Raw genomic sequence first — 72,089 nt, forward strand, 5'->3', positions numbered from 1 at the left:
CTTTTTCTTCTATCATAACACAGATTTTCTTAGGCACAATGTATTCATTCACTTATTTATTTATTTTAACAAATAATTATTGCTATGTACCGGCACTTCCTGGGTGCTGGGGATGTGGTAGTGATTATAGCTGCCTTTGTAAAGTTTACAATCCCATGGGGGAAGTGCACAATTAAACAAGTCATGACAATAAAGTGTATTAAGTGTTACGATAAGCAAAGTAAAGGAATGAAAAGCTGAAACACCAATCTTGTCTACTTATTCACTTTGTAAATTGGGAATGATTAACAAAAACCTACTTTGTGGGGCTGGCATGAGAACCAGCTGAAATCATGTGGTTAAAATGCTTTGTAAAGTGTAGTGACTCTTAGTTGTACCTCCTAGTCAAATGCCTTATCTAAATAATTTAAATGTTGCAGAGAAAGACTCAGAAGAACACCCCTCTTATTTTGAGAGCCCACACTCTGATTCCACAGATACCAGAGGCCACCCAGGGACCAACCACCAAGTGCTGAACAAAGACACTGTAGTGTGAATGGGTTACTCCCCATGAAAGCCCTGCCCCACTAGGTATCTGTGTTTCAGAGCAGACCATAAGGCCACAGGCAGGAGACAGCCAAGTGCAAGAGACAAAAAGGGCAATGCCCTACAGGTCTCAGCTCACCATGAACCTGCCAGGCTCACCTGCACTCTCCCGGCTTCCTACCTTGCTTTACTCAGCACTTCTTACAGTTGTAATCACTCATTTGTGTAGTCATTTTCACCAGTCTCTCTCTCCCCTAGTAGATAGCATGCTCCACTAGGACAGGGCCCAGGGCTATTTGCTCACCACTGTACACCCCAGCCCCAGCCCAGGACTGTCAAATAATGCTGCTCAACTGATGCTGCCTGAATGAATGACAAAATGCATGCTACTTACTTTGACTTACACCATTTGGGAAGTACAATTTTCTCTCTGAGCAATAGTTTCCACTTGACCTCTCTCAGTAATGAAATTCCTACAAACCTATTCCTAGGAGACAGGACAAGCAGGCTGAGGCAGTCACCTGGAAATGAAAGCTCAGGTCGAAAGGTGTCAGGGTAGTTACCTGGGGTCCCTTTCAAGTGCCTAGAGCAGAAGCTTCTAGAATCTTGCAGCCCACCTCAGGCTAGGAAACATTCTCAGAAATGAGGGAGACACAGCCTTTTAAAAATTAGGCAGCCTGAGGAGGCAGCTGGGCTCAACTCCCTGAGATGGTGAGGTCCTTTCTCTCAGGGCATCTTGCCAAAATCTCTGGTATGTCTTACAAGGAAATAGTAAATACTGTCTCTTGACTTCCAGTGTCTGTTTTTATGCCCTGGTTGTGGGTAGTAGTTTGTTTTGTTTTGTTTTATTTTCTTGGGACAGAGTCTCGCTCTGTGGCCCAGGCTGGAGTGCTATAGAACAATCTCAGCTCACTGCAGCCTCCACCTCCTGAGCTCAAGCAATCCTCCCACCTCAGCCTCCTGAGTAGTTGGGACTACAGGCGCATGCTACCACACCTGGATAATTTTTAAATTTTTTGTAGAGACAAGATCTTACTATATTGCCCAGGCTGGTCTTGAACTCCTGGGCTCAAGCAATCTTCCTGCCTCGGCATCCCAAAGTGTTGGGATGACAGGCATGATAAGCCACCACACCTGGCCTGCAGACAGTAGTTTTAATTGGAAGGGAGAAAATGGCAATATGTTTCAAGTATGTGTGTTTTTACCCTGCTGTCTACTGACTTCCACAGAGGCTGTAAATTTTGAAATCTAAGCACAAGAAGCCTCTGTCAAGAGGCAATGACCTAACATTTTGGGCATCACTCCATGTCCACATGAAGAACATCCTTGGCAAAGAGCAGTTGTAGCATATTAGTGGTAAAAATAACAACCATTCTCCTAATTTTCAACTAAATATAACTCCTAATGGCTAAAGCACTGTAAGCTAATCAGATTTTTTTGACCTTCAAAAATATCAGTTTGAAAAGCAGTATTACCCATAACATACAAAGTCAGTATTAACTATGACATAAGATATTCTGGACTGCTGTACAATTACTTGTTTTATCATTATCTTAGAATTCTGAGTGTTCCAATCTTTCCCATCGTGGAGTGAAGGGAGAATAAAAGAAATGGGATTTACTTTATACATTTTTCTATATAACAAATTATACATTGCATATGTGGTGAAAAAAGTAATGCCAAAATAGTCTTCAGTCTAGAGACAGAGCCAGGACTGGTGGCTCACACCTGTTATCCTAGCACTTTGGGAAGCCGAGGTGGGTGGATCACTTAAGCCTAGGACTTCGAAACCAGCCAAGGCAACATGGCAAAACTTCTTCTCCTAAAAAAAAAAAAAAAAAAAAAAAAAGTTGGGCATGGTGGCATTCACCTGCAGCCCCAGCTACTCAGGAATCTGAGGTGGGAGAATCACCTGAGCCCGGGAAGGTCGAGCCCGGGAAGGTGATGGCACTCCAGCCTGGGCAGCAGAGTGAGACCCTGTCTCAAAAAATAAAATAAAATAAAATGAGACTCAGAGAATGAGTCTAATAAGCAATGGAGAATATTGCAGCCTTTTGGTTCAGGTAAACCTTCTAGGGGTACACAGAAGGATGGAGGGAAATTTAGGTTAGGCAACTGGTTCCTAAATGTTTTTGCCAAGCTGAGGCATGAGAGTGGACTTGTTGACAAACGAACCCTTCAGTAGACAATTGCCCAATGAAAAACTGTTACTGATGAGGAAATGACAGTGGCTTAGGAGGTACAGTGTAGAGAAAGGGACACTGGGCCGGAAGAAATAGGTTAAAATTTGAACAAGTAAGGAGAGGAGAGTTTAAAGGCAAAAATCATGCCCATTATGGTTCCTTGTCAAACTTTTTCTAATGAAACACTAAGATGACCATCTTGTCTGCAAATTTTATTCACTCAAGAATATCAGAATCAACTTCACTTTCCCCTAAGAGAGGCAATTCATCAAATCTCTCTCCTACACATCTTAACCAGGAGGCAGACTAGGTCAGGCCCCTATTATGCTATTTTAAGCCCCGTGAATTTTTCCTTCATAGCACTAAATAGGGGTTATAATTTGAAATTTATGTATGAGGCTATTTGATGAAGGTTACTCACCCCTCCCCCTCCCCTGTAAACTACAGTTTAAGTATCTCCTATCTGTAATGCTTAGGACCAGAAGGGTTTCAGATTTCAGGGATTTTTGGATTTTGGAACATTTCCATATATATAATGAGATATCTTAGAGATGGGACCCAAGTCTAAAGAAAATTCATTTAAGTTTCACATGCACCTTATACACATAACCTGAAGGTAATTTTATACAATATTTTAAGTAATTTTGTACATGATGCAAAGTTTTGACTGTGTTTTGAGTATGACCCATCACATGAGGTCAGGTGTGACATTTTCTACTTGTGGCTCACGTTGGTGCTTTAAAAATTTCAGATTTGGAAGCAGTTTGGATTTTGGATTTTCAGATTAGGGATGTTCAACCTGTAAAAGTTCCCCAGAGGCAAAAGTGTGTCTTCTTTTTTTGTCAGCCGTTAGTTTCCAGTGTCTAGCACAAGGCTCAACACGTTGCCTGGCATGTAAGAGACACTCATTTAGTAACTAAATGAATAAATGTAGTTTCACTATCCTTCCCTTTTATCTCTTCTTTTCATCTTCCTTCCCTAGTCAATATTTTCTGGTTTTCCTCTACTTTATTTTATTTCATTTCATTTTCAGATCAAAATTATAATTCATCTCAACTCTTCTACGCAATGGGTTCTTTTCGTCAACAGCCCTGCATAACACTAGGAGTAGCCTCCTATGCCTCCAAATTTCTTGTGTCTCTAACCCATAAAACAAAGATTGGGAACCTTAGAGGTCGTTAAACTAACAATCCCCTGGAAAGGTCAGAGTATAGGGCTGTGATTAAAAGTGCAGACACCAGAGCAGGATTTGAACTGTACTCAGGTAACTTACTAATTGTATGCTCTTACACGAGTTGCTTAACCTCTCCAAGTTTTAGTTTCCTCAACTGTAAAATGAGGATAATAATAAAATCAACCACCTCAGCCAGATAGAGTGGCTCCCACCTGTAATCCCAATACTTTAGGAGGCCAAGGCCAGACGATGGCTTAAGGCGAGAAGTTTGAGACCATCCTGGGCAACATAGCCAGACCCTGTCTCTACAAAACATAAAATAAAATAAAAATTAGCCAGGCATGGTGGTGTACACCTGTAGTCCTAACTACTGGGGAGGCTGAGATAGGAGGATTGCTTGAGGCCAGGAGTTTAAGACCAGCCTGGGTAACATAGCAAGATCCTGTCTCCACAAAAAAAAATAGAATAAAATAAAATTATCTTGGCATGGTAGTGCACACTTGTAGTCTCAGCTACTTAGGAGGCTGAGGCAGGCAGGCCACTTGAGCCCATGAGTTCAAGGCTGCAGTGAGCTATGACCCTCCCACTACACTTGCCTGGGCAACAGAGTGAGACCCTGTCTCCAAAGAAAAGAATAGAAAAGAAAGGAAAGTAAGAGGAAGCACTTCAAAGATTTATTATAATGATAAAATAATTTCTGTAAGTGAAGCACTTCATACAGTGTCTGTTACATGGAAACATTATAAAGTATCAGCTATTATTATCTCAGTGACCACAAATCCCAAATGTGTATTCTGTTACACATTCTTGCAACTGGTCCACAATTTATACCCCCAAAATGGGCAAATGGACTCAACTTTAGACCCTCTGTCACTGCTCATTGGCAGTCTCTTTCCCCGGCTATCCATGCTACCGGAATGTCTGGTCTGGATTAGGGGATGGGGAAGCAGTAGAGGGCAGTAGAGTAGAAGGGGGAACAACCCAGTCAATATCAGAGCTCAATAACCAATTGTTATTCCAGGGCAGAAATTTCTTCTTGGCCTCCAGGCTATTATGGCCTAAGGCATTCCCTTGAATCTCCAGGGAGGCAATCTGTGTCTACAAAACACAGCATTCTCCTTAGAGCTCTGCTCTGTAAGAGCTGCCTCTCCCAAAACTAGCAGGAGTTGAATGTGGTTGAATGCTGTGTCACTAGGAAACAGGAATGCTTTATAACCTTTCTTCAAGCATTTAAATCCTTCTCTCCAAATAGGAGAGATGGGATTTCTGCAACATGCAGCCCACAACAGAACTGACGGAGCCTATGTAGCAAGAAGAGGTCAGAAGCTGCCCAAAGCAGCTCTGAGGCTGGGGTCACTGCACCCACCAGCTGCTGCCTGGAAGAGAAACGGGAAAGGGTGGATGCACTGTTTTGCATTTTTTCTCCAGACAACCAAAGAAATCGGGATGACAGACAGAGTTCCCTGCCTGGGGAAAACAGCTCTTTCTAACCCAACTTATAGGATTGGGAGTGTTGGGGAGGGTGGAGGAGTCATCCTCGACACACTTATGTCTGTGCAAGATGTGGAGAAAAGTAGGAGAGAAGCAGAACTCCAGCACATCTTCAAATGGATGGCCCCTGAAACTGAACAGACAGTACACAAAGGCACACTACAACTTTCTGGGCAAGAGTCTGTGGCTGCAAAGATGGAAACTGATTTGTCGAGGACCCTAGGAGGTGAACTGAAACCAGAAAGCAGAAATGCTGGGAGAGGGTGAATGAGGCTGGAGATGGCCTATACACATAATTGTACAGGGATGAGAAAGCCCAATGGGATGTAGTACTTTTTTGCCTTTTAGGCCATATTCAGGGGCTGCTGCAGACAGGGCTGTGCCCAATAAGCAAGAATGAAAGGGGCAGGGGCAACCTGAAGCTGTGTGCTTAGGCTCACAAACCTGTCTCCAAAGAAAGTTTTCCAGATCATTCTTTTATATGCTGTATGGAATCAAACAAAATTACAGTACCTCCTTTTTCATGACTGAGCCTCTCAGTGAGAACTCGACATTTCCTTACAGTCAACTCAAAATTTCCCACTTTGTGGGAAATGAGTAATGGGGTTGAGGACATGCTGCCCCCAAATACAGCACCTTGGCATTTGAGAAAAAGCAGAAGCAGTAAAGTCTTTCTGAACTTCTCCCACCCTTTTCTCCTGCAGCTGTTCATAAAACCTAGGGGAGATTTTCTGACTTCACCCTGAAGCAGTTCCTAAGATCCTCACTTCAGAGATGCCCTCACTATATCCAGAAGAAAGAAGCATCCTTATCTCCGAACACAAAACGTCACAGAGAATAATCTGAGAAAACAGGCCTTGCTAAGTTTCCCTTGGTTTTTTACCATCAGATCACACAGTTTTGCCCAATCATATTTCTTCACAACTGTCCACTCTTCACTAAACCTAAGAGATATATATATATATATATATATATTTCACTGTTTCTTTGGGTTTTCATTTGCTTATGAAGACTCACGTCACGTAAAACCTACATTAACTAAATGTGCCTAATTTTCTCTGTTAATCTGTCTTAGGTAAAAGGGACCTCAGCCACGAACCTAGGAATGGGGAGATAAAGATGTTTTTCCTCCCCTACATGGTGAAGAAAAGAGGGTTTGCTATCACTCTCCTCCCTACCACGTTTCTCTTTTGGAGGCCTGAGTTCAAAACACTTATATAGTCATCACCTTTGAAATTAGTTTGAATTTAATTTCTTACTGATTTAAATTTTTTGGAAGTTTACATTTAGATAAATCTTTTTCACTGGTGGAATATCTAGTGAAGGTTGCAGGGGGATCTAATTGAGAACATTTTCTTAATGATTGTACCACTTCAGAAGAAAGAGAATATACTTAAAATACTAAAAAATTAAATACTGGATTTGTTTTTCCAATGCTGCAAAATAATTAGGACTGCAAAGAAAAAAAAATCTTGAGGAGGACCCTTTCGTCTTTATTTAAAAGGAAAAATAAGTCAATTTCCCAAAGAAACAGAAGCTTAGATTTTTATGGGACCCCAGGGTGCTACTGATACTACCCTAACACTATAGTTATACTCCAATACAACTTACGCCAATACTTGACACTACTGTCAATACAATAGTCAAAATTACTATTATTTTTATTCACATATTTTAAGCCACACATATTTATTTCAGCATCCATGTGTGTTTAGGGCTTCTGTATCTTCTAGGCCAACACTCTCTCAAGCACAGACTTGAATCCAGACAGTCTGGCTCCAGGACCCAGGCTCTTAATAAATGTACTGTACTGTCTCTCTGTGTCTTCTATGAACAATTAAATCTGAAAAGTCAGGTAACACTTTACAACTAGAGAAACTGAGAGCAGAGGCATTTGTCCCTGTGTCTGCACAGCAGGTAGTGGCTGAGTTGAACTGGAAACCAAGCCTCCCAATTCCTAGGCCTTACTCATTCCACTATCCCTTGGTGACATGCCAATGCTTTCAGAATGTTATCTCTGAATTCCTGGGAAGTTCTGAACACTTAGACATGAATGGAGAATCTACATTGAGCAGCAGTTTAGGAGACTCAGAGACATGGGGCAATGAATAAATTTATTTCTTAGAGTCTTTCTAACACTCAGATTCTGCATTAGTAGATACTGTAGTTAAAGCAGATGCTACCACAGAACATATTTAATGTAAAAATTTACTTTTCGAGTTGCAAGTTAAGAGATAAATTACACAAATTTTATTCAATGTTACCATTCATTTTTGGCTATTACTACAGAGAAAAATGTATCAAGTCATGAGTTGAAAGTTTAGAGTAAAGAAAGCATATCAGACTTAATCCTACCTAGCTACTCACTTACCATAGAGAAAGTGGCACAGAACCAATGTCTTCCCCAGCTTGGGAACTGCACAGCTGTGCTCTATATCTGAAACCATCGTCCAAAGTGCTGGGCAGCTCTTGAGAGCTGTGAGCAAAACTATTTTCAAGCACCCCCTTAGTTTAAATAGTTCAAGAATCTCCCTCAGATCTCAACACACTCATCCTCCCTGCCCCACTTGATAACAAATGCCTTAGATTAAAAGCCAGAAGGCTCCTTAGAACTATCTAGCCCAACCTTTCTTTTTTTTTTTTTTTTAAGACGGAGTTTCACTCTTGTTGCCCAAGGAGTGCAGTGGCTCAATCTTGGCTCACTGAAACCTCTGCCTCCTGGGTTCCAGCGAGTCTCCTGCCTCACCCTCCTGAGTGGCTGGGATTACAGGCATGAGCCACTGTGCCCAGCCTAGCCCAACCTTTCACCATCAAAAGGCCTCACATTGCCTAGGGCTTTACAGTCTTCCAATCACTTTGCCACTTGTAAGTTCCTTTGATTCCCATGACCACTCTATGAGAACAGGTACTGGGTCGTCACAATTTTTCTATCCCCTTCACCTAGACAGGGTCTGACCCACAGTGAAAGTCCCACAAACACTTGTCAAATCCTCCCCTGCTGATATGGTGTCCTAAAACTTCTCCCACTATAGTCCCAGTTATTGCCCAGAAAACCTGAGCTCTCTCAACAGCTAGGCAGGCTTGATGGAGAACAAGGCCCCCTGCCTGTGCTGCCAAAAGATGGACATGAGACAGGTTTCTGGGCTACATATTTAGGCTTATAGCTTTTTCTCTTTCATGCGTTAGTTGTGGACCTACTATTTGCCACATATAATGCCAGGCACTGGATGACGAACAAAAGAGAGAGTTACAGACTCATGCAGACGACAAACATAACATGTAACACAAAAATATATAATCATAAATCCTGGCAGATGCCCCGAAGGTACTGTGACGGAGACCACCAACAGAGATATAATTTAGATTGGCAGAACAGGGAAGGTATCTCTGAGGAAATGATATTTAAGCTGAGATCTAAAGGATGGAAGGACTCCAGCTACTCACAGAGTTGGGAGGAAGAGAAGTCCATGGAGGCCAAGGGAACAGCATGTAAGAAGCTACTAACACAAAGAAGAGCTTGGAGTAGCCTCTCAGAGTAGCCCCTCAGCCTGCCTGTTTTCAGCCACAGCTGTGATGAATAGTTCCCTGAAAGCCCAAACTCACCTCCAGCTGACAGCCACCCACCTCAAGCTTCTGAGCTTCTTTCTACTTTCTCTGATAGTGCCACAGGGAAGCTTGTGCTAATGACCCTCAGGCAATCCTCAATTGTCAGGGACAGGAGCTGGTAGACAATGTCCCAGTCTCCTGTCCTTTAGGTTCACATCTCTGGAAGGCATTCTGTATACCTTTTGGGAGATCTCAGCAGAATAGAGCCTTATTGCCCAAAACAGCAGTCTCAAAATGCACTTGTTTTGGTCTTTTCCTTTTCTTTCCACTCTCTTCATGCCCTCACTCCTTCCAGATCACCCCCTACCTTGCCCCTAAACCATTTCCAGGGAACTCAATCAAGGACGTGCACTTATTAGAGAAAATGAAAAAAAGATTTGAAAGGGGGTGAGCAAGGAGGAAAATAAAGCAAGATGGGTTTGAACTTGTAGGAATGGGCAGACAATGCAGACTTGCAGGCCACAATGGGAATGTTATGCTACATGCTTCTTAGTGAAGCCTGGGTACACATGCAAAGCAGGAGTCCAGGCCACAGAAGATGGAGGCTTGTACTGTGACATTAACAGAGGTGATGAAATGGGCAGGTTGGGATGTATTTTAAAAGCAGAATGGGGCCAGGCGCAGTGGCTCATGCCTGTATTCCTAGCATTTTAGGAAGCCGAGGCAGGTGGATCACCTGAGGTCAGAAGCTCAAGACCAGCCTGACCAACATGGTGAAACCCCGTCTCTACTAAAAATACAAAAATTAGCTGGGTGTGGTAGCAGGCACCTGTAATCCCAATCCCAGCTACTTGGGAGGCAGAAGCAGGAGAATTGCTTGAACCTGGGAGGCAGAGGTTGCAGTGAGCCGAGATCACGTCACTTCACTCCACCCTGGGCAACAGAGCAAAACTCCATCTCAAAAAAAAAAAAGTAGAATGGTCTATACTTGCTAATGGATTGGGTGAAGCAAAGGAAGCGATCATGGATGATCTTGCTTGAGCAACTGAGTGGATGGTGATAACATTTAACTGAGATAAAAGAAACAAGATTAAGCAGAAAAGTGAAAAGTGTAATTTTATACTCATAAAATCTGAAATGTCTGTGTGACATCCAAGTGGAAACATCAAGTACACATTTAGATACATGAGTCAGGAACTCTAGGGAGTGGCCGGAACTGTAGATATGGGGATCATTTGGGTATATATATATATAATGTTTAAACTGGGAGACTGGATGAGCTTACCTGCCGAGACTGGATAGCTGGAGAAGAGAAGAGGCCCTGTGATGGAACTCCAATATTTGGAAGTTAGGTAGAGGACAAAGAGGCAGCAAATGAAATTAAAAAGGAGCCACCAGGCCAGACATGGTGGCTAATGCCTGTAATTCCAGCACTTTGGGAGGCCAAGGCAGGAAGATCACTTGAACCCAGGAGTTTGACACTAGCCTGGCAACATAGGGAGACCCTGTATCTATAGAAAAAACTTTACAAATTGGCCAGGAGTGGTAGTGCACAACTGTAGTCCCAGGTATTTAAGAGGCTGAGGTGGGAGGATCACTTGAGCCTGGGAGGTCAAGGCTGCAGTGAGCCATGATTGTGCCACTGCACTTCGGCCTGGGTGACTAAGTAGTGAGACCTTGTCTTTAAAAAAAAAGAGAAAAAAAAAAGTCACCAGAACAGGAAGCTTATGGTATCACACAATCAAGAGTGGAGAAAAATTTAAGGAGGGGGCAACTGTTTTAAATGATGCTCAGAAGTGGAATAATTTGAGGACGTAGAACCACCATCATCTCTCATACCTTTCATCAGCATTAAATCATACACGTCACATACCCTCAGGCCAGACACGCTGAGTGCAACAAAGCTACTCCTAAAGACAAGCCGATGACTTGAAGCAGTAACTAAATACATGGTCGGCGTAGGAGATATTCTACTTAGAGATCCTTAGATCTGTGTTCCTCCATCTGCCCAGGTCTCTCTCCTCTTATTTCTCTAGTAAGTGTATCTTCCTTTTCTATTCCACTATACTTCTGGCTGTGCTCCAAGTCTTTGAGCTGTTCTAGCCCCATTGAAGCAGATAAGGGGAAGTGTATACTATTCCTTCCTCAGGTCCAAGCCATGATTTAAGAATCCTACCACCATAGGCCTATCATTCCTGGGTGTCCAGGTCACAGATGTATACAGTTACTCAATTTCTAAACTCTTTCTTGCTTGACTGTCTCTCTTTTACTCATTGCATTCTCCTTCCATGTGTCTTTGGGCTTCCCTTGTTTCGCTATTGAGCCAATGGGAGTGCCTCAGCACAATAACTTGGGTTTAAAGTTGCCACATAGTAATTCATCAGGGATACCCAGACTGGTCCCAGGAAAATTCACTGAGATATATGCGATTTTTCTTCACCAAAGCTAAAAAAACAGTGGCCCCTGCAAGCCTGCCCAGTGCCCTAATGCCACAGAAAGTTAGCTTTCTAGGAATACTCTGTTTCTTTCATCAATTCTATGGCTTAGATTAGCTAGTGATAGCTAATACTATAAGACTATAACTGAGTGGTAGGAAAAAATTGTTTATTTCATTTCCATTCCTTAAAAAAAAAATACGATTATATAATTAGAGAACTTGAAAGGCTCCACAGCTTGAAGCCAGATTTTTCAGGATAAGCAGACATACTCTCCATCTCCTAAAACAGCCCAAATACCTGCAACTAAACTAAAATACCCTGAGTCATGTCATTTTATGAAACTCTGTTCAAAAGTTTCCAGTGAGTTTCTGGTTTATTTCATTTAGTCTTACTCCTATCAAAGTCTTCTATAAGCCAGCCTACCATACGGCCATTCATATGATAATAGAAGCTTTCCACCAATCCAGCCCTTTCTCCTCACAGCCATGGAATTTGGCCTTGCCTCACCCCACCTGTTCTGTGGTGCTTCCCCAGAATTCTTCTTCCCACCTGCCCTGTGGTGCAATGCCTCTCCCCTCCTGCCCTGTGGTGCTTACCCAGAATGCCTCCCCCCACCTCCCTGTGGTGTTTGCCTAGAATGCCTCTCCCCTCCTGCCTTTTAGGGCTTACCCAGAATGCCCTCCTCATGCAAGCCATACCCCATTCAGGGAACCCTGCCTGGCATCATGCTCCAGGCTTCATGTTTTTCTCTCTTAAAATCCCAGAGCCCTTGGTACAAACCCATAGTTTAGCCACTGGCTTTTTTTTCTTTGGAGACGGAGTCTCATTCTGTCGCCCAGGCTGAAGTGCAGTGGCACAGTCTCAGCTCACTGCAGCCTCCGCCTCCCGGGTTCAAGCGATTCTCCTGCCTCAGCCTCCCAAGTAGCTAGGATTACAAGTGCCTGCCACCACAACTTTGTATTTTTAGTAGAGACAGGGTTTCACCATGTTGGCTGGGCTGGTCTCGAACTCCTGACTTTAGGCAATCCACCTGCCTCGGCCTCCCGAAGGGCTGGGATTACAGGCGTGAGCCACCAAGCCTGGCCACGCTGACTTTGTCTTGATTTTTAATTCCACTCTGCGTTAGTCTGAACTCTCCATCCAAATTAGAGTTTTTTTCTAGTCTCATGGCCTGCCACTGACCTAGGTCAAGCTCTTACTAGAAATAGAACTATTTTGACAGAACTTAACCTGTCTAACAGAGTCCCTTTTCTACTTAGAAACCCTTTACAAGCTCTCAGGTTGAAGTTTATTCTCTTAACTAGCACATACAACTTCTCATGCTCTAGGCTCACTGGCCTTTCTGGCTTCACCTCCTATCCTTTGTCCTCCACCCACCGCTACACACAGCTGTGACCCGTCACATGGAGCTGCTTGTTCCCTGAACCTCTCATGCTAGTTCTTACCTTTCAAGTGTCATTACCTAGAATGCACTTCTGTGCCTTACTCATCTAACCAATCTCTATTCATTTTCCATCTTAGCTACAGTAAAAACCTCCTCCAAGAAGTCTTCCCTGATTTGGATACCCCTAGTCTGTGCCTCCAAAGCATCCTACTCCTACTACTCCTAACACTTCTTGGCATATTCATAAGCACGGGTTACTTTGGAAGCGTGGGATGTGTCTTTTTTGTATTGTATTGGTATTTTGTATTAGAACAGTTATCTTATGTCTTCCCTACCCAGAAGCCAGTAACGGCTTATCACAGTTAACAAAATCCAACCTCTTCAATTTAGAATTTAAAATCCTTGGCAATCTGATCTCTATTCTGTGAACAACACTGTTCTACTTGCTGTTTTGTAAGAGTGTTTCCTTTGCTTTCCAATCCCTAGGTATTGATGCAAACCAGAACTCTATCCAGGATGACATCCCTTTGGTCCCCCTTCCCATGTTCTCTTATACATGTCCAACCCATTCCCAAAGCCTCAGCTCAAATCCCATCTCCTCTGTAAAAATATACCCAGACTTCCCTTCTGCCTGAGTCATAATTAATCTCTTCCCCTCCTCTTCTTTTATGACACCTTGACATCTAATTATAGTATTCACTGCTGTTTGCTTTATACTTTTTTTGGGGGGGTGGTCCCTAGTAGATTATGGGCTCTTAGATGATGTCTCCCACAGTGCATATGACATTGTTCATACTCAATAATTGTGCTAAACTGAGACCCTTTCATTAGAAGAAGTGCTGAGCTCCAAATCAGCTTCTATTACAGGCTTGGCTGCTTATAACCTTGGGCAGGTCTCTTAACTTCTGTTGGCTTCCCTTGCCTCATCTCTAAAATAAGATTAATCATATTAAGGATGCTTGAAAAAAATTAATTATTTACTATTTTGAAAGTGTCTTGGGATCTTAGAGATTGGCATTTCTATTTTTGTGGTATCTTTCTTGCTAGAGCTTGCAGTTTTCTTAAAAAGAAACATGCAAAGGAAGGGCATGGTTTATTCAAAGAACAGTTTTTTTCAGAATCTGAAATAATTACATCCTATATTTCAGACAAGGTCATCTTTTACCTTTTATAGCAAATGGTGGAGTCTTGAAGAAACCTGCTTTTCCTACCAGTGACTTTAAAGTGATTACAGTATTTATGCTGAATTATAAAAAGATGAGTAAGTATTCTATCATGCAAAGAACAGGGATTTCCCTGAGGGGAGAAATAAATGAAGAAAATGTTTGAAGCATACCTAAATGTAAATGACCTTTAAAGAAACAGGTTTCCTATTTATCTGTCCTGGTCAAGGCTAGTCGCAGAAACACTTACTTGAGTGATTAATTCATTTTAAGACACTCAAAGCATATCCAAAGTCAAGGACAAAGACACCGAAGTCACTGGCAATAATAACCCATGTTTCATATACATTGACTCACTCAATCCTCACAATACTCCCACGAGATACTCAGGGCAGGTATTATTAAACCTGTTTTATGGTTGAGGAAATTGCAGTCAAGTGTGGTTATGCAACTTGCCCAAGGCTGCTCTGTAAGCAGTGAAGTCAGGACTCACATCGATCCTTTGAATCAAATCCAGGGCTCCTCCTACTCACATCACTACCTCTTGGCCCTGGTGCTCAGGAAGGCAAAGAGAATCAGGTACCTTAGAAAACTTCCTATGCAGCTTCAAGTTCCTCCTCTCAGTGAGGTCCCTGAACCCCTCCACAGAGGAATTCTTGATCCCCCTTTACCCTAATGCTTGTGCTCTCTCAATGTTTAGGTGAGCTTTATTTATCTGTCCCCTTCAGCTCAGTCAGAGTGCCCTTCTCCTCCCAGGCTTCCATCAGCTGCCTGCTGCATGGCAGTAACTTGAATGCATTGGGCAGGAAGACACACTAAGCGCAGGGATGGTGGCATCTCAGGGGATCTCCAGTCTGCATTCACAGCAGTTTACCCTGCAGTTCTCTGAAGAGAGAACTCAAAACCCAGAGATTGCAGCTCCTACAGTCAGAGGAGTGGCTCTTTAAAAAATGTCGCTGGTCTAGACACGAACCTCCTGACTTTGGTCCCCTCTGTTCAAACCCCTCCACTCTCTCCTGTGTTCCCACAACACCTGTATGTAGCTTGCACCATTCCTCACCTTGGGCCTTGAGCTATAGTTCTCTGCGGACATGTCAGATGTGTCTTATCTCCCCTGTCAGATAATAAGCTTATTGAGGGCAGGGGAAATGTTGATTATTGTGATAACAATAATAGGAAGCAGTATTTATTTATTGAATACTTTTTGAGTGTTAGGTATGGTGCTAAGCATTACACCTAATGGTGTAATCAATCTTCACAACAGCCTGGTGAGGCAGGTATTATGTTCATCCAAATTTTATAGCTGAGTAAATGTAGAACTGGAGCAATTATTTGTTCAAGATGTCACATCTAATACTCATCAAAGCCAGGACCAAGAGTGAGGTTTGTCATTATCTTTCACTGTAACCCCAAATGGCCTGGCGGGGACAACGTAACATTCATTGAATGACAGGACAACCTAGAATCACACTTAGTAGAATGTCATGAACATTTATTTGATTTCGGTAAACAGTTGTATAGTTTAATTTGGACAGCACATAACATAAATAGCTAAAACTTTAAATTAATGTAGTGTTAAATGTACTATGTGCTCAGGTTCGCTCTCTCTGCCGTCCTCTTTCTCTCTTCCCCTCCTCCAGAGCGAAACATCTTTATTTTCTTTTCAATTTATTTATCGAAGAAACTGAAACAGTCATCTTGTAGTGTTTCCTCCACTTTGGACTTTGTAGATTGTATTACATAATCCTCATAACAGTCATGTGATTAATCTTATGAGGTAGGTGCTATTATCATCCCTATTTTGCAGGTCAGAAAAAAAAGGCTCAGAATGGTGAAAAATTGGTTTCAGATGACAAAGGACCTGCCCCCTCACTTTTCTGTTCTGGCCTCGCTTCTCACTCTTCCCCTGGTCCCATCCCTCACTTCTCACCACCTTCCCATCCTCTCTTGCTTTCCTCTTTCTCCTCCCACCTGCTTCCTTACTTCATCCTCTTGGTCCCTCCCACCCGCTTCTCCCCCACCTCCATCCTCTCTTTTGCTACCTCCCTTCCATTTGCCCCCTTGCTTCTCTCCTCCTGCCCCCACACACCCGTTTCTCACCCCCTCCATGCAAAAAAAAAAAAAAAAAGTGACATAAGAAGTGATAAGTGAGGACACAAACCCAGCTCACACTGACTCCAGGTCACATGCTCTTAACCAGGACAGCCAGCCTCTGGTGTAGCCACACCCAGCAAACATCTGCTAAATGGACATTAGTGGCTTTGCTATAAATCATTTTACTACTTACCACAGAGACAAAAAATTAAAGGAGAATAGCACTTAGATGTTTTATATTCATTTGCAAGTTTTATGAGAATCATAACTAATAGTCAATGTTTGACTAAAGAAGCACAATTCTCTAAAATGACAAACTTAGATATTTGTCTTTAATAAATCAAAGACATCACTACTTCATCATGAGTGGCAATTTACAATGCTCTTGAACTCATAAGTTAAAAGGGTAAAATACATAACTTCAAAAAGGATTTGGATAAAATAATAGAGCCATAGTGGTTTATGAAAGGAAGCAAAGGCTACTCACGATATATATCTCATCTTTTAAAATTGTAAATTAAAGTAAAAAATGTTTATTATTGAATATTTGGAAAAAAATTTTAGAGTACAAAGAAAATGAAAGCCACTTACGATGGTCTTACCCTCAAATCCCTCATCTTTTGAGTCGACATATGAAAAGCAGCTAGTCTCTTCTGCCATATGTGAGTGCAGGGATGAAGTCTGTCCTGCCAATAGCAAAGATCTGACCTAGTGTAGAATCTCTAGAGAATTTTTCAGAAGAGATAGAGACTATGTCCACAGACAATAAAGCAGGAAGACATTTGAGATAAGAAATACAGAAGAAATCTGTGATAATAAGGTAAGAATCATAAAACCTAGAATTTAAAGCTAAGAAAAAAAAAGATATGAATAAAAAAATATAGATACTGATACTTACAAGGAAAAAATGAAAAATGAAGACTGGAAAGTGGAAAGGGATGTGGATTTATGTTTTAGGCAAATTCCAGAAGTTTTGACACTAAAATCACTTAGGGAAACCACGTGCATTTCGAAGACATCTATTTTGACTCATGTAGCATGAGGTCAGGTCACAGGATGAAATGGAACATAAGAAATGAGCTGCAGTTCTTTTTTTTTTTTTTCTTTTTTAGATGGAGTCTCACTCATCACCCAGGCTGGAATCAGTGGTGCGATCTCAGCTCACTGCAACCTCTGCCTCCCAGGTTCAAGCGATTCTCTGGCCTCAGCCTCCTGAGTAGCTGGGACTACAGGTGTGCACCACCACGCCCAGCTAATTTTTGTATTTTTAGGAGAGACTGGGTTTCACCATTTTGGCCAGGCTGGTCTCAAACTCCTGACCTCTTGATCTGCCCGCCTTGGCCTCCCAAAGAGCTGGGATTACAGGTGTGAGCCACCACGCACAGCCTGAGCTGCAGTTCATTTATAAAAAGATAGAAGACCTCAGCTCTCCCAAAGATGCCAAGCCAGGGATTAACTGCCACAGCAGGGCTGTATAGTACTTTACAAGCTTGCCATTACAGACGCATCCCAGCCAGGACTTCCCATTTGTTACAGTGTACCCAGATTCCTGAACACACCCACCTGGCCTTCAGCAAGGTCACCTCTACTCAGCCATCATCTCATAGCTAGAGTCCTCTCTGTAGAGATTTACCACCTCTGGCCTGATGTATACCTCCACTGCCCTCTTTTTTTTCTGCCTGGGGAAGAAAACGGCCTTGCTGACCCTGACATAAATGATCAGTGTTCAGCAGTCCACAGGGCAGATGGAAACAGTTTGACATTACACTGCAACTGGCCCTTCCTCAAACGGAATTCCTTCTGGAGACAGCCGCATTTTTAAAGTTAACCACATGCACATCTGTAATGTGACCTGTGGTGCTTATTATGTTCTTTAATAGATGAGGCATAACAGATCATAAATAGTTTTATAGGGAGACCTAATAAGCAGGCCTATTTATTTCTTCCAATTGTATGGCCTTTGCTCCCTCCCTTAGGTTATTTCCACACTCAGAGGGCTGAAAACACACGTAGAAGACTGAGGCAGGCTGTTGGTTGTTTCTTAGAAGCCAAAGGTGACAGCATGCTCAGCTCTTGAGACACAACCTTGTTGGTCTGATTTTTAAATGGAAACTTACCATACTTCAGTTTTTGGAAGTTTTATTATCATTATTTTTGTTCAGGCAAAATAATCAGTCATACAGTAATTTGGAGATTTTTCTATTAAGAGAGGAGAAGAAAAACAGACCACAGCAAAAGGGAGCCAAGTGGGAGAGGGAAAGAAGCACGGAAAAGTTTTAAAACAGATACAAGGGAAGTCTTATCTCACAAACTCACTTCAGCCAGAAGGAAAGAATGCTCTCTTTCTCTCTCCTTCATAAACCCAGCCCAATTTACCCTTTGTTTTTTGAGACTGAGTTTTGCTCTGTTGCCCAGGCTGGAGTGCAGTGGCGCGATCTCGGCTCACTGCAACCTCCACCTCCCAGGTTCAAGTGATTCTCTGCCTCAGCCTCCCAAGTAGCTGGGATTACAGGTGTGCACCGCCAAACCCAGCTAATTTTTGTATTTTTAATAGAGACAGGGTTTCACCATGTTGGCCAGGCTGGTCTCAAACACCTGACCTCAAGTGATCGATCCACCTGCCTCAGCCTCCCAAAGTGCTGGGATTACAGGTGTGAGTCACCGCACCCAGCCCCAGTTTAGTTTTAAAAATTCTTCATTGCAGTATGTTTACAGAAATCCACCCAGGCATATGTAGTTTTATATCTTCCTTCCAGAAAGGTTTTGCTTTTATGGTTTCAAAAAGTGTACCTGTGGTGTCTAGGCCTAAATAAAATAACTATTTACATTTCCTTAGTTCCAAATCTATATCCATGTATACCCATCCTTTTTACATGATTTTTATCATAGAATATGTACTATTTTGTACTCTACATTTTTAAGTGTGTATTTCTACAAGAGTTTTTTTTTCACATCATCAAGTATGTCTTGAAACTGTTCTCCCATGCTTACATTTCAACATAATTTTTTTATTTTAAAGTGATTTAAATTATTATAATATGGAGGTGCAAGAGTTGCTTCAAAGGGAATACCAGCTTTCTCTAGTTTCTAGGTTAAGAGACTCTGCTTTAACTTCACGAGGTCATAATCTCCCCACTCATCAGATTCTGCCATTTATTCTATGTCCTTCATGCAATAGTTCTAAAAATAAAATGCAAATGTGAAATTTATAGGAAAAAAATACTTCTTAAGAGATTCCGAACAGAGAAAATTGAGGTTATGAACCTGGTGATGCAGAGGAACAGCCACTTCTAATCAGTATGAACCAGAAGGAGAGAGCAGTAGTGGTGTCAGTGACTGAAGTTTTTAAGAATCCAGAGAATCCAAGAGGATTGTTAGAAGTAGGTGGGAAAAAACCCACAAAAGTTGGAGAGGTTTTTGGAGGCTACATTAAAGCTTTCTTTTGTCTAGAACTTGTAAGTGTCTCTATGAATTAAGAGCATTAACCTCTCCACATTGTTCTCTTTATAGGTAAAATGTGAGGGGGAAGGACACACTGAATAAATTACCTCTTCACTGTTGTCACAGAAATAAAATGACGAAAGTTGCCCCAGATCCCCAATGACTACGTACAATAAAAAGGAATGGCCAGGTGCAGTAGCTGTCACCTATAATCCTAGCACTTTGGGAGACCAAGGCAGATCGATCGCTTGAGTCCAGGAGTTCACAACCAGCCTGGCAAAACCCTATCTCTATATTAAAAAAAAAAAAAAAAAAAAAAAAAAGTTAGCTAGGCGTGGTGGTGTGCACTTGAAGTCTCAGCTACTCAAGAGGCTGAAATGGGAGGACTGCTTGAGCCCAGGAGGCGGAGGTTGCAGTGAACTGAGGATGCATCACTGCACTCCAGCCTGGGTGACACAGCAAGACCCTGTTTCAAAAAAAAGAAAGTGAAAAGCAAAGGTTAGGCCGGGTGCAGTGGCTCACACCTGTAATCCCAGCACTTTGGAGGCTGAGGCGGGTGGATCACGAGGTCAGGAGATCAAGACCATCCTGGCTAGCACAGTGAAACCCCGTCTCTACTAAAAATACAAAAAATTAGCTGGGCGTGGTGGTGGGCACCTGTAGTCCCAGCTACTCAGGAGGCTGAGGCAGGAGAATGGCTTGAACCTGGGAGGTGGAGCTTGCAGTGAGCCGAGATCGCACCACTGCACTCCAGCCTGGGCAACAGAGCAAGACTCCATCTCAAAAAAGAAAGAAAGAAAGAAAGAAAAGCAAAGGTTAACATATTATGCCATATTCGAGGCAAAGAGTTAGTCTCAAAGTTCTTGTTTAACATGGTGAAAAACTACACATTTTAAAAGGAGAGCAAAAAATATTTTTTAAAGTCAGCCTTGAATTTACCAAAAAGAACCAAACTAGGAGATGGAAAAATCTAATACAATTTTATTATTAATAGTTATCTACTGCCACTTAACAAATTACCCCAAAACTCAATGGCTTAAAAGAACAAACATTTCTTTTCACAGCTTTTGTGAGCCAAGAACCTGGGAGAAGCGTAGCTGGGTCGTTCTGGCTCAGGTTTTGCCGTCTAGAGACTTGACAGGTACTAGAGGGTCCTCTTTCTAACTGTCTCATGCGGCTGTTGTCTGGAGGCTTTCATTCCTTGTGACGGCTCACAGAATCATCTTGTGGATCTCACTTCAGAGCTGGTGTGTAGCTTCACAATAGGGTAGTTGGCTTCCCTCAGAGTCAGTGATCCAAGAGTGTAAGCTGGGGGGAATCGGGATGCTTTTGATCTGCTAGTCACATACCCTTACTTACACTGTATTTTATTCATTAGAAGAGAATCATCAAGGCCAGGCATGGTGGCTCACACCTGTAATCCTAGCACTTTGGAAGGCCAAGACAGGAGGACTGTTTGAGGCCAGGAGTTCAAGACCAACCTGGCCAACATAGCGAGACCTCATCTCTATAAATAATTTAATTAATTAAAAAGAAGAGAATCATCAAGTCCAGCCTACATTCAGGAGGAAGGGAATTAGCCTCTGCCATTTGGAGGAAGAATGTCAAAGAATTTGTGGACACATTTTTAAATCATCATATGATAACTTAAAAAACTGTGAGAGGTAACTGGCAGGAAGGGCTTGGGAGGAGCACCAACTTCTAGAACAGAACAGAGAAGCCAGATACACAGGAAGGCTCAGCTCCTACCTTTACTGCTGCCCCCAGAAACAGTACAAGACAGTCAACAAAATCTTGAGGATTCTTACCAAAACCTCCAAATCAAGACAGAATATATGTACTGAGTGCATATGTGTATCTCTCTCATCTTCTGACTGAGAAATGATGGGAATGAATGCTGAAGGAAAAGGGATAAATAGAGAAGTGAGCAATGGCTCTGATGCTCTGAAAAGTATGAGAGGCTCCAGGGTTCCAGACTGAATTAGGAAAACAATCCAAAACCCCCGAGTAATGCCAACACTGTTGGGGCCCTGCACACACCCCCTCAGCATTCACAATTCCTATATCTGGTTTTTGAGCTTCCAACTGCAACCACCTACAGCTGAGGGTTGTTCTGCTTTGTTTTGTTTTGTTCTGTTTTTGAGACAGAGTCTCACTCTGTCACCCAGGCTGGAGTGCAGGTGGCATGATCTTGGTTCACTGCAACCTCCACCTCCCAGATTCAAGCGATTCTCCTGCCTCAGCCTCCCAAGTAGCTGGGACTACAGGCATGTGCTACTACATCCAGCTAATTTTTTGTATTTTTAGTAGATATGGGGTTTCACCATGTTGGCCAGGCTTGTCTTGAACTCCTGACCTCAAGTGATCCGCCTGCCTTGGTCCCTCAAAGTTCTGGGATTACAGGCATAAGCCACCACACCCAACCTCTGAGGGTTCTCTTGATCAGCAGAGCCCATCTGGCCTCTTGTGGGGCAGGCAGAAAGTGCTGGGAAGTTAATGCCTCCTCCCAGCAATGCTCAACCAATGACTGACAACAGGTGGGATAAATATCCAATTTCTCCACTCTCAATTGCAGTAACTCTGATATGTGTTCTGCACTGCCTCCCAGAGATCCCTGGTGGGATTGAGCTGCTCCTATGGCCCACAAAAGTAACCTTTTACTGGCTCACCCTTTACTGGCTTTCTTCCCTTCCCTTCCTCACTTTTTCACTCACCTACCAGTGCTTCCTGGGACTTTCTCCCAAATAAACTGCTTCCACTCACTTTCTTGTCTCAGGTTCTGCTTCTGAGATAACCCAACCTAAGAACCAATGAAAAGAACAGAATACATGCTCAAATGGGAAGTATGAACCCTGATATAGAACAATTAACAAAATCCCAGAAGACAGAGTAGGGCCCAGGTAATATAAAAGATAGCATACCCATGATTATCTGTAGTATGTTTCCACTTTTATAAAAGTGTCAACCTAAATAACAGAGACAGAGTCTCTAAAAGAAAATTATACCTATTCAGGAATAAAGCATTGCAATGGGAATATGTGTGCCACGTAAACTATATGCATATTCAAGGGGGTAAAGGAAGACGAAGGCTTTTAAATGAAAAATGAGGAGGATTACATAATTGTTTTGAGATAATTTTCCTTGGGTTACAAGGATCAATAACAAGGGTGACACCAGTCCAAGTTTGGACAGGCAGTTGGGGGTAGATATTCTCGCAGAAGTATTTTTTGTGTAAGGTTGTGATGGCCTTTGTGCAAGGTTGTGGTTTTTGCAGTCTTTTGTGACAGTTTTTGTCACCAAGTATTTATGCATGTGAACCCTTCTCTCCGTGGCCTTCCTTGGCTCTATTTGTCAGAGTTTTTGTTGTTTTTTTTAAACACAAGTGACTATTTTTATTCTGACAACTTTTACAGAAGTACTCCACTCTTGTTCTTCAACAAGCCAGCCAGCCATCTATTTGTCTATCTTTTATTCATCCATCTATAGACATGCATAGAAATATGTGTAGGCACACACACTATGCCATGCTGTCATGGCTGCTGGCACCCCCTGTGAAGCACTTTGGCTGGCACCACTCATTGGAGTGTTGTGGCCAGTAGACCAAGAACACCTTGGCTCCTCCAGTGCAGCAGGTTCCTAATTTCAAAGGGCCAGAGAACAAAGGCAGGGACCTGATACCAGCCCCACAAAGCTAGAACATGCAAACCAGAGGTGCTGACCTGGGCCTTGGTTCCCTAAAATCTTCCAGAAATGAACTCAGTTGACTGAACCCACCTTTTACCACAATCAAACCCCCAAGGGCATCAGAGAAGATAAAAAGAAAAAAAAACATTCAAAGGACAGCAACTTAAAACATTGAAGGATCACCAGCCCAGCCTACAGAGATGAGAAAGAACCAGCTCAAGAACTCTGTCAAATCAAAGAGTCAGAGTGTTTTCTTACCTCCAAATAATCACACTAGTCCCCCTGTTCTTAACCAATCTGAAGTGACTGAAATGACAGACATAAATATTACTAGATTATGGATAGGAGTGAAGATCATTGACATTCAGGAGAAAGTCAAAACCCAGTCCAAAAAAAATCTAAGGAACACAATAAAATGACACAGGGCAGTAAAGATGAAATGGCCATTTTAAGAAAGAACCAAATGGATCTGATAGAACTGAAAAACTCACTTCAAGAATTTCATAATACAATCACAAGTATTAACAGCAGAATCAACAAAACTGCAGAAAGAATCTTAGAGCTCAAAGACCAGTTCTCTGAAATAAATCAGTCAGACAAAAATAAATAAAAAATAATAAAGAAGAATGAAGAAAATTTCTGAAAAATATGGGATTATGTAAAGAGACCAAATGTATGATTCATTGGCATACCTGAAATAGAGGAAGAGAAAGCAAGCAACTTGGAAAACATATTTGAGAATATCATCCATGAGAATGTCCCCAAGTGCACCAGAGAGGCCAACATTCAAATTCAGGAAATGCAGAGAACCCCTGCAAAATACTATTCAAGATAATCATCCACAAGACATGTAGTCATCAGATTCTCCAAGGTCAAAATTAAAGACAAAATGTTAAAGGCAGCTAGAGAGAAGGGTCAGGTCACCTGCAAAGGGAACCCCATCAAGCTAAAAACAGACCTTTCAGCAGAAATGCTACAAGCCAGAAGAAATTGGGGGTCTACATTTAATATTCATAAAGAAAAGAAATTCCAACCAAGAATTTCACATCCAGCCAAACTAAGCTTCATACGTGAAAGAGAAATAAAATCCTTTTCAGACAAGTAAATGCTAGGGGGATTGGTTACCATTAGACTTACTTTACAAGAGGTCGTTAAGGGAGTGCTAAATGTCAAAAGGAAAGACCATTACTGGCTACCACAAAAATACACTTAAGTATATAGACCACTGACACTACAAAGCAGCCACACAATTAAGTCTGCATAACAACCAGCTAAACAACATGATGATGGGATCAAATCTGTACATGTCAATATTAACCTTGAATGTAAACAGGCTTAATGCCCCAATTTAAAGGCAGAATGGCAAGTTGGATAAAGAAGCAAGACCCAACTGTATGCTGTCTTCAAGAGACCCATCTCACATGCAATGACAGCCATAGCCTCAAAGTAAAGGGATGGAGAAAAAATTACCAAGCAAAGAAAAAACAGAAAAAAAGCAGAGGTTTCCATTGTAATTTCAGACCAAACAGACAATAAACCAACAGTGGTCAAAAAGACACGAAGGGCATTACAACAATGGTCAAAAAAGACAAAGAAGGGCATTACATAATGGTAAAAGGTTCAATTCAACAAGAAGACCTAATTATCCTAAATACATATGCACTCAGCACCGGATGACCCAGATTCATAAAGCAAGTTCTTAGAGACCTATGAAGAGACTTAGAACCCACACGCACAATAAATAGAGACATCAACACCCCACTGACAGTATTAGACAGATCATCAAGACAGAAAACTAACAAAGATATTCAGGACCTGAGCTTGACACTTGACCAACTGGGCCTAACAGACATCTACAGAACTCTCTACCCCAAAACAATAGAATATACATTCTTCTCTTCGCCATATGGCACATACTCTAAAATTGACCAACAATCAAACATAAAACAATCCTCAGCAAATGCAAAATAACCAAAATCATACCAAACACACTCTCAGACAACAGCATAATAAAAATAGAAATCAAGACTTTTAAAAAAATCACTCAAAACCATGCAATTACAAGGGAATTAAGCAACCTGCTCCTGAATGACTTTTGAGTAAATAATGAAATTAGGCAGAAATTAAGAAGTTTTATGATACTAATGAGAACAAACAAACAACATACCAGAATATCTGGGACACAGCTAAAGCAGTGTTAAGAGGGAAATTTATAGCACTAAATGCCCACATCAAAAAGTTAGAAAGATCTCACATTAACAACCTAACATCACAACTAAAAGAACTAGAGAAGCCAGAGCAAACCAACCCCAAAGCTAGAAGAAGACAAGAAATAACCATAATCGAAGCTGAACTGAAGGAAATTGAGATGTGGAAAAACCATACAAAAGATAAGTGAATCCAGGAGTTGGATTCTTTGAAAGAATAAATAAGACTGATAGATTGCTAGCTAGACTAACAAAGAAAACGTAAGAGAAGAGCCAAATAAAAACAATGAGAAATGACAAAGGGGACATTACCACTAACCCAACAGAAATACAAAAAAAAAATTCTGAGAGACTACTATGAACACCTCTATGCACACAAACTAGAAAACCTAGAAGAAATTGATAATTCCTGGAAGAATGCCAAGATTGAACCAGGAAGAAATTGAATCCCTGAACCAAACAATAATGAGTTCTAAAATTGAATCAGTAAAAACAAAAAGGCTACCAACATAAAAAACCCAAGACTAGACAGAATCACGGACAAATTCTACCAGACATATAAAGAAGAGCTGGTACCATTCCTTCTAAAACTGTTCCCAAAACATAGGGAGAAAGGACTTTTCCCTAACTCATCCTATGGGGCCAGCATCATACTGATACCAAAACCTGGCAGAAACACACAGACACATACAAAAACATCAGGCAAGAGATGAACATAGATGCAAAAATCCTCAACAAAATACTACAAAAACAAATCTAGCAGCCCATCAGAAAGCTACTCCCACGATCAAGTATGCTTTATCCCTGGGATGCCAGGTTTCAACATATGCAGATCAATAAAATTCATGTCGAACCCAAAAAGAGCCGGAATAGCCAAGGCAATCCTAAGAAAAAAAAAGCCAGTGTCATTTCACTATTCACATTTCAAACTATGCTACAAGGCTACAGTAACCAAAACGTCATGGTACTGCTACAAAAATAGATACATGAATCAATGGAACAGAATAGAGAGCCCAGAAACTATGTCACACACCTACAATCATCTGATATTCCACAAAATCAACAAAAACAAGCAATAGGGAAATGACTCCCTATTCAGTAAATCATGCTAGGATAACTGGCTAGCCATATGCAGAAGACTGAAACTGGACCCCTTTCTTACACCATATACAAAAATCAACTCAAGATGGATTAAAGATTTAAATGCAAAACCTAAAACTATAAAAACCTTGGGCAACAACCTAGGAAATACCATTCTGGACATAGGCCCCAGCAAAGATTTCATGATGAAGATGCCAAAAGCAATTGCAACAAAAACAAAAATTGACAAATGGGACCTAATTAAACTAAAGAGTAACTATCAACAGAGTAAACAGCCTACAGAATGGGAGAAAATATTCGCAAACTGTATATCTGACAAAGGTCTAATATCCAGAATCTATAAGGAACTTGAACAAATTAACAGGAAAAAACAAACAATCCCACTAAAAAGTGGGATGAACAGACACTTTTCAAAAGAAGGCATACATGTGGTCAAAGGGCATATGAGAAGATGCTCAACATTACTAATCATTAGAGAAATACAAGTCAAACCCACAAGGATACCATCTTGCACTAGTTAGAATGGCTGTTATTAAAAAGTCAAAAAATAACAGATGCTGCAGAGGTTGCAGAGAAAAGAGAACACTTACACATGCTGTTGGAGATGTAAATTAGTTCAGCCACTGTGGCAAGCAGTGTGATGATTTCTCAAAGAACTTAAAACAGAATTACCATTTGATCCAGCAATCTCATTAATGGGTATATACCTGATATGGTTTTGCTATCTCCTCACCCAAATCTCAACTTGAATCATATCTCCCAGTATTCCCACATGTTGTGGGAGGGACCCAGGAGGCGGTAATAGAATCATGGAGGCTGGTCTTCCCCATGCTATTCTCATGATAGTGAATAAGTCTCACAAGGTCTGATGGGTTTATCAGGGCTTTCTGCTTTTGCTTCTGCCTCATTTTCTCTTGCCGCTGCCATGTAAGAGTGCTTTTTTCCTCCTACCATGTTTCTGAGGCCTCCCCAGCCATGTGGAACTATAAGTCCAATTAAATCTCTTTTTCTTCCCAGTCTCAGATACGTCTTTATCAATAGCATGAAAACAGACTAATACAATACCCAAAGGAATATAAATAGCTCTATAATACCATAAAGACTTGTGCATGCATATGTTTATTGCAGCACTATTCACAATAGCAAAAACATGGAATCAACCTAAATGACCATCAGTGATAGACTGGATAATTAAAATGTGGTACATACACACTATAGAATGCCTCACAGCCATAAAAAAAAAAAATGAGATCATGTCCTTTGCGGCAACATGGATGGAGCTGGAGGTCATTATCCTAAGTGAACTAACACAGGAACAGAATGTCACATGTTCTCACTTATAAGTGGAAGTTAAACATTGAATATACATGGACACAAAGAAGGGAACAACAGATACTGGGGCCTACTTGAGGATGTAGGGTGGGAGGAGGGAGAGATGGAAAAACTACCCATCAGGAACTGTGCTTATTACCTGCGTGACAAAATTATCTGTACACCAAAGCTCCATGACACAAAATTTACCTGTATAATAAACCTGCACATGTACCCCTGAACCTAAAAGTTTTAAAAAATTAAAACTAAAAAAGTAAATAAAAGAAAGAAGAGAAAGAAAGATATCTAAAGTCATTTCTTATATTAAGTCTAATTATGTCTACTTGGTGCAATCTGGGCTGTTTTTAACCTTCGTATTTGTTCTTTTTCATTATACACATTCTCTATAATAAGCATGTACCTACCATTTTTAAAACAACAATAATGATCGTTTTCTTTAAAAAGCAAGAATTGAGGGAGTGGAAAAAATAGATATTGATCAAAGGGAGCAAACTTGCAGTTATAAGATGAATAATTTCTGGGGACCTAATGTATAGCATGGTAACTATGGTTAATAATAATGTACTGTGTACTTGAAATTTACTGAGTGGATCTTAAGTATTTTCACCACAAAAAAAGGTAACTATGTGAGGTGGCAGATATGTTAATCAGCTTAGTTGTGGCCATCATTTCACGGTGTATATGTATATCAAATCATCACTTCATACACCTTGAATATATACAATTTGTATTTGTCAAGTATGCCTCACTAAAGCAGAAGAAAAAAAGGTTAGAAAGAATTATGCCAAGAGGTAAGAGTAATTCATTCCAGATGGTGTGAATTTAGATGATTGTGACTTTCTTTTATGACTTTCTGTATGTTTAATGAGAAGTTGTTTATTTTTTCTTCCTTGTTTCTATCAAATCAGTCATGATTTTTAAAATCAATAATACACAGTGTTGATGAAAGACCATGAAATAGGCAATTTTACATGTCACAAGGTAGAAGGAGGTTGCTTTAAAGTAGTAAGTTGGCAAAACTTTTCAGGAAGGTAAGTTTACAATATAAATCAGAGGTCTTCAAAACCTTGATGCTTTTGATCCAGTAATTCTTCCATGTATTTAGCTTAAGGCAGTGTTTCCCAAAGGTTGGTCCCAGTATCAGAATCACTCCAGCCCCACCAAAGACATCTGAATCAATATCTCTGGGGCTGAGATCTTGGAATTGTGCATTAACAAGTTCTGCTGATAATACTTATATATACTAAGGCTTAAGCCCTACTGGCCTGGGGAAATGAGATTCATTCATTAATGTTTATTCTCTACTAAGAATCAGGCTCTGTCCCCTGCACGGGGGACATAGCTGTAAATAACACAGAAAAAGTCCTTTGATTCATGTATCTTTTTAGTTTGTTTTTGAAGCAGAGTCTCCCTCTGTTGCCCAGGCTGGAGTGCAGTGGCATGATCTTGGCTCACTGCAACCCCCGCCTCCCGGGTTCAAGCGATTCTCCTGCCTCAGTCTCCTGAGTAGCTGGAACTACAGGCACACACTGCCACGCCTAGCTAATTTTTTGTATTTTAGTAGAGACGGGGTTTCACCGTGTTGCCCAGGCTGGTCTCAAGCTCCTGAGCTCAGGCAATCACCCACCTCAGCCTCCCAAAATGCTTAGGATTACAGGCATGAGCCACCACACCCAGCCTGTGTCTAATTTTTTTAATAAAAAATTTAACATAAATATATGGATTATAGTAATATTTATTACAAAAATAAGAAGTAATGGTAATATTCAATGCTATTCCAAAGAATGGCAAGGGGACACCTTCATTATGTGTTGTCAGATGAAAATAGTTATGAACCCTTTTTTAAAAATATGCATATATGTCAATTAAAAGACTAAATGGTAATATATATACACAAAAATATTAATATTAATTTTGGTTATCTCTGAAAAACATGATTATAGGTTATTTCTGTTTCCTTCTTTGTTCTTTTTGGTATTTTCCAAATTCTTGGAATAAACATGAATTACTGACATAATCAGAAAAATATATAATGTTTAAAGAGGTTGATTTAAACACTAGAGAAAATAGGAAATTTCCAATGCTGGGTGTATCTTTTAAAATATGTTTTGATTTAACAATATTAGCCCATAGTTACTTTTCTTACTGACCTGAAGCTTAGAACATTCTATTCCCATTTTGGTAGCTATTCATTTTCAATTTCAGTCTTAAGGAGGTAAGCTTTTAAATTCTCTATAAAAGGAGAGCTCAAGAAGATTCTTAACATTTAATTTTTCTTTTTTAGATTTTTAGTATTCATTGCTTTCTTTGGCTTTTTGTGTGTTTGTTTTTGAGACAGAGTCTAGCTCTGCCACCCAGGCTGGAGTACAGTGGCCCTATCACACCTCACTGCAGCCTCGCTCTCCCAGGCTCAAGCGATTCTCTGTCCTCATCCTCCTGAGTAGCTGGGACCACAGGCATGCATCACCTTGCCTGGATAATTTCTTTTTTTTAAGACACTAGGACTCCCTATGTCACCCAGGCTGGTCTTGAACTCCTGGGCTCAAGTAATCCTCCTGCCTTGGCCTCCCAAAGTGTTGGGATTACAAATGTGAGCCACTGCACTTGGTCTCTTCTTTGGATTTCAAATATAATACATAATTGTCATGTAAAAATATTAGAGAAATATAGACTAGAGAAAGAGAAAGCCATAATTCCAGCTCTTCCCCACCCCTAAGGAAACCACTTTACAGGGATGGGTTATGTTCTTCCAGATTCTTTTCCAGATACATATGTATGTATTATATATACTTTATATCCAGTCATGTGTCACTTAACAACAGGGATAGTTCTCAGAAATGAATGTATCCCTGCTGAAGGAATACATTTTTCATTCTGAGAAATTAAGCAATTTCATCATTGTGTGAACATAATGGAGCATACTTACACAAACTGAGATGGTATAGCCTACTGCACACCTAGACTACAAATAGATAATCTAATTCTCTTAGGCTATATATAGCTGTATATATAGATATAGTCTATTGTTCCTAGGCTACAAATCTGTACAGCATGTTACTGTGCTGAATCCTGTAGGCAACTGTAGCACAATGGTAAGTATTAGTGTATTTAAACATAGAAAAGATACAATAAAAATGCAGCATAAAAGATTTTTAAAAAATGGTGCACTTGTGTAAGACACTTACTACAAATGGACCTTACAGGACCAGAAGTTGCTCTGGGTAAGTCAGTGAGTGAGTGGTGAATGACTGTGAAGGCCTAGGACATTACTGTGTGCTACTGTAGACTTTATAAACGCTGTATACTTAGGCTACACTCAATGTATTTTAAAATTTGTTCTTGCTTTAATAATAAATTAGCCTTAGTTTACTGTAACATTTTTACTTTATAAATGTTTAAATTTGTAAACTTTTTGACTCTTTTATAGTAACACTTAGCTTAAAACACTGCTGGACATGGTGGCTCACACCTGTAATCTCAGCACTTTGGGAAGCTGAGGCGGGAAGATTACTTGAGCCCAGGAGTTCTAGGCCAGCCTGGGAAACATAGTAAAACCCTGTCTCTAAAAAATAAAATTAAAAAACCCACACATACACACAAAAACACTGCACAGCTATAAAAAAATATTTTCTTTCTATCCTTATTTTATGAGCTTTTTTCCTTTTTTTTTTTTTTTTTTAACTTTTTAAGCTTTTGTTAAAAACCAAGACACAAACATACACATCAGCCTAGGTCTAAGCAGGGTCAGGATAATCAATATCACCGTCTTCCTCCTCCACATCTTGTCGCACTGGAAGGTCTTCAGAGGCAATAACACACATAGAGTTGTCATCTCCTGTGACAACAATGCCTTCTTCTGGAATACCTTGTGAAGGACCTGTTTGAGGCTGTTTTACAGTTAATTTTTTTATCTTTTTATTTATTTATTTATTTATTTATTTTGAGACGGAGTCTCTCTCTGGTGCCCAGGCTGGAGTGCAGTGGCAAGATGTCGGCTCACTGCAACCTCCACCTTCCAGGTACAAGCGATTCTCCTGCCTCAGCCTCCTGAGTAACTGGGATTACAGGTGCGTGCCACCATGCTCGGATAATTTTTGTATTTTTAGTAGAGACGGGGTTTAACCATGTTAGCCAGGCTGGTCTCGAACTCCTGACCTCAAGTGATCCACCTGCCTTGGCCTCCCAAACTGCTGGGAATACAGGCATGAGCCGCTGCGCCCTGCCTACAATCAACCTTTAAATATATGTAAGTAGAAGGAGTATACTCTAAAATAATGATAAAAAGTGTAATACAGTAAACACATAAACCAGTAACAGTTGTTTATTGTCATTATCAAGTATTATACAGTACATAATTGTATTGCTATACTTTGTATATGACTCATAGTGCAGTAGGTTTGTTTACACCAGCATCACCACAAACAGATGAGCAATGCCTTGTGCGAAGACACTATGATGGCTACCACATTACTAGGCAATAGGAATTTTTCAGCTCCATCATAATATTTTTGGATCTCCGTCATATATGTGGTTCACCGTTGACCAAAATTATTATGTGGCACATGAGTGTATAAACACGTACACACACCCATATGCACATACATGTATACATATATAATTTTATTTACTTTGATACTTTACACACAGTTTAGACTTTGCTATTTCCTTTTACCAAATGTTTTAGATCTCTTTCCATGTCATGTTATAGAGAGGTACACCATCTTTGTAATGACTGTAGTATACAGTTACATTGAATGCAAATATCTTGATTTAATTAAATAATTCCTCTCACACATCATATTTTATAATATTATTGCTGATGTGTAAGAAACCTATTGATTTTGGCACGTTTATAGCCATTCCTGACTTTCTTACTGATATCTCTCATTAAACCTCATTGTTTTTCTTTGTCTTAAATTTTCTAGAAAGACAATCATATCATTTAAAGATCATGACATTTTTTATTATTTCTTCTCAATATCTCCTATCCTATTTCTTCCTATTGTCTTATGCTTTGGGTAAGACCTCCAGAAAAGCCAGTGATAAATGTCACCAAGCATGACCATCTGTATAATTTAGGTAAAAGTTGATATTTTGGGTTCTAGAATTATCGAGAGAGCTAAGTGATCTAATTAACTTGTGCAGACCTGGCCTGAATGTGCTTGTTCTCAAACACCACCTGCTTTCACATAACCTTATAATACACTTTGCAGATAGAGGGTTAGAATGAACCTGTTCAATTGCAGACTGCAAAGTCAGAATGAGGAGGTGGTTGGGTGCACTGTTGTAGGTGGATCTAATTTTCAGTTTTCCATCTTATACATAATCTTGTTCTATACCCAATTTCCTTTCTCTGCCACCTTCAATCATGAAGTAAAAGAATTAAGAATCCTCCTTTTCTACTGTTTTCATATCTGTCCTATCCCCAGACAGCTCTACTTGCAACTGGATGGTGATAACTTAGGAAGGTAGAGCTGATTCATCAAGTAGCAAAGGGCTTACGTGACTACCTAATATCTTTCTAAGTCTTGGTGACAGGGATAACTATTCGGTAGGATTACTGATATTATTAAGTCCATCTAGAAAGTTGCTTTAAATTGAGTGAGGGGAGGGCAGTTTCATTTTTAAAAATTATTTCCACTTGATCTAAAAATCAGGCTAGCAAGCTGGACTTATTATGGCTTTCAGTGGGTTGCAGGGAGGAAGCAAAGACTGTTTGAGGTCAGCACAATACTGTCAATACCCAAGTTGGAAAGTTATGCTGTTTTTACTCAGTCTCGTCTTGTTCTTAGTAATTGCTTCCTTTCAACCATAAAGTTGTTTAGTGTAGGAGATATATTCCCAGGCTTCTCTTTATATTCACTGCTGCAAGATCCCATTTTAGCATAATTACAGTCTTGGAATTGAAGAGACAGGCTCACTCTATCTAGCTATGCAGCTGGCTTTCTCAAATGACAATACGATGCTCACCAGCTTAGCAGCATCCAAGGCTGTGAGCCAGGGGGAGGCCCTCATGCGGAAATTTTGCCCTTGCTTTGTCTGTATTTCCTCTGTGAAAATGGAGAAATGGTTTAGAATTTTTAAAAGCACAAAGTTTTTAATTCCCTGAGAGCTTTTAAAGGGACACGCTGAGTTCCAAATGCAGATTTCTGAATCCCAAATCAGAGATTATTCATCTTTACATCTCAAATAGATATTACTGAGAAAAAAAAGATTTTGCAGTGCTTTTCTCCTTCTTCTTACAATCTTTTCTTTCTGAGAGAAGACTAAATAAAATCTAAGCCAGGCATGGTGGCTCACACCTGTAATCCCAGCACTTTGAGATGCCGAGGACAGCGGATCACTTGAAGTCAGGAGTTCAAGACCAGCCTAGCCAACATGGTAAAACCCCATCTCTACTAAAAATACAAAAATTAGCCAGGCGTGATGGTGGGTGCCTGTAATCCCAGCTACTCGGGAGGCTGAGGCAGGAGAATCGCTTGAACCCAGGAGGCAGAGGTTTCAGTGAGCTGAGATCGTGCCATTGCACTCCAGCCTGGGCAACAAGAGCGAAACTCCATCTCAAAAAAAAGACTAAATAAAGTCTAAATTTGCCTACCTTCTTTACCTGTAGTTGATTCCACATTCAACTTGACTTGAAGTTATTTTCATGATTTGAAATAATTAATAACTTGTTCACAAAGAGTTGTTCACATTCAACCCTCAGTTACCAAGAGACTTAAGTTTACATCTACACTGATTTATCTTCTCAAGAAGACCCGGGCCTCTCTTTTCTTCTACTCAGCTTGCCTATATGTATTGCCTCCTGCCCCAAGTTCTGTTTGTCCTTCCTTCACACAAATTCATGCACCCTTCCCCTTTCTATCCCAATTATCACAACCTCGGTTTAAGTCTTTATATCTATTTTCTGAACTATTAAAAAAGCTTCCTAAATGATCCTTCTACTTCTAGGCTCTCCCTATCCACACTCTTTTAAAGGTAGGATCAGCCTGTGTATAGCACCATTTAAACAGTAATGAACAAAAGACTTAAAAACTATCCATACGTAACAGGTGCCAAAATGAGCACTTGGAATACACAGATTTTGAAAGACACTCTCAGGAATGGACTTTCTGCCCTGTTCAAACTGATGTTTCCCTGAGACAGGTTCCATATAGCAGCAGTTTTCAAATTTGGGGTGGGGAGAGGGAGCTTTTTTTTTTTTTTTTTTTTTTTTTTTTGCCCTCCAGGAAAGATTTGAAGTGTTCGGAGACATTTTTGATTGTTAAAATAGGGGTGAAGGAGGGAGTTACTGGTATCTAGTATGTAGAGGCCAGGGAAGATGGTAAGCATACTAAAATGTACAGGAAAGCTCCCACAATAAAAAGTGTACAGTACAAAATCTCAGTGGTGCTAAGCTTAAAAAAGTCTGCACATGTTCATAAATAACTGACACATTTTCTCTGAGTTCAATGCTTCCCATCTCCATATAATCAAATCCTACCATTCTCCAAAGCTTGTTTCAACCTCATCTCTCCCAGTTCTCTCTCAAAGTTCCCAAAGCAGTTCTGATCCGAATTACTCACAGTGGGTCGATCAAGAATTATCTTCCTTTGGAGGTATTGTCTGTGTCCCATGTGCCCTATCTTCCAATACCCTATCTTGTCAGAGCATAGCTGCAAGTCATTGGGCCCATATTCCACCGTATTGCCCACAGCACTGACACACATTACACAATTATTTAATACTTGTTATTCAAAGATGAATCCATCAGCATAGAAACTGACAACTGAAGTGGTCAGAAAAGAAAATGCTGCAGGGCTCAGATTGGGGCAATTAATCTACAGCAATCTTATTGAGAGCAGAGATAAGGGAAATGGGAATATAGAGAAAGATAGGAATGAGGACTCCAGGATGTACTACTTAGAATAAGAGAATTAGAATGTGTATTTACTTTGACATGATTTGTTTTACAGAAAAAAAAAAGAATGTGCATTTAATCAGATTTTTTTTTATTGTGGTGAAATACACTCAACCTAAAATGTATCACCTTAACCATTTTTAAGTGTACAGTTGTATGGCATTAAGTACATTTATATTGTTGTGCAATCATCACCACCATTCATTTCCAGAACTTTTCAATCTTCCCCATTAAAATTCTGTATGCACTCAACACAAACTCTGCATTTCCTCCTTCCCCCAACCCCTGGCAGCTACTATTCTACTTTCTGCCTCTATGATTTTGTCTCCTCTAGGAACCTCATCAAAGAGGAATCCCATACAATATTCGTCCATTTATGATTGACTTATTTCACTTAGCATGTCTTAAAGGTTCATTCATGTTATAGCATGTCAGAATTTTCTTCCTTTTTAAGGCTGAATAATATTTTATTTTATGTATATATCACACTTCATTTATCCATTCTTCTGTTGATGGACATTTGGGTTACTTCTACATTTTGGCTATTGCTGAAATGCTTGTTGTGAACATGAATGTATAAATATCTGTTCAAGTCCCTACTTTCACTTCTTTTGAGTATATATCCAGAAGTGGAATTACTGGGTCTTGTGGTAATTCTGTTTTTAATTTTTTGAAGAATTTCCATACCATTTTACATTCCCAGAAGCAATGCACAAGGGTTCCACTTTCTCCACATCCTCACCAACACTTATTATTTTTGCGTGATTTTTTTTTATAATAGCCCTTCGAATGGGTGTAAAGTGGTGTTTCATTGTTGCTTGATTTGCATTTTCCTAATGACTAGTGAGGTTAAGCATCTTTTTACCTGCTTATGGATCATTTATATATATTCCTTGCAGAAATGTCTACTCAAGTCCAACTTTTAATCAATTTTTTTGCTGTTGTTGTTCAGTTGTAGAAGTTCTTTATGTATTCTGGATATTGGTCCATTATCAAATACATGATTTGCCAATATTTTCTTCCCTTCTGTGGGTTGTTTTTTCATTCTGTTAATAGCGTCCTTTGATGCACGCAAGCTTTTAATTTTGATGAAGTCCAACTTAAATAATTTTTTCTTTCATTGCCTGTGTTTTAATGTCATAGCCAATAAGTTATTGCCAAATCCAATGTCATGGAGCCTTTCCCCTATGTTTTCTTCTAAGAGTTTTATGCTTTCAGCTTATACATTTAGGTTATTGATCCATTTTGAGTTAATTTTTGAATATGATATAAGGTAAAGGTCCAACTTCATTCTTTTGCATGTGGTTATCCAGTGTTCCCAACAGCACTGGTTGAAAAGACTGTCCTTTACCCCATTGAATGGTCGTGGCACCCTTGTCAAAAATCATTTGACCTTGTATGAGAGAAATTGATTCTGAATTCTCTATTCAACTCCATCGGTCTATATGTCAGTCTTTACGCTGGTACCACATGGGTTTGATTACTGTGTTTTGTAGCAAGGTTGAAAATCAGGAAGTAGGAGACCTCCCACTTTGGTTTTCTTTTTCAAGATTGGTTTGGCAATTCAGACTCCTTTGAAATTCCACATGAATCCTAGGATGATTTTTCTGTCTCTGCAAAAACTGCTGTTGGAGTAGGGATTGCATTGCATCTATAGGGCACTTTAGGTAGTATTGACATCTTAATATTTAGTCTTTCAATCCATGAGCACTGAATATCTTTTCATTTATGGTGTCTTCTTTAACTTCTTTCACAAGCATTTTATAGTTTTCAGTGTACTGGTCAATCAGATTTTTTTTAATTATTACACTTTAAGTTCTAGGGTACATGTGCACAACATGCAGGTTTGAAACATAGGTATACATGTGCCATGTTGGTTTGCTGCACCCATCAACTTATCATTTACATGAGGTATTTCTCCTAATGCTATCCCTCCCCAAGCTCCCTACCCCCTGACAGGCCCTGGGGTGTGATGTTCCCTGCCCTGTGTCCAAGTTATCTCATTGTTCAGTTCCCACCTATGAGTGAGAACATGCAGTGTTCGGTTTTCTGTCCTTGTGATAGTTTGCTGAAAATGATGGTTTCCAGCTTCATCCATGTTCCTGCAAAGGACATGAACTCATCCTTTTTTATGCTGCATAGTATTCCATAGCGTATGTGTGCCACATTTTCTTAATCCAGTCTATCATTGATGGACATTTGGGATGGTTCCAAGTCCTTGCTATTGTGAATAGTGCCGCAATAAACATAGGTGTGCGTGTGTCTTTATAGTAGCATGATTTATACCCCTTTGGATATGTACCCAGTAATGGGATTGCTGGGTCAAACAGTAATTCTAGTTCTAGATCCTTGAGGAATCACCACACTGTCTTCCACAATGGTTGAACCAATTTACACTCTCACCAATAGTGTAAAAGTGTTCCTATTTCTCCACATCCTCTCCAGCATCTGTTGTTTCCTGACTTTTTAATGACTGCCATTCTATCTGGCATGAGATGATATCTCCTTGTGGTTTTGATTTGCATTTCTCTGATGACCTGTGATGATGAGCATTTTTTCATGTGTCTGTTGGCTGCATAGATGTCTTCTTTTGAGAAGTGTCTGTTCATATCCTTTGCCCACCTTTTGATGGGGTTGTTTGGTTTTTTCTTGTAAATTTGTTTAAGTTCTTTGTAGATTCTGGATATTAGCCCTTTGTCAGATGGGTAGATTGTAAAAATTTTCTCCCATTCTGTAGGTTGCCTGTTCACTCTGATGGCAGTTTCTTTTGCTGTACAGAAGCTCTTTAGTTTAATTAGATCCCATTTGTCTATTTTGGCTTTTGTTGCCATTGCTTTCAGTGTTTTAGTCATGAAGTCTTTGCCCATGCCTATGTCCTGAATGGTATTGGCTAGGTTTTCTTCTAGAGTTTTTATGGTTTTAGGTCTAACATTTAAGTCTTTAATCCATCTTGAATTAATTTTTGTATAAGGTGTAAGGAAGGGATCAAGTTTTAACTTTCTACATATGGCTAGCCAGTTTTCTCAGCACCATTTCTTAAATAGGAAATCCTTTCCCCATTTCTTGTTTTTGTCCAATTTGTCAAAGATCAGATGGTTGTAGGTGGGTGGTGTTATTTCTGAGACCTCTGTTCTGTTCCATTGGTCTACATATCTGTTTTGGTACCAGTACCATGTTGTTTTGGTTACTGTAGCCCTAGAATATAGTTTGAAATCAGGTGGCATGATGCCTCCAACTTTGTTTTTTTGTTTAGGATTGTCTTGGCAATGCAGGCTCTTTTTTACTTCCATATGCACTTTAAAGTAGTTTTTTCCAATTCTGTGAAGAAAGTCATTGGTAGCTTGATGGGGATGGCATTGAATCTATAAATTACCTTGAGCAGTATGGCCATTTTCACAATATTGATTCTTCCTATCCATGAGCATGGGATGTTCTTCCATTTGTTTGTGTCCTCTTTTATTTCATTGAGCAGTGGTTTGTAGTTCTCCTTGAAGAGGTCCTTCACATTGCTTGTAAGTTTGATTCCTAGGCATTTTATTCTCTTTGAAGCAATTGTGAATGGGGGTTCACTCATGATTTGGCTGTTTGTCTGTTAATGGTGTATAGGAATGCTTGTGATTTTTGCACATTGATTTTGTATCCTGAGACTTTGCTGAAGTTGCTTATCAGCTTAAGGAGATTTTGGGCTGAGACGATGGGGTTTTCTAAATATACAATCATGTCATCTGCAAGCAGGGACAATTTGACTTCCTCGTTTCCTAATTGAATACCCTTTATTTCTTTCTCTTGCCTGATTGCCCTGGCCAGAACTTCCAACACTATGTTGAATAGGAGTCATGAGAGAGGGCATCCTTGTCTTGTGCCAGTTTTCAAAGGGAATGCTTGCAGCTTTTGCCCATTCAGTATGATATTGGCTGTGGGTTTGTCATAAATAGCTCTTATTATTTTGAGATATATTCCATCAATACCTAGTTTATTGAGAGTTTTTAGTATGAAGGGCTGTTGAATTTTGTCAAAGGCCTATTCTGCATCTGTTGAGATAATCAAGTGGTTTTTGTTGTTGGTTTGGTTTATGTGATAGATTATGTTTATTGATTTGCATATGTTGAACCAGCCTTGCATCCCAAGGATGAAGCCCACTTGATCATGGTGGATAAGATTTTTGATGTGCTGCTGGATTCGGTTCACCAGTATTTTGTTGAGGATTTTCGCATCAATGTTCATCAGGGATATTGGTCTAAAATTCCCTTTTTTTGTTGTGTCTCTGCCAGGCTTTAGTTTCAGGATGATGTTGGCCTCATAAAATGAGTTAGGGAGGATTCCCTCTTTTCCTATTGACTGGAGTAGTTTCAGAAGGAATGGTACCAGCTTCTCTTTGTACCTCTGGTAGAATTTGGTTGTGAATCCATCTGGTCCTGGACTGTTTTTGGTTGGTAGGCTATTAATTATTGCCTCAATTTCAGAGCCTGTTATATGTCTATTCAGAGATTCAATTTCTTCCTGGTTTAGTCTTGGGAGGGTGTATGTGTCGAGGAATTTATCCATTTCTTCTAGATTTTCTAGTTTATTTGCATAGAGGAGTTTATAGTATTCTCTGAAGGTAGTTTGTATTTCTATGGGATCAGTGGTGATATCCCCTTTATCATTTTTATTGTGTCTATTTGATTCTTCTTTCTTTTCTTCTTTATTAGTCTTGCTGGTTATCAATTTTGTTGATCTTTTCAAAAAACCAGGTCCTGGATTCATTGATTTTTTGAAGGATTTTTTGTGTGTCTATCTCTTTCAGTTCTGCTCTGATCTTAGTTATTTCTTGCCTTCTGCTAGCTTTTGAATTTGTTTGTTCTTGCTTCTCTAGTTCTTTTAATTGTGATGTTAAGGTGTCAAGTTTAGATCTTTCCTGCTTTCTCTTGTGAGCATTTAGTGCTATAAATTTTCCTCTACACTCTGCTTTAAATGTTTCCCAGAGATTCTGGTATGTTGTGTCTTTGTTCTCATTGGTTTCAAAGAACATGTTTATTTCTGCCTTCGTTTTGTTATTTGTCCAGTAGTCATTCCGCAGCAAGTTGTTCAGTTTCCATGTAGTTGTGTGGTTTCGAGTGAGTTTCTTAATCCTGAGTTCTAGTTTGATTGCACTGTGGTCTGAGAGACAGTTTTTTATAATTTCTGTTCTTTTACATTTGCTGAGGAGTGCTTTACTTCCAAGTATGTGGTCAATTTTAGAATAAGTGCGATGTGGTGCTGAAAAGAATGTATATTCAGTTGATTTGGGGTGGAGAGTTCTGTAGATGTCTATTAGGTCTGCTTGGTGCAGAGCTGAGTTCAGCTCCTGGATATCCTTGTTAACCTTCTGTCTCATGGATCTGTCTAATATTGTCAGTGGGGTGTTAAAGTCTCCCATTATTATTGTGTGGGAGTCTAAGTCTCTTTGTAGGTCTCTAAGGACTTGCTTTATGAATCTGGGTGCTCCTGTATTGGGTGCATATATATTCAGGATAGTTAGCTCTTCTTGTTGAATTGATCCCTTTACCATTATGTAATGGCCTTCTTTGTCTCTTTTGATCTTTGTTGATTTAAAGTCTGTTTTATCAGAGAGTGGGATTGCAACCCCTGTTTTTTTTTTTTTTTTTTTTTTTTTGCTGTCCTTTTGCTTGGTAGATCTTCCTCCATCCCTTTATTTTGAGCCTATGTGTGTCCTTGCATGTGAGATGGGTCTCCTGAATACAGCACATTGATGGGTATTGACTCTTTGTCCAATTTGCCTGTCGTGTCTTTTAACTGGGGCATTTAGCCCATTTACCTTTAAGATTAATATTGTTATGTGTGAATTTCATCCTGTCATTATGATGTTCACTGGTTATTTTGCCCAGTAATTTATGCAGTTTCTTCATAGCATTGATGGTCTTTACAATTTGTATGTTTTTGCAGTGGCTGGTACCAGTTGTTCCTTTACATGTTGAGTGCTTCCTTCAGGAGCTCTTGTAAGGCAGGCCTGGTGGTGAGAAAATCTCTCAGCATTTGTTTGTTTGTAAGGGATTTTATTTCTCCTTCATTTATGAAGCTTAGTTTGGCTGGATAGGAAATTATGGGTTGAAAATTGTTTTCCTTAAGAATGCTGAATATTGGCCCCCACTCTCTTCTGGCTTGTAGGGTTTCTGCCAAGTGATCCACTGTTAGTCTATGGGCTTCCCTTTGTGGTTAACTCGACCTTTCTCTCTGGCTGCCCTTAACACTTTTTCCTTTATTTCAACCTTGGTGAATTTGACAATTGTGTGTCTTGGTGTTGCACGTCTCGAGAGTATCTTTGTGGTGTTCTCTGTGTTTCCTGAATTTGAATGTTGGCCTGCCATGCTAGGTTGGGGAAGTTCTCCTGGATAATATCCTGAAGAGTGTTTTCCAACTTGGTTCCATTCTCCCCATCACCTTCAGGTACACCAGTCAAACATAGGTTTGTTGTTTTCACATAGTCCATATTTCTCGGAGGCTTTGTTTGTCTGTTTTTACTCTTTTTTTCTCTAACCTTCTCACTTCATTTCATTAATTTGACCTTCAGTCACTGATACCCTTTCTTCCACTTGATCGAATCAGCTATTGAAGCTTCTGCATGCATCACGAAATTCTCATTCCATGGTTTTCAACTCCACCAGGTCATTTAAGGTCTTCTCTACACTGTTTATTCTAGTTAGCCATTCATCTAATCTTTTTTCAAGGTTTTTAGCTTCCTTGCAATGGGTTTGAACATCCTCCTTTAGCTCAGAGAAGTTTCCTATTACCGACCTTCTGAAGCCTGCTTCTGTCAACTCGTCAAATTCATTCTCCATCCAGCTTTGTTCCATCGCTGGTGAGGAGCTGGTATCCTTCGGAGGAGAAGGGGGTGCTCTGATTTTTAGAATTTTCAGCTTTTCTGCTCTGGTTTCTCCCATCTTTGTGGTTTTATCTACCTTTGGTCTTTGATGTTGGTGACCTATGGATGGGCTTTTGGTGTAGATGAACTTTTTGTTGATGTTGGTGCTATTCCTTTCTGTTTGTTAGTTTTCCTTGTAACTGTCAGGTCCCTTAGCTGCAGGTCTGTTAGAGTTTGCTGGAGTTCCACTCCAGACCCTGTTCACCTGGGTATCATCAGCGGAAGCTGTAGAACAGCAAATATTGCACAGCAGCAAATATTGCTGCCTGATCCTTCCTCTGGAAGCTTCGCCCCAGAGGGCAGCTGCCTATATAAGGTGTCCATTGGCCCCTACTGGGAGGTGTCCCAGTTAGGCTACATGGGGGTCAGGGACCCACTTGAGGAGGTACTATGTCCGTTCTCAGAGCACAAACGCCATGCTGGGAGAACAACTGCTCTCTTCACAGCCGTCAGACAGGGGCATTTAAGTCTGCAGAAGTTGTCTGCTGCCTTTTGTTCAACTATGCCCTGCCCACAGAGGTGGTGTCTAGAGGCAGTAGGCCTTGTTGAGCTGCGGTGGGCTCCACCCAGTTCAAGCTTCCCAGCCGCTTTGTTTACCTACTAAAGCCTCAGCAATGGCAGATGCCCTTCCCCAGCCAGGCTGCCGCCTCGAAGATCAACCTCAGATTGCTGCGCTAGCAGTGAGCAAGGCTCCTGCTGAGCCAGGCACGGGAGAGAATCACCTTGTCTTCTGGTTGCTAAGACCTTGGGAAAAGCACAGTATTTGGGTGGGGAGTGTCCCATTTTTCCAGGTAGTGTGTCATGGCTTCCCTTGGCCGGGAAAGGGAAATCCCCCAACCCCTTGTGCTTCCCAGGTGAGGTGATGCCCTGCCCTTCTTCAGCTCACCCTCCATGGGCTGCACCCACTGTCCAACCGGTCCCGGTGAGATGATCCAAGTACCTCAGTTGGAAATGCAGAAATCATCCATCTTCTCTGTCGATCACGCTGGGAGCTGCAGACTGGAGCTGTTGCTATTCGGCTATCTGGGCAACTCCGAGCATCGGTCAGAGTTTTTAAAGAATGTAATTTTTTTGCAAGCAACGTAATAACTGTATAGAAAATTTAGAATAAAAATTATTCATCCCAAATCTCACTTTCCAACAAATCATTTGGCCTCATTTTCCACATGTCTCCTTTAAGTTTTAGCTGCACATATAGATAATTTCAACATAATTATAATCATATCATGAATCCAATTTTAAACCTGGGTTCCTTCTTTTTTTTTTTTTTTTTTTGGCAGGATCTCACTCTATTGCCCGGGCTGCAGTGCAGTGGCACAATCATAACTCACTCATTAAAGCCTCAAATTCCTGAGCTCAAGCAATCTTTTAACCTCAGCCTTCTGAGTAGCTGAGACTACAGGCATGCAACACCAATGCCTGGCTAATTTTTCAAATTTCTTCATGGAGACAGAGTCTCTCAATGTTGCCCAGGCTGGCCTTGAACTCCTGGGCTCAAGAAATCCTCCCATCTCAGCCTCCCAAAGCACTGGGATTGCAGATATGAATTACCACGTCCAGCCAGAACCTGAGTTTCTTTAACTTATTATTATATCCTACACATTTTTCCACATTTTCATATAGTCACTTTAACAGATTTTTAGTGTGCTGGACCAATAGCGGACTCTGATAGGGGAAAGGACAGCCAGTTCTTTTCTACCCCTTTGGGAAGCGGTAGAAATAAAAAAATCCTCTTTTTTTTTCTCTTTGAGTAGTGAAAATAAATACTTCCTAAGCAAAAATGAAAAAAAGAGATTCAAAGATTGCCCCCAGGGAATTCCTTTTGGTTCTTTGATGAGAACAGTCACAGTTCAAAATATATTGACTGGCTTTAGCTATGTCTCCTGTGATTCCTCTCGAACCTTAACTCTAAAACATAACATGTAATATTTGCAACCCATCTTGAGAGACAAGAATCCCAGTGCATAAACAACACGTATTTGCTGCACTTTTCACAGTGGATGATGGATATATTTATATCCATCTGCAACTCTTGATTACGCTGAGTTTACTCAGAGTTTTCCATAGATGTTCAGAAATTCTGTGAAACTGGATCAAATCCAAATAGGTTTTCACATGAAGAGCCCATCTTAACAATATTTGATTCTATCACCTTTCTTGTAATGAAAAACTAGGCTGACAGTGTTGGGTGTTCAATTGGGAGGTATGAATTAGTAAAGACAGGTTTTGGAAACTTTGCCATGCCAAGCTTTTTAATCAGAGTAGTGAACATCTCCCTACAGTGAAAGCAGCCTGTCCCCTAGAATTATCTCTCTTCACGTAGTTAGAAGGAGCCTGTACGTACTTCACTGTACCCATGAAAACCCACAGCTTCACCTTTCCTTTCCAAGATTTGTGACATTTCTTTTATTTTTATTGTATTGTTTAATTTCCATAGGTTTTTGGGGAACAAGTGGTGTTTGATTATATGAGTAAGTTCTTCAGAGGTGATTAGTGAGATTTTGGTGCACCCAACACCTGAGCAGAATACACCGTATCCAATTTGTAGTCTTTTATTCCTCACCTGCCTCCCACCCTTTCCCCCAAGTCCCCAAAGTCCATTGTCATATTCTAATGCCTTTGCATCCTCATAGCTTAGCTCCCACTTGCAGGTGAGAGCATACTGTGTTTGGTTTTCCATTCTTTTATTTATTTATTTGTTTATTTTTTATTATTATACTTTAAGTTTTAGGGTACATGTTCACATTGTGCAGGTTAGTTACATAAGTATACATGTGCCATGCTGGTGCGCTTCACCCACTAACTCGTCATCTAGCATAAGGTATATCTCCCAATGCTATCCCTCCCCCATCCCCCGGCCCCACAACAGTCCCCAGAGTGTGATATTCCCCTTCCTGTGTCCATGCGATCTCATTGTTCAATTCCCACCTATGAGTGAGAATATGCGGTGTTTGGTTTTTTGTTCTTGCGATAGTTTACTGAGAATGATGATTTCCAATTTCATCCATGTCCCTACAAAGGACATGAACTCATCATTTTTTATGGCTGCATAGTATTCCATGGTGTATATGTGCCACATTTTCTTAATCCAGTCTATCATTGTTGGACATTTGGGTTGGTTCCAAGTCTTTGCTATTGTGAATAATGCCACAATAAACATACGTGTGCATGTGTCTTTATAGCAGCATGATTTATAGTCCTTTGGGTATATACCCAGGAATGGGATGGCTGGGTCAAATGGTATTTCCAGTTCTAGATCCCTGAGGAATCGCCACACTGACTTCCACAATGGTTGAACTAGTTTACAGTCCCACCAACAGTGTAAAAGTGTTCCTATTTCTCCACATCCTCTCCAGCACCTGTTGCTTCCTGACTTTTTAATGATTGCCATTCTAACTGGTGTGAGATGGTATCTCATTGTGGTTTTGATTTGCATTTCTCTGATGGCCAGTGATGATGAGCATTTTTTCATGTGTTTTTTGGCTGCATAAATGTCTTCTTTTGAGAAGTGTCTGTTCATGTCCTTCGCCCACTTTTTGATGGGGTTGTTTGTTTTTTTCTTGTAAATTTGTTTGTGTTGTTTGTAGATTCTGGATATTAGCCCTTTGTCAGATGAGTAGGTTGCGAAAATTTTCTCCCATTCTGTAGGTTGCCTGTTCACTCTGATGGTAGTTTCTTTTGCTGTGCAGAAGCTCTTTAGTTTAATTAGATCCCATTTGTCAATTTTGGCTTTTGTTGCCATTGCTTTTGGTGTTTTAGACATGAAGTCCTTGCCCATGCCTATGTCCTGAAGGGTAATGCCTAGGTTTTCTTCTAGGGTTTTTATGGTTTTAGGTCTAACCTTTAAGTCTTTAATCCATCTTGAATTGATTTTTGTGTAAGGTGTAAGGAAGGGATCCAGTTTCAGCTTTCTACATATGGCTGGCCAGTTTTCCCAGAACCATTTATTAAATAGGGAATCCTTTCCCCATTGCTTGTTTTTCTCAGGTTTCTCAAAGATCAGATAGTTGTAGATATGCGGCGTTATTTCTGAGGGCTCTGTTCTGTTCCATTGATCTATATCTCTGTTTTGGTACCAGTACCATGCTGTTTTGGTTACTGTAGCCTTGTAGTATAGTTTGAAGTCAGGTAGTGTGATGCCTCCAGCTTTGTTCTTTTGGCTTAGGATTGACTTGGTGATGCAGGCTCTTTTTTGGTTCCATATGAACTTTAAAGTAGTTTTTTCCAATTCTGTGAAGAAAGGCATTGGTAGCTTAATGGGGATGGCATTGAATCTGTAAATTACCTTGGGCAGTATGGCCATTTTCACGATATTGATTCTTCCTACCCATGAACATGGAATGTTCTTCCATTTCTTTGTATCCTCTTTTATTTCCTTGAGCAGTGGTTTGTAGTTCTCCTTGAAGAGGTCCTTCACATCCCTTGTAAGTTGGATTCCTAGGTATTTTATTCTCTTTGAAGCAATTGTGAATGGGAGTTCACTCATGATTTGGCTCTCTGTTTGTCTGTTGTTGGTGTATAAGAATACTTGTGATTTTTGTACACTGATTTTGTATCCTGAGACTTTGCTGAAGTTGCTTATCAGCTTAAGGAGATTTTGGGCTGAGACAATGGGGTTTTCTAGATATACAATCATGTCATCTGCAAACAGGGACAATTTGATTTCCTCTTTTCCTAATTGAATACCCTTTATTTCCTTCTCCTGCCTAATTGCCCTGGCCAGAACTTCCAACACTATGTTGAATAGGAGTGGTGAGGGAGGGCATCCCTGTCTTGTGCCAGTTTTCAAAGGGAATACTTCCAGTTTTTGCCCATTCAGTATGATATTGGCTGTGGGTTTGTCATAGATAGCTCTTATTATTTTGAAATACGTCCCATCAATACCTAATTTATTGAGAGTTTTTAGCATGAAGGGTTGTTGAATTTTGTCAAAGGCTTTTTCTGCATCTATTGAGATAATCATGTGGTTTTTGTCTTTGGCTCTGTTTATATGGTGGATCACATTTATTGATTTGCGTATATTGAACCAGCCTTGCATCCCAGGGATGAAGCCCACTTGATCATGGTGGATAAGCTTTTTGATGTGCTGCTGGATTCGTTTTGCCAGTATTTTATTGAGGATTTTTGCATCAATGTTCATCAAGGATATTGGTCTAAAATTCTCTTTTTTTGTTGTGTCTCTGCCTGGCTTTGGTATCAGAATGATGCTGGCCTCATAAAATGAGTTAGGGAGGATTCCCTCTTTTTCTATTGATTGGAATAGTTTCAGAAGGAATGGTACCAGTTCCTCCTTGTACCTCTGGTAGAATTCGGCTGTGAATCCATCTGGTCCTGGACTCTTTTTGGTTGGTAAGCTATTGATTATTGCCACAATTTCAGATCCTGTTATTGGTCTATTCAGAGATTCAACTTCTTCCTGGTTTAGTCTTGGGAGAGTGTATGTGTCCAGGAATTTATCCATTTCTTCTAGATTTTCTAATTTATTTGTATAGAGGTGTTTGTAGTATTCTCTGATGGTAGTTTGTATTTCTGTGGGATCGGTGGTGATATCCCCTTCATCATTTTTTACTGCATCTATTTGATTCTTTTCTCTTTTTTTCTTTATTAGTCTTGCTAGCAGTCTATCAATTTTGTTGATCCTTTCAAGAAACCAGCTCCTGGATTCATTAATTTTTTGAAGGGTTTTTTGTGTCTCTATTTCCGTCAGTTCTGCTCTGATTTTAGTTATTTCTTGCCTTCTGCTAGCTTTTGAATGTGTTTGCTCTTGCTTTTCTAGTTCTTTTAATTGTGCTGTTAGGGTGTCAATTTTGGATCTTTCCTGCTTTTTCTTGTGAGCATTTAGTGCTATAAATTTCCCTCTACACACTGCTTTGAATGTGTCCCAGAGATTCTGGTATGTTGTGTCTTTGTTCTCAGTGGTTTCAAAGAACATCTTTATTTCTGCCTTCATTTCGTTATGTACCCAGTAGTCATTCAGGAGCAGGTTGTTCAGTTTCCATGTAGTTGAGCGGTTTTGAGTGAGATTCTTAATCCTGAGTTCTAGTTTGATTGCACTGTGGTCTGAGAGATAGTTTGTTATAATTTCTGTTCTTTCACATTTGCTGAGGAGAGCTTTACTTCCAAGTATGTGGTCAATTTTGGAATAGGTGTGGTGTGATGCTGAAAAAAATGTATATTCTGTTGATTTGTGGTGGAGAGTTGTGTAGATGTCTATTAGGTCCGCTTGGTGCAGAGCTGAGTTCAATTCCTGGGTATCCTTGTTTACTTTCTGTCTCATTGATCTCTCTAATGTTGACAGTGGGGTGTTAAAGTCTCCCATTATTATTGTGTGGGAGTCTAAGTCTCTTTGTAGGTCACTCAGGACTTGCTTTATGAATCTGGGTGCTCCTGTATTGGGTGCATATATATTTAGGATAATTAGCTCTTCTTGTTGAATTGATCCCTTTACCATTATGTAATGGCCATCTTTGTCTCTTTTGATCTTTGTTGGTTTAAAGTCTGTTTTATCAGAGACTAGGTTTGCAACCCCTGCCTTTTTTTGTTTTCCATTTGCTTGGTAGATCTTCCTCCATCCTTTTATTTTGAGCCTATGTGTGTCTCTGCATGTGAGATGGGTTTCCTGAATACAGCACACTGATGGGTCTTGATTCTTTATCCAACTTGCCAGTCTGTGTCTTTTAGTTGGAGCATTTAGTCCATTTATGTTTAAAGTTAATATTGTTATGTGTGAAGTTGATCCTGTCGTTATGATGCTAGCTGGTTATTTTGCTTGTTAGTTGATGCACTTTCTTCCTAGCATCAGTGGTCTTTACAGTTTGGCATGATTTTGCAGCGGCTGGTACCGGTTGTTCCTTTCCATATTTAGCGCTTCCTTCAGGAGCTCTTTTAGGGCAGGCCTGGTGGTGACAAAATCTCTCAGCATTTGCTTGTCTGTGAAGGATTTTATTTCTCCTTCACTTATGAAGCTTAGTTTGGCTGGATATGAAATTCTGGGTTGAAAATTCTTTTCTTTAAGAATGTTGAATATTGGCCCCCACTCTCTTCTGGCTTGTAGGGTTTCTGCCGAGAGATCTGCTGTTAGTCTGATGGGCTTCCCTTTGAGGGTAACCCGACCTTTCTCTCTGGCTGCCCTTAACATTTTTTCCTTCATTTCAACTTTGGTGAATCTGACAATTATGTGTCTTGGAGTTGCTCTTCTCGAGGAGTATCTTTGTGGCTTTCTCTGTATTTCCTGAATCTGAACGTTGGCCTGCCTTGCTATATTGGGGAAGTTCTCCTGGATAATATCCTGCAGAGTGTTTTCCAACTTGATTCCATTCTCCCCATCACTTTCAGGTACACCAATCAGACGTAGATTTGGTCTTTTCACATAGTCCCATATTTCTTGGAGGCTTTGCTCATTTCTTTTTATTCTTTTTTCTCTAAACTTCCCTTCTCGCTTCATTTCATTCATTTCATCTTCCATTGCTGATACCCTTTCTTCCAGTTGATCGCATTGCCTCCTGAGGCTTCTGCATTCTTCACGTAGTTCTCGAGCCTTGGTTTTCAGCTCCATCAGCTCCTTTAAGCCCTTCTCTGTATTGGTTATTCTAGTTATACATTCTTCTAAATTTTTTTCAAAGTTTTCAACTTCTTTGCCTTTGGTTTGAGTGTCCTGCCATAGCTCAGAATAATTTGATCGTCTGAAGCCTTCTTCTCTCAGCTCGTCAAAGTCATTCTCCATCCAGCTTTGTTCCGTTGCTGGTGAGGAACTGCATTCCTTTGGAGGAGGAGAGACGCTCTGCTTTTTAGAGTTTCCAGTTTTTCTGTTCTGTTTTTTCCCCATCTTTGTGGTTTTATCTACTTTTGGTCTTTGATGATGGTGATGTACAGATGGGTTTTTGGTGTGGATGTCCTTTCTGTTTGTTAGTTTTCCTTCTAACAGATAGGACCCTCAGCTGCAGGTCTGTTGGAATACCCTGCTGTGTGAGGTGTCAGTGTGCCCCTGCTGGGGAGTGCCTCCCAGTTAGGCTGCTCGGGGGTCAGGGGTCAGGGACCCACTTGAGGAGGCAGTCTGCCCGTTCTCAGATCTCCAGCTGCGTGCTGGGAGAACCATTGCTCTCTTCAAAGCTGTCAGACAGGGACATTTAAGTCTGCAGAGGTTACTGCTGTCTTTTTGTTTGTCTGTGCCCTGCCCCCAGAGGTGGAGCCTACAGAGGCAGGCAGGCCTTCTTGAGCTGTGGTGGGCTCCACCCAGTTCGAGCTTCCCGGCTGCTTTGTTTACCTAAGCAAGCCTAGGCAATGGCGGGCGCCCCTCCCCCAGCCTCGTTGCTGCCTTGCAGTTTGATCTCAGACTGCTGTGCTAGCAATCAGCGAGACTCCGTGGGCGTAGGACCCTCTGAGCCAGGTGCGGGATATAATCTCGTGGTGCGCTGTTTTTTAAGCCCGTCGGAAAAGCGCAGTATTTGGGTGGGAGTGACCCGATTTTCCAGGTGCCGTCTGTCACCCCTTTCTTTGACTAGGAAAGGGAACTCCCTGACCCCTTGCGCTTCCCGAGTGAGGCAATGCCTCGCCCTGCTTCAGCTCGTGCACGGTGCGTGCACCCACTGACCTGCGCCCACTGTCTGGCACTCCCTAGTGAGATGAACCCGGTACCTCAGATGGAAATGCAGAAATCACCCGTCTTCTGCGTCGCTCACACTGGGAGCTGCAGACTGGAGCTGCTCCTATTCGGCCATCTTGGCTCCTCTCCCGATTTGTGACATTTCTTAGATAAATTTGAGGACTGATGAAATGTAAGTAGAGGTCCTGGATTCCACCTTTCTTTAACTGTTCCCTACCTTTTTAATTTTTTTTCTTAATTTGAAGACCATGTATGTCTAATGAGACTTTCTTAAGATGTTATGAACCAAAAAATTTTGACCAATTCTTTTTCTTCTTATTCTTCTTCATCATTATCATCATCATCATCATCATAGACTCTTATTCTAATTTTAAATCTGTTTATATAAATGTCTCAATAAGTCACATTTTTCTACTATCACTACTTTCTCAGGGTTCAGGAATTAAAACATGGTTACAGCACATACAGTATTCCTTTTAATTAACTTCTGTTTCCCTTCACACTCAGTTTAAAATGAAATATTTTTTTTAACTGGAATATATTTTGATAGGCTTAAATTAAAACTTTTTTTAATGCCCAGAGTCCAGCCCTAAAAGATCTGAGACCTTACTCAGATCTCAGAGGTTAAAATAACGAACAACTTACTGAACAGCTACTAGAGAACTCGTTAGTTTCACTTTTCAGGCTGGGTGCCAAAGGTGGGCTGCTTCCATCTGTGGGACACATACACACCTTATTGTAGACTGCAAAATGCACATATTTTAGCCAGTCACTTTCAGCATGTTCCAGGAAAGTAGATAGCTCCATTAGGTAATGTCAGAGAAGATAAATGTGTTTCAATTACTTGCCAAAAATGCTTAGTGAGCATCAGAGAGATGCATTCTGCTTTCCAAATTATTAAGCAGACTATTCAGAAGTACTGAAACATTCATTTTTCATTGCAGATTCTTGACCAGAAGCCAAGGACAGCTGTCTTCCTCTAACACCCTATGGTAATGCCCACAGGAACTCTCTCCTTTCAGGGTTCAACCCACTAAAAGGTGTGAAAGGATGTGCATTTAGCAGCCCTGACATCTACGATTTGACTGAAGGATTTTAAGCACAGAAACCCATGGGTCCCGGAAGGGCCATGATCTACCTTTAGATGCGTTGTCTCAGTAATAGCAATGTGTCTGGGTTTCTCCGCATAAATATATTGAAATAAACAATCACAGTCTGTATATTATTTGTATGTATAAATATATAAATGTATGAATAGGTATTATGCATCTTTCTGGAAAGTAGGACCTGAATCTAAGTCATGATATAATTAAAATGTGGCATTTCGCTCGATGTATACAAGTGGTACAGTGAAAACATCAACCATTTCTGAAAAACTGTTTTTGAAAATCAACTTCTAGGACTATCTGCATCAGAATTATCTGACTTTCAAAAACTGCAGATTTCTGTGTTTCCCTGCAGGTAGTGTCTTGGAACTTGCTTTTTAACAAACACTCTAGGAAATGGCCTCTTTCTTAAACATCTTTTATCCAAGGAGGACTCCCTGAAAGTCCCCCTGAGAGGGACTAAGTTCTTTTTTCCCCCTTGGTAGAAGGAAAGAATTAAGCATTTACACTGCTGAATTGGTTTAGGCAAAACTACCCATTAAAATAAGGAGCAGTTAGTAGCATTATTATGATGTCTGTCGAGTAAGTCATCTTTTCTCATTCTGGCTTTTCCTCCATTTTTCTCCGTTATGCTCCAGCTGTGGGCCCTTAGTTATTCTCACTGATCTTTATCTAGCTCACTAAATGGCAGAGACTAGCCACCATGGCCACTCCATTTAGGGCATGACTAAGTTATCAAATGACTATTGCTTATTAGTAACTCATACTCAGTGACTAGAATCCTAGCTAGATTTTTCCTTCTGACCATTAGGCTGCTTGGGTTGCTATAACGAAATACCACATACTGGATGACTTAAACAACAGAAATTTATTTACTTACAGCTCTGGAGACTGGAAGTTCAAGATTAAGGTGCCAGTCGATTTGATTTATGGCGAGGGCTCTTTTCCTCGCTTGCAGAGAGCTGCCTTCTCATTGCGTGCTCCTGTAACCTCTCCTTACTTAGTCTGTGTGCTTGCAGAGAGACCTGATGTGTCTTCCTCTTCTTATAAGGGCTCCAAACTTATTGGGTTAGGGCCCCACCTTTATGACCTCATTTAACCTTTATTGCCTCCTAAAGGACCTATGCAAATCCAATCACATTGGGAGTTAGGGTTTCAACATGTGAATCTGTGGGGGACAGAAGTCATTCCATAGCAGTCCCTTAACTGGGGAATGAATAAATAAATTCTGGTGCATCCCTACAATGACATAATAATCAGCAGTAAAAAAGGGAGAAACTGTTAAAACACAAAAGAACATGGATAGATTTCAAATATGTTATGCTACATGAAAAAAAAAACAGATTAAAAGGGCTACATATTGTATGAGCCTATTTATATGACATTGCCTGAAAAAGGTAACCCTAGGGGAACAGAAAACAGATCAGTTGTTGCTAGGGATTGGGGAAGGGTTTAACCGGAAGGGATACGGATAATATCTGATATTATCCTGACAAAAGTAAAAATGTTTTGATGTGATGAAAACTGTTCCATATCTTGATTGTGGTGGTGGTTACATGACTACACATGTTTGTCAACACTTGCAAGACTGTACACTAAAAGGGTAAAATTTACTATACCTAAATTATATTTCATATTTAAAATAGGAAAGAACCCACCTGTTCCGTGTCCTATATTCTATTGGCTAGTCATCACATTATAATGTCTGGTAATGATACAACCGTTCTTCCCTACCAAGGTTTTTTCTTTTCTTCTTTCTAAGTTAAACAGAGCCTTCCAGGAAAAGTTAATGTCTTAATAAAGCAGTGAATCTCAATGAAAGTTTGGGGAAAGATTTTTTCCATTGGGTTGGGATGTCCTTTGTGTAATCCCACAAACCAATGTCACTTACTAAGTCTCCAAGCCCATGAACTAATAATATTGCTAAAAAGGGTAAAATAGAAATCTTTAGCAACGGAGCCCTGAGCTTTCTTCCTTTGAGCCAGCTTTTTAAAAGAATGGACAAAGACATCAAAGGGATCCAGAGAGCATGAACCCAACCTTCTCTGTCCTATAGCAACACTTGCTCAGGGCAGGAGAGCTAGGTTTCCTTTCCTCTGCTGATGTCCTCCTCCAGGTCTCCTCTACTCTCTTCATTTTCCTGCCATCTCCCTGGTGTCCACACAGCAGCCAAATATCATTTCTACCATGTTTTATCATTGACTAAAAGAAAAATGAGCAAAGCCCTTTGTTATAACAACATCAGAAATTTTTTAAAATCCCACCAAGCAAATGAAAGCCACAATCTGTATTAGAACCTGTCTCAGAGGAAACAAGTAGCACAGCATTGATAGGCTGTCAGTTACAGGATGTGGGAAATGGGCAGGCAAATTTTCTAACACATTATTCCCTAGGGAGTTTCTCCATTTATTTGATAAGCTGTAAACTTTGCTTAAAATAGTTTTGCAGAATCTTCAAAACAAAAAGTTTTGCAGAGGTCAACTTGTCCAGGATGACAACAAACACAACTTTGCTTCAAAATAAAATCATCCACCCTTTTTTCACCTATTAGATTTCTCTCACCACAGTATGCAAATAGTCAGCTTTGCACACTGTGGAATGATGGGTGGGAGTCTGTTACCCAAACAGTTTCCAAGCTGGGGAATTCGTTTGAAAATTAGATGGGGCTGGAAGAAGGGATGTGCATATGGGCACAGTTGTTGGAGGAACTGTGGACCTCTGTTCTCCCCCAAGAACCCAAGCCTCAAGACTTTACTGTGAGTCTGAGGACTGTGTGTGTTGGGGCTGGCCTGCACTGGAAGAAAGCTAGGCCATTATTAAGAATAGCTCTGCAAGATAGTTAGGATTCAGACTTGTCTGTCCACGCTTGCTGCTCAATCTCTGCAGCTGCAGAAAGCAGCTCTGCATTGTCTTTGTCAGATCTGGGCGCCCAGTGAAACCCAGGAAACCATCCATTCCTCCCCACCCCTCTCAGCTAGTCACTCATGCCCTATTTTTAGGATTCCTTAGCAACTGAGAGGCCTGTTATTCCATAACTAATATTCTGCATTCCTGATCCCATTACTACGCTTACCACCCCACCAAATATATGCTGTATCATCATCTGCAAATTCTTTCAAGGACAGGAAAAGCACAATCATCAGGAGCTGTTCTTTGCCTCATCACTCCCGGATGCAGGAAATTCTTCCTAGCTCACCCTAAACTCCTTCTGATGAAGTCGAATCCTATTACTATCTCTCCATCTTTACTAGAGATGAGAATAGCCAAGCAACATTCTTTTTATAAAAAGCTTTCACTTTATTTATTAAAAACAAGAAGGGTGAGCTGAGTGTGATAGCTCACACCTGTAATCCCAGCACTTTGGGAGGCTGAGGCAGGAGGATCACTGGAGCCAAGGAGTTCAAGACCAGCCTGGGAAACATAGCCAGACTGCCCCTCTCAAAAATAAATAAATAAAAATTAAAATTAATTATCTGTATTTGAAAAAGCCAGAGGTCAAGAAAGCTGCATCTGTCCCACTATGGCCCCAGTATGGAAAGTAGGGGGAGAATTTATATTTTGAGTCCCTTGGCCTAAGGAATTCTGCCATTTTCATTGTAAACCGCAGAAGCATTTGTGCTACTGTTGTAAGATGTTGTAACATAAGGAGGTGGGGGAAAATACTCTGCTTTTTTCAACTCTGGATCATTTTTAATTATTCATTCTTGGCAGGTCTACTTCTCACCATTATTCCTCTTACTAACAGCTTGTTTCTAGTCTTAGCTTGGTGGGAATGTTTGACTGTGTGATATATTTTGGGAAAATCAGCTAGAGTCATTGAATGTACAAATGAAGAAGCTCATTTTATAGATATATAAATTAATTTAACTTAGTGCTATCCTTTAAAAAACTAGTCTATTTTCCACAAGAAAATCCAAGTTTAAATGTATCATATTTATTACAAACGCTCTTTTCTGACAAAAAAGATACTATTTTTCTTTTACCATGAGAACTTGATCATAGCCAATGATGCTACAATGAGCTTTCAACAAACACCAACGTACTTTCAAGTCGGAGCAGTATGGGTTCTAGAATCACTGACATAACTTTGCTTCTGTTTTCCTATGGCAGCTGATATGCTCCACTGAAGAATTTGTCTTTGGTAGAGCCTGAAGCAGAGCATTCTTTTGGGACAGGCCCTTCATTTTCTTGCCAACTATTTGCAGCTTTGTCTGTTCAGTGCAGAGCTCATATCACTCTGGTATTAAATGGAATGATGTAAGTAATTTGCATTACTATGAGCTCTAAACTCTTGGGCCCATGGGTTCTAAACTCTTTTGATATACATTAGAATATATCTTGTCTTAACATTAACTTCAGCCAAATAAACCAAAAAAGAAAATAAAGAAAGTTATCATGGGATTCTGGGAAGGTTAGACACACTGGTTGGCTCAAAGAATCTCCTTCCTTTTACCTGGAATATTACATATGTCCTAACAACCCAGTGAATTAGGTCACTATTATGACTAATGCCCCTGAAGTTAAGGTATGTGCAGATTTCACACTGCACTCTACAATTTTGCCATAAGAATCTGTCTTTTAGACATTGTCATCTGCTCTTGAGAAACACTATGGGTAAATGTATTCCAATAGTTTCATCTACATTAATATACTTTTTCAAAAAATGTGTATTTTAATTCTCATCTAAACCTACCAAATGATGTAAATAATTTTCATTGTTGTCTAAGATAAGCCAAAAGGACCACTTTTGCCTCAGCCATCTATGTGTTTGAACAAAAGTACAATTTTGGTAGAATTATTTAGACGATTTGCCTCAATTTTCAGAATCATTTTGACCCTTCTGATGTTTTGGTAGTTTTAGCCATATGCTACACTGGATGACTTGCACTGTGGGGACCAAGTGGTTCTCTGGGGACCTTAAGGACCCAGAGGTCTTTGTTCCTCTAAAGGCAAAGAAAAAGCTTTCAGCTAAGGAGCTAGAGGCAGAACAGAAAGACTAAACCACTCCAATGCTGCTGTCCTTGCAGCTGCTCTCCCTTCTTCAAGCTTTTCAGCCCAGAACAAGAATCCATCCAAGGTCTGGTTAGATGTCTTTGTTTCAGGAAGCACAGAGAGGCTGATTAATGGAAACAAATATACAGTTTGATAGAGGAAATAGATCTAGTATTTGATAGATCAGTAGGGTGACTATAGTTAACAATAATCTATTGTACATTTCAAAATAGCTAGAGGAGAATAATTTGAATGTTTCTAGCATAAAGAAAAGACAAATATTTAAGGTGAGGACATTCCAGTTACACTGATTTGATCTTTTGAAATTACATAAATGCATTAAATTATCACATGTACCCCAAGATATGTACATTTATTATATACCAATTTTTTAGAGTAAAAAGAAAAGGAAAAAAACACAGAGAAAGAGAAATTCCAGGCTCTCTATGGATGCTTCTCCTAAATTCCCAGCATCAGAATTTGATGTTTCTAAGTAATGTAGCCGTTGTCTCTTCTCCCCTCCCCTGGTCCTTTCTGCCTCTGGCCAGCAGGAGCAAATGATGGGCATCACATGTCTCCAACCACAGCCTTTTGTTTTCTTACAAAAGGCAGATCCAATGTCCTCTTTGTTTAGCACCTGAAACAAAGCACCTGAAAAGCAGGTCCATAATTGGGATTTGGGGCACTGGACCCAGAAACAATACATCAGGGTAGTTCCTTATGGTGGAATTTTGCTAAAAGGTTCTGTTTCATCTTTATATAAGTACTGTAGACTAATTTGTGCGATAATATTTTGGCTGTAAGCACATTTTCTGCAAGTAAATAAGAAATCAGGTATTACACAAGTGACTTTGAAGCTACTGCTCTGTGTTCTCTTTGCTATCAGTTTTAATAACTATTTTAAGATACCATGTTTTGAAAAGAGCTTTGTTTTTCTCAGCTCTTTCTCTCATCTGCTACATTTTGTAAGAAAGCCATAATCTCGTGTTTATGATATTAATTATTGTGGATGTTAATGTTATGTTATCAATGCTGTACTGAGACAGTACGGGTCAATAAAAGGATTTGAAATATGAGTATTAAACTACAGTAAGCATTTTTAAAAAGTAAAACATCTCATAAATAGAATCAGTTTTAGAATTAATACATACTCACCTTTGTACTCACTTATTGTTTAGCTGTAGGTACATTTTAAAGAATTAGGCCAAAGCAAACTCTATGTGAAAACACCTATTATTTGGAAAATGAAATTATATACAAATGATAAGATTACTATATTTTAAAGTAACCTCCATTGCATGTCTCAGCATAAAGTATTTTTTTATGAAAGTAATTGACCTCTCTTCCTCCTCAGAATACTAGATAAGTAACACAGGTTGTGGGGGTGTGTGTGTGTTTAATTAATATGAGAGGAAAGACAGAGCCCTGTAATAGAAGACTCTTCTGCCTTAAATAATAATTTTCTTAAAGCCTTTTATTCCTGCCACTTGAATGAAACGAAATAATGCCTTTCTTTCTTATCATCTGCTTGCTTTCCTGGTTCCTCAACTACCAGCTCCCAGCTCCTACTTCTTCTGCCATAGCAGACTATATTGACATGGCTCCATTACCAGCAGACCACTCCCTCCCACAATGCACCACGGTGCTTTCAATCCACTGGATTTCCCACAGGTCAAATTAGAAAGGACTTGGATCAGAGAAGGGCACTTCTCATGGGCCATAATGTGAATTTTGACTAATGGTAAATGAAGGATGAAACTAGTTTGAGAAGAAACATGTCAGACAAGTTTTCCTCAGATGGCAAGTTAATGTTTTTACAGCATTTTTTCAATCATTACAGTTCTCTCGTTCCTGTTTTGATACCACCAACTTGACTTATTGCCTTATTCTTGTCCCTGGTTTTGCCTCTTTGTTTCTCTTTTTCACTCTGTCCTCTCAGTCATCAAAGGAGAGGGAAAAGCAGTCTATTATTTGAGAGATTTCACCTAGATTATTCAGCAAATGCTTTCATTAGGCTGTATTTGTCAGTCCACTCTCTTATCTTATTTCCCTCAGTGAGCTCCTTGAAGTTCCCTCAGTGAGCTCCTTGAAGGAAACTCCTATTTTTCAACATACGACTGGCTGTAATTTTTCAACATTACAGGCTGGCACTTAGCATATCATCAGTGGTTAATAAATGTTTTTTTTTTTTGGTCATACAAACTTAATTAATAGGATATGTAATGTGTCCTGGCCTCTGAAAAAACTGTGTCATCATTGGGCTATTGTCAGCTGGGAGAAGTTGAGAAGTCCTATGGACTCTGAGGCAAAGGCACCTCCCACTTGCTTGGGAATGATGGGTTGGAGGTGGTGAAATTATCAGTGATCAAAGACATGTCTATTGCTTCCCATTTGCCCATCAAAAATAAGCCAAGGCCAGCAAGAATGAAGAGTTGCATGGTGAAAATGATAGAATTTGAAGCTTCAAAGTAATCCACAAGCTTAATCAACAAAATACTAAATTTTGCTAGTGATAATGCTAAAATTTAGCTTTTTGCTATTATTATTAAGAAAAAGAATAGTATTTTGAAATGAGGCACTTGATTGCACCTAGGTCTTCGTTTTCTTTGTAAGATTGCCTAAAACCTATCTGCTGCCTGTATTTAAAGGAGTAGTTACAACGTCCCTCCAGCCTCTCTGTAGGAGACAGAAACAGGAAATCTGCCCCAGGTCTATGTGTGGGCTCCACAGACACTGCCAATACAGGAGTGCTGAACTCACAGCTGAGTCACATTGCTGTCCACACTACATAAATTATTTAAGACTTCAAAGGGAGAATATGATAGTGTAATGAATTTAAAATTCACAATGTACAACTGAAGTGAGAAGAAATGTATTTTAGTTTACTTCTCCATAGTGGAATTCAATTTAACTTTAAAGTTTCCATTTTCAATGACGGAGGTAAACTCAGCCTTGTCACTCTCAAGGTAACTGTGTCATTGCAGTTTCAAGGTTAGTCTCTTGGAGTAAATATTCAGTCAAATTAAAGATTTAAGCTCAGTACAGTTGGAGCTCAAATTCAATACATGAGCTGCTGTCCACTCTCAAGGATTCTCGTCTTCTCTTTCCCCTCAGGATATATCTATGTACAGAGGTTCGTCTGGCTGTGCCCCAGATGCTTGTGTCCTTGCTGCAGCTGAAGGTTTTACAGCTGGTAACTTGTAGCCTGTTGTCTAAATGTGATAAAGGCCCACCATGGCCACCCCCATTCAGCCCCTTCTGGCTCAAATGAAGCTTGGAGACTCAACCTCACATTGATCTTTTCGGCTCCCCACCCTAGAGCCTGGGCTATAGGTCACCATGCTCCAAGGCGAGATGGCCCCTGTCATGCCTATTGCTGGACCTATTGGAAAGCTCAGTGTGCTTCCGCCATGTTCAGGCTGTGGGCACTGTGTCCAGCCTTCTCTCTACTTAACCTTCCATTTCTACTCAGTTTGGCAAGGAGCACGCTGTCGGGTGATTTCCTCCCAGGGTTCCAGAGAAGAGAGTCAAAGGTTCCCCCTGCTCTAGGCTTTCCAAGTTCATCTAGGGGTCTCTATCTCCTACAGCGAGGCTGCAGAAAGGTTGTAACTACTTCAAATACAGACAGCAGATAGGTTTTAGTGCAATCTTACACAGAAAGCAAAGATCTAGGTGCAATCAAGTCTTTTATTTTAAAATACTACTCTTTTTCTTAATAACAGCAAAAAATCTAAATTTTGGCATTATTCCTGGCAAAATTTAGTATTTTCTTGATTGAGATTATGGATTACTTGGGAGCTTCAAATTCTGTCATTTTCACCAGCATCTGATGACTCATGCAATGCTTCGCTCTTACTGGCCTCAGCTTATTTTCAATGAACAAAAAGGCAGCAATAGAATCTCTTTGATCACTGATAATTTTATCACCTCTAAGCCATCATTCCCAAGCAAGTGGGAGGTGCTCTTGAAAGAAAGTTGTGACTGGGAACTAGGCCAGGACGCTTTGGAAATGGGGTGGTTGTAGGGGGATGGTAGGGCACATTGAGGCCAGAAAGATACTTTTTCCTCAACAGTGAATGAATTGGCTACATTGTCTGGAAGACCCTCAAGTGTCACCAGGAGCTGTGTTTCTTGAGAGCAGTGTCCTGAGGCAGCCAGCTTGAGTCACCTTGAAATTCTATGGAGACCTGGAAGTATCTTTGGTTTCCATGGCCAGAGGCAAAGAACACCTGGAGCTTCCCCCTTCTCCACTTCCTGCCTCCTAATCCCCACCCCCTGTGCTGAGTGATGTTAGGGGGATGGCCCTGACACTCTGCTTTACACTGGTTCACTACCACTGTCATGTTTGTAGTGTTCGGCATCATGAAACATGCCTGAAAGAGATTATTATGGCAAAGATAAGGACAGGCAGCAGACTACTACATGTGTAGTTCCAGAGTGAAATCATCAACCTCCATCTGGCTGACCAAGTTCGTTACATACAAGGAGAACTAGAGTGGTTGCCTACCTCTAACCAGACACAGAAGACTTTGGTCTGCAGATGACAACAGAGTCCACAGCAGAATCCAACTTCCACCCAAAGCCTGGGCAACATCTAGTGATGCTGCTGCTGCTCTCCTGGTTTTAGCAGGAGGATTTTCTTTGTTGTCCCCAGTCCCATGACACAGCTACCCTGTGGCTTGGAGCAGGGGTCTCCTGCAGCGTGTACCCCACAATGGGGCTTGGAGCTTAAAAAGTCCCCATCTCCAGGCAGATTGACTTCAGATGAGAAAGAGAAGGAAGCCTAAACATTTCAGGCATGAGATGCTGTGCCAATTATCAATTTATTACCTGTCCATTCTGAACTCACCCTTCACTGCCTGCTCTGCAATAATGGAGTTAGACTCAGTATTTCTCTTCTACCAGCTAGCATGATGTTCGTCGGTAGAGGGTGCTAGAAGGTCACTGGAGGAAGAAGGGATTTCTTGTCCTATTTCTGGTGTGCACGTCTCAGCAAGCTCCTGCAGTACCCACTGGCTTACACAGCATCAGCTCCTCCAGCGCACAGGGGATAGCAGTGTCCAGCAGCCAGCAGTAAGTGGTACCTCCCCAGGGGCATCGTTCCCTATCACCTTCTCAGGCTGCTTTGCAATGGAGTACCCTAAGCTCAGCACTTCCCCAGAAATGTCTCCCCAAAAATCCTCTCACAGAGCTTTGCAATCAGATCCAAGGCATGGCACCTCCCCATGGGGAGCTTCCCCTGGTAATCTAGAGGGTGGATTTCCAGGTAGTCCCACCAGCAGAGGACCTCAGCAAACCTCTTCTCCATCCAGTGAGCCATGGTTGCACCCTCTACCAATGAGGTCTGGATCTGGATCTCAGCCCAGGATGGAGGAGTCTCTTCCTTGGATGCTCTAGCTCAGCCCTGAGTTGTAGCTGCTCTCCATTAGGTTGCTTTCGGCCTTAAAGTTATTTTTACGTTTGACTAGCCAATCTCCTCTTACTCTAATCTTTTGTTAAAGTTAATAGTTCTCTATTTCAATTTCTGATGTTCAAATTACTATGTGGTGTCTGTCTTCTGATTGAACTCCAAACTAACACCAATGCCAAAATGCAAACATACACAGCTACACCTGCTCCTAAGCCCCCTGAAGATACACACACACACACACACACACACACACACACACACACTTTGAAATAGGGCAGAAGAGACTTAGGAGACTCATGTGAGCTCAGCTTTACTAACAAAAGATATTTTCCAAAAGGAAGTGAAAAGCACCTCAGAAGGCAGAGTGAAACTTAGACCACACACACACAAAAAAAAAGAAAGAAAGAAACTGCCCAGCCCTCTTCAGGAACATAGAGATAGGCACTAAGTTGCCATCCATGGAGACATAAATGAAGAGCTACTCACTCACTGCTTTGCACTTTATAAGGATGTTGGAAGGTCTTCAAGTCAGAGGGCAGAAATAAAGCCCAGGACTCACCAGTGAGCCCTCAAAATATGAGTTCTATTCTACTGATGGGGGATATTGGTGAGCCCCTTAATCCTGAATCCAGTTCTGCCTCATTAGACAAGGAGGAAACCCCGGGTCCCTGGTGTCTAGGACCCCAGACTGCCATCATCCTGCTGCCAATAGTGCTTCACCCAACTCCCACTGCCCACTCTCTTGACCCTCAAGGCATACCTGGGAGTTGACCCAACCCTTTTATCAATCCGGCCTTCCCATTTTTCTCTGGCACCATCCCTGTACTTTGGGTTTTAGGGGTTTTAGTGCCTTCCTTTACTCTTTTCTCTTATCTCATCCTCCTTGATGAGGAGACTGGAAGAGGCACAATACAATTTCTAAATATATTTGCTTTTAAAAAACACTATAAATAATTATGAGGTAGAAATCATAAAAGCAAGGGTTCAAAATGAATAAAAATGCCAACTCCCATAATGTTATGTAAATAGGTACCTATGGCTTATGATAAAATTGCTGAAAACAGCTTCATGCTGGGATTCAAAAAGTGCTGTATTTCAAATAACAGATCAAATGAAACAAAGCTGATGTGCTTGGAAAAAACTGGGGTAAGATGACACCAGCGTGGTTCTAGTGTTAGCAAAGATTATAATGCTGAAGATACATGCGAGGAACTTCAGTAAAACTAGGTCATAATATGTGAGAGAGAAAAACTCTAGAACATTCTTAAACGCACATGTCATTTTATATGATATGGGATTTTAATAAATAATAGTTAATTATAACAAAGTTTTTAGAAAGAGACATTTGACTGTTTTGACTATATCCTTAGAAGTGTGTGTTGTTTCCAAGTTGGCCTACCATTTTTTAGTCGCTTTTTTGAAAAAAAAAAAAAAAAAAAAAGGAAGGTCTCCTCATATTCAGGATTGCCTAGTGTTCAGGCACATGAGGACTACCATGAGCCTGGTAGCTAGTAGTCAGACAATAACCTGTCTCTTTCAGTTCAAGGTAAAGCAAGCCTATGCTTGAGCCTCTCTCAAAGATTCCTGCTTTAGGAATTTACTCATCTCTCAGAACTGGTGAGAACAGTGTCTGGCTCTCTGAGATACTAGTTTTCCTCCCTAGAAAAGCAGTTGGTAGCCCCTAGCATTGAAGTCTCTTTTAAAAATTCTAACACAACCCATATACATACATACGGTTAATTGGTTTTCAACAAAGGTGCAAAATCAACTCAATGGAGAAAGAAGATTCTTAAATGATAATCACAAATGATTATGGAACAACTGGACATCTATATACTAAAAAAGAGAGAACCTTAGCCCTTATCTTGTACCATACACAAAAATTAAGGTAAAAATAGATCATTAACCTAAATGTACAACCTGTAACATGTCTAGAAAAAGTCACAGGAGAAAAATTTTGTGACCCTGGGTTAGGCAAAGATTCATTAGATACAACACCTATAACATGATCCACAAAAGAAATAAAAACTGATAACCTGGACTTCATTAAAACTTAAAACTTCTACTCTTGAAAAGACACTCTTAAAAATATAAGCTACAGACTGTGAGAAAATATTTATAAAATACATATTCATTAAAAGACATATTTCCAAAATACATAAAGAGCTCTCTCAACTCAGTAGGTTTTTAAAATCCCATTTAGAAATAGGCAAAAATTTGAACAGACACTTCAACAAATTAAATACATAGATGGCAAATAAGTACATGAAAAGATGCTCATCATTTAAGATATGTGATTGGCAGTTTCTTATAAAGTTAAATATACACTTACCATATGACCCAAAAATCCCATTCCAAGGTATTTACTCAAGAGAAATGAAGAAATATACCCACTCAAAAAACTGTACACAAATATTTATAATGGATTTATTAATAATCACCCCAAACTGAAAACACCCAAATATTTTTCAACCAGTGAATGGGTAACAAACAATGGTACATCCGTATAATGCAGTAAATAGACAGAAAATACTGAAACATGCAACAACACGGGGGAATCTCCAATACATTATGCTAAGTGAAAGAAGCTGGACTCATAAGGTATAGAACAGTCTGCAAAAAAACAAAATAAGAGGGATAGAGAAGTAATCAGTGGTTGCCAGCCGCTGGAAATGGGGAGGGGTTGACCACGAACAGGCTCAAGTGAACATTTGGGTATGACAAAAAAGTTCTATATCTTGATTGTGGTGGTGGTTACATGACTGTCTGCATTTGTCAAAGCTTATTAAACTATACTTTTAAATGGTGAATTTTGCTGTGTATAAATTACAGCTCAATTTAAAAAAACAAAAACAAAAACAAAAAACTCTGACCCAGATCAGTGTGGTCATTGTTGGTGGAGACTGCTGGCTTCTTAGCTCTCTTATGAGTGGGGTTACCAGCTAATCCCTGACATATTTGTGGTTCCAGGACTCCTAAAGGGTTGTGCAATGGTTTGTCTCCTTTCTCAAAGACAGCTGCTGGCTGATGGTAAAAGATAAAGAGAAAGAAAGATGTACACAGGCAAGTCAGGGAGAACTTTATCTTTCTTTTCCTTCCTGTCTTTCTTTTATATTCTTCCTCCCTCTTCTGTCTATTTCCTGCAGCCCTTATTTTTCTTTCACTTACTTTTCCTATTTATTCATCAGCTGAAACCTTGCTGAAAGGGATTAGCTGGGGGCTAAGTCTAGTAGGGCAAAAGGAAGCATTTGCTTCTAATCAGTAGTACACTGGTAAACGATTAGTAACCAGCTCTCTGAAACACCCACACACACACACAAACACACACACACACAAACACACACACACACAAACTAAAGTTTCTTTTAAATTTTCCTGATATGAAGAGTATATAGCACAGGCTGGGTGCAGTGGCTCTCGCCTATAATTCCCAGCAATTTGAGAGGCTGAGGCAGGTAGATCAAAGTCAGGAGTTCAAGACCAGCCAAGGCAACGTGGCAAAACCCCATCTCTAATAAAAAAAAAAACAACAAAAATTAACTGGGCATGGTGGCACACGCGTGTAATCCCAGCTACTCAGGAGGCTGAGACAGGAGAATCGCTTGCACCCGCAGGCAGAGGTTGCAGTGACCCGAGATCATGCCATTGCACTCCAGCCTGGGCAACAGAGCAAGATTCCATCTCAAAAAAAAAAGAAAAAGAAAAAAAGAGAAAAAAGAGTATATAGCACATAGTGTATAAATATTAGCAAAACAGAAAATATTCTTTAATGTGAATTTCATATAGTGAATAATTCTCCTGATTTTTGCCCATGATTGTTTCATTGATTTTTGCTGAACTTTTGTATCTGTAGCCAACCTATCGTTATAAATAACAAACAAGTGTAGTTTTGAGAAGAATCCTGGCTGATATTTTCTTAGTCATTAATGAGTAAGATGAAAATGAAACAACAAAGATATATGTTAGAACTTTATTTATTTGTCTATAATGTGAGCGACTTGGAAGAATTTGATAATGGTTTTTAAATACCGGAATAATATTTCCTCAATCTGTGTGCTATTCGCAAAGTAAGAGCAATAGACGTGACACGCTTTTAACTTTAATGTACAGCATTAACATTTTCTCCATCACTAGACTATCAACAAAACAATAAGTCAAGCCCAGATTTTGAGCATTTCTTGAGTTCCCTGGTGTAAATGCTCTCACTCTGGCCAATTTCAAACTACCAATGTGACATCATTGAACTTAGTGTTTTGAGTAGATGTGCCCTAGAACATTATACAGTTTTTCCACCATTTAGATACAAGAGATGGAATGGCATCAGGAGCATAGGAAATGGTTAAATGTGAGAAAATGATTTGAAAGTGATGAGTTTTGAGTGCTTATTACCTTTGTTTTCAATATAATTTATTGAATTGCAATTTTATATTATTTAATTTTTAATAATAGCTGTGTGTAATTGCCAACTCATAAAATCTCTAAGCTGACTTTCTCTCAGTTCTTTAAGCTGGTTCCAGTCTACTAAAGATCTTGGTGCAAGTCTCTGGATCCCTCCCCAACCGCAAATGATGGGGGAGCAGTAGCAGCATGAAGGGAGAGCGGATGCAAACATATGTTGTTTCTCTTGAGCCCCACCGCTCTCAACGTGCTGCTGGGGCTGCTTTGGTCTTGTGGGATGTTCCCCTGAGCTACTCAGACTGATTGTTAGGGCTGATTATCAATGTCATCAGCCAAACCATAAACTGTGTCAAGATATTGATGTGAATTTCAGTGAAATAAATGATTTGGTTTTCTTTGTTAAATTTTATTCATTAAAATATGCTTTTATAAAATGAGGATTTATTGTAGAGGGCAATATTGTTATTCTGAAATGCCTTTCATTTTAAAGTAAACCTGGAAAGAGCGCCACCAAAATGGTGACAATTCTTATCTTGAATGGTGAGATTTTTTTCTTTCTTCTTGAGATTTTCTGGAGTTTCCAAATTTTCTATGATAAATAGATAACATTTTGGTAGTATGAAAAACAATTGAGACAAATCTTTAGTAACTTGATATTCAAGTTACATTGGTGCTGTCCCTTTAAGTACTAGAAGAATACGTAGCACTTTCAGTAAAATAATGCCGAGGGAGCAGACATTGCTATGCTCAGTTTCATTTAAAAGCCAGATGTCCAGGAATTGGATATGGCTAATTATCAATTTCTACCCAGATGGAGAGTTTTCCTTTTTTTTTTTTTTTTTTTTTTGTCATTAGACAGAAAAGCACAGAGTCTCTGGCTGATTATTGCATTCAGCCCACTTTAATTGGAAAGTTTTAAGAAATAGGTGGAGCTTAAAAGAAAGGAAGTTTAGTGTGTCATGAGTGAAATGTTGATACAGGCACAAGAGAAACAAAAAAAGAAGAAACATGTATAATTGCTGTCATAAAGATTTTCAAACTTGCTCTATGACCAATTCAATTACTGCAGGAAATGGAATTCATACCTTCTCATGTCTGCCTTCCAAATTACACCAAGATTTAGCAGCTTATAACAAGAAGTATTTTTTTTTTTCACGGTTTCTATTGGTCAGGAATTTGAGCATGGTTTACCTAGGTACCCGTGCTTCAAGGTCTCTCATAAAGCTTTCAGCCAAGTCTGTGCTATCATCTGCAGCCTTGACTGGGAGAGTCACTTCCAAGCTCTCTCACATGATTGATGGCAGGGAGTTCCTCATGAACTGTTGGACTAAGAACCTCAGTTCTTCACTAGCTTTTGGGCAGAGGCCTCCCTCAATTCCACGTCAGGTGGGCCTCTCCATAAGGCAGTTTATGTTCTGGATTGGAGCGTGTCTTCCACCTTGGTTCATCCATCATTTCCTGTCTTCTAGACACTTGCCAAATCTCTCATCAGCTGATGGAACATTCTTCATTCTCAATAGTCACAGATTTATTCCCTTTTATGCAGTTATTGGGCAGGGAACAGACCCAGGTTTTATCATGAAAGGGTGTTGCATTTTGTCAAATGCTTTTTCTGTATCAAATGATGTGATTACACATGAATTTTCTTCTGTAGCCTGCTGTATGTAGATAATGTAGATCACATTGATTTTCGAATATTGAACTAGCCATGCATACCTGGGAGAAATCCTACTTGCCATGTCATTTTTTTTTAAATATATTATTGGGTTTGATTTGCTAGTACACTCAAAATCCTCCATATCTGTGGGTTCTGCATCCATAAATTCAACCAACTGCAGATCACAAATATTTAGAAAAAGAACAATAAAAATAACAATATAACAATGATAATAATAAAAATAAAAACCAATATAGTATAACAACTATTTACATAGCATTTATCCTGTATTAGGTATTACAATCATGAAGTGCATAACAACATTTTAGTCAATAACAGACCACATATACAACGATGATTTCCTAAAATTATCATTCTATATTTTTGCTGTAACTTTTCTATGTTTAAATATACACACACCTACCATTGTGTTACCATTGCCTACGGTATTCAGTGCAGTAACATGTTGTATAAGTATGTAGCCTAGGAGCAATAAGCTAGATCATATAGCCTATGTGTGTCCTAGGCTATACCATCTAGGCTTGTGTAAGTACATGCTATGATGTTTGCACAGTAACAAAATCACCAAACGCATTTCTCAGAATGTATTCCTGTCGTTAAGCAGAGCATGTCTATAAAGTCATCTAGAGGTGATTTAACATATACAGAGGATATGCCTGGATTATATGCAAATACTGTGCCATTTTATATAAGAAACTTAAGTATCTGTGGAATTTGGTATTCTCAGGAGCTTGAAATCAATTCCCCATGGATTCCAAGAAAAAACAACGTTTTGTTGAGGATTTCTGTGTCTAAGTTTATGAGAAATATTGGTCTGTAATTTCCTTTTATTCTACTGTTTTTGTCTAGTTTGGGTATCAAAGTAATACTGGCCTCATAAAGTGAATCGAGAAGTATTCCCTCTTCTTCTATTCTCTAGGATAGAATGTTTAAAATCAGAGCTTATTCTTCTCAGAATGTTTGGTAGAGTTCTCCAGTGAAGCCATCTGGGTTTGGAGATTTCTTTTTCCAGAGCGTTTTAGTGGCAGTTCAATTTATTTCACGGTTATAGGACTATTCTGTTTCATCTTGTTTGAGCTTTGGTCATTTATGGTTTTCAAGAATTGGTCCATTTCTTCTAAAGTTGTTTAATTTATAAGTGTACATGTGTCCATGGTATTCCCTTTTATTCTTTTAATAGCTGCAAGAATTATAATTATATCCTGTTTCATGACTGATATTGGTAATTTGTGTCCCCTCTCTTTTTATTTTGTCAGGCTTGCTAGAGGTTTATCAACCGGCTTCATGTTCTATTGATTTCCCTATTGTTATTCTTTTCAATTTCATTGATTTCTGCTTTTATCTTTATTATTTCCTTCCTTCTGCTTGTTTTGGGTTTATTTTGCTCTTCGTTTTTCTTGAGGTAGAAACTTAGGTGATTAATTTGGGATCTTTTCTAAGGTAATCATTTTATTTTTTTGAATGTAGTCATTTAGTGCTATGAATTTCCCTCTCAGCACCACCTTAGCTTCATTCCACCAATTTTGATATGTTGTTTTTACATTTCCATTCAGTTCTGTATATTTTTTAAAACTTTCCTTTGAGACTTCCTCTTTGCTGAGGTATTATTTAGAAGTGTGTCATTTAGCCCAGGCACAGTGGCTTACGCCTGTAATCCCAGCACTTTGGGAGGCCAAGATGGGCAGATCACTTGAGGTCAGGAGTTCGAGACAAGCCTGGCCAACATGGTGAAACCTTGTCACTACTGAAAATACAAAAATCAGCCGGGTGTGGTGGTGGGCGCTTGTAATCCCAGCTACTTGAGAGGCTGAGGCAGGAGAATCGCTTGAACCCGAGAGGCGGAGGTTGCAGTGAGCCAAGATCGTGCCACTGCACTCCAGCCTGGGCGACAAGAGCAAAACTCCATCTCAAAAAAAAAAAAAAAAAAAGAAGAAGAAGTGTGTCATTTAATTTTCAAGTGTATCGAGATTCTCCTATTGCCTTTCTCTCATTGATTACTAATTAAATTTCATTATGCTCAGAGGACATATTCTGCATAGTTTTGTTTTCTGGCCAAAGATGTGGTGTGTCATGGATGCTTTAAAAAAAAAAAGTGTATTCTACTGAGTGTTGTATTAATGTCAGTTAGATCCTATTGATTAATTCTGTTGTTCAAGTCTTCTATGTATTTGCTGATTTTCTGCCTAGTAGTTCTATCAATTACTGAGAGAGGGATGTTGATGTCTCTAACTGTAATTGCAGAGGTCCATGATAAGGCATTGAATTTGAAAAAAAATACAAGGTTTGAATATAAATTTAGGTGAAAAAGTAAATATTTCTTTAGAATGAAAAAATAAATCTAGAATGCTGACACATAATCCACAAGCATCACAAAACCTGGAAAAATAACACAAGTGCATTATTTTACTGCCTGACATACCTCTGTAGTTTTGTCCTAAATTTTTTTCTAGCTGCCCTTTAAGTGGTGATTTTGTTTTATTATAATTTAATAGATTGAATAGAAATATAATTCAGTCTTTCTTCTAACATGGTTAATCACAAAATTTTTATTATTGATAGTTTAGATTTTTTTCAGCTTGACATCTTGTTGTTAGTAATGGCTTGTGATTTCTTAAGATTGTTATCTCATTTGGGAAAATTTTCATCATGTCTTTTCTTTTTCTGTGTTATCTACACGTTCCTTTTCCATATGTGCTATAAAGTTTGGAAGAATTTTCTATAGACTAACTTCTGGCTCTATACATACTTCGGGTTCAGGTGCCACAGAACATGTTCGTATTACAACACAAACTCTGGTCCTGCCCCATTGTGTTAGAATGCAGACAGAGTCAGGCACTGGACTATAGAAGTACTCCTGGAAGCTAATCCTCCACTAAGATAGTTATCAATAAGATACTAGACACAGACATAACTATGAATCACATAAATATCCTCTGACCAAATTTTTAAAAATGTCTCTTAAACTCAATTTCCCCTTCGCTGGAACCCAAAGTTATTACAGCTACTCTAATACCACCTGACAAAACAGAACTGTGACAGACAGTAAGTCAAAGTGGAAAGAGAAATGCCCTTAACCAGTTGTGATCAAGAGATACTACTTTTGCAGATTTTACAAAAACTTATGAACATATTGCTAAGGCATTTTCCAGGACCTTGAAAAGGGCCCACGCAAGTGAAGAGCCTTGAAGCTTAACATTAATTAGTTTCATCAAAAATTAAGTCCTGCTACTGACATTTTAGTGGAATATACAGAGAAGAAGGAAGTAAAACACTGGTACTTAGCCCCCCATCTAGCAGCAGAAGTTTCTTGGATGTCTTTTTAAAAGTACTTTTTATTAT

General features: G+C 39.9%; 1 long non-coding RNA gene across 1 annotated transcript; it reads right to left on the reverse strand.

The window, feature by feature from the left end:
- Window positions 1–20,402: 20,402 nt before the first annotated feature.
- LOC109026915 (uncharacterized) lies at window positions 20,403–53,197 on the reverse strand. Its single transcript, XR_002005966.4, has 3 exons — window positions 53,153–53,197; window positions 22,154–22,239; window positions 20,403–20,747 (listed from the first exon to the last, which is right to left on the reverse strand). It is a non-coding gene; the product is annotated as an uncharacterized lncRNA (long non-coding RNA).
- Between the last annotated feature and the right edge of the window lie 18,892 nt (window positions 53,198–72,089).

Source organism: Gorilla gorilla, chromosome 4, assembly GCF_029281585.2.
Source record: "Gorilla gorilla gorilla isolate KB3781 chromosome 4, NHGRI_mGorGor1-v2.1_pri, whole genome shotgun sequence".
Lineage (NCBI taxonomy): Eukaryota > Metazoa > Chordata > Mammalia > Primates > Hominidae > Gorilla > Gorilla gorilla.